This window comes from Myripristis murdjan, chromosome 23 (assembly GCF_902150065.1).
Source record: "Myripristis murdjan chromosome 23, fMyrMur1.1, whole genome shotgun sequence".
Classification (NCBI taxonomy): Eukaryota; Metazoa; Chordata; class Actinopteri; order Holocentriformes; family Holocentridae; genus Myripristis; species Myripristis murdjan.
The window spans coordinates 4562776-4623723 of record NC_044002.1 but is presented as its reverse complement, the minus strand read 5'-3'; the positions used below and the strand labels follow the sequence as shown (position 1 = coordinate 4623723).

The 60948-nt window shown below is 43.5% G+C and overlaps 3 protein-coding genes and 1 long non-coding RNA gene across 8 annotated transcripts; 3 read left to right on the top strand and 1 right to left on the bottom strand.

Moving 5' to 3' along the window:
• Window positions 1-1249: 1249 nt before the first annotated feature.
• LOC115355552 (E3 ubiquitin-protein ligase RBBP6-like) lies at window positions 1250-8749 on the top strand. Its single transcript, XM_030046410.1, has 16 exons — window positions 1250-1415; window positions 2474-2564; window positions 2772-2811; window positions 3170-3211; window positions 3360-3430; window positions 3561-3654; window positions 3776-3912; window positions 4171-4343; window positions 4786-4889; window positions 5047-5396; window positions 5731-5794; window positions 6895-6961; window positions 7580-7634; window positions 7745-8035; window positions 8240-8683; window positions 8737-8749. The coding sequence occupies exons 1-16, from the start codon at window positions 1250-1252 to the stop codon at window positions 8747-8749; spliced, it is 2202 nt and encodes a 733-aa protein (XP_029902270.1).
• Window positions 8747-13530, top strand: LOC115355064 (uncharacterized). The gene is made up of 3 exons (XR_003927842.1): window positions 8747-8948; window positions 12237-12320; window positions 12404-13530. It is a non-coding gene; the product is annotated as an uncharacterized LOC115355064 (long non-coding RNA).
• Window positions 13531-14479: 949 nt separating this feature from the next.
• kics2 (KICSTOR subunit 2) lies at window positions 14480-17795 on the top strand. Its single transcript, XM_030045711.1, has 3 exons — window positions 14480-15025; window positions 15573-15861; window positions 16394-17795. Exons 1-3 carry the CDS (start codon window positions 14794-14796, stop codon window positions 17211-17213), a joined length of 1341 nt encoding a protein of 446 aa, XP_029901571.1. The 5' UTR covers window positions 14480-14793; the 3' UTR covers window positions 17214-17795.
• Window positions 17796-17963: 168 nt separating this feature from the next.
• LOC115355062 (SLIT-ROBO Rho GTPase-activating protein 1-like) lies at window positions 17964-48506 on the bottom strand. Of its 5 annotated transcripts, none has more exons than XM_030045708.1 (23): window positions 47698-48505; window positions 38883-39078; window positions 38397-38451; window positions 38203-38310; window positions 36236-36298; window positions 34907-35104; window positions 34661-34789; window positions 33981-34202; window positions 33221-33322; window positions 30878-31075; window positions 30701-30785; window positions 30566-30593; window positions 30391-30424; window positions 30226-30286; window positions 29957-30034; window positions 29729-29863; window positions 28300-28405; window positions 26723-26947; window positions 25412-25491; window positions 24821-25001; window positions 24001-24141; window positions 22294-22636; window positions 17964-20253 (listed from the first exon to the last, which is right to left on the bottom strand). In XM_030045708.1, exons 1-23 carry the CDS (start codon window positions 47762-47764, stop codon window positions 19801-19803), a joined length of 3288 nt encoding a protein of 1095 aa, XP_029901568.1. In that variant the 5' UTR covers window positions 47765-48505; the 3' UTR covers window positions 17964-19800. The 5 variants fall into 5 exon arrangements, with proteins under 5 accessions (XP_029901568.1, XP_029901569.1, XP_029901570.1 ...); XM_030045709.1 differs by having other exon boundaries at window positions 24010-24141; window positions 47698-48503; XM_030045710.1 differs by lacking the exon at window positions 47698-48505 and adding an exon at window positions 40438-40561.
• Window positions 48507-60948: the final 12442 nt, after the last annotated feature.

Sequence of the window (60948 nt, the reverse complement as noted above, 5' to 3'; positions counted from 1 at the left end):
AGTATCACGTACAAAGACATGATAAGCATTAAGACAATATAACATTAAGTAATGATGAAAACAGAAACACAGCACAAACGCTTTCAGTCTCTCTCGGCTCTCCGTATTGTTGACATTCTGCGTAATCAATATGGCGGCAAGTTTAATATGAACCTTTAGATCTGGCGCTATTATATCTGTAAAATTGTGTTTTTATATCACATCTGTTGGATATGAAGAGTCTCAAAATGTTGCATTTGGACTGTAAAACGGGTTTCTCCTGTCCGCTGGGCTGATGGTAGTGAATGAGTGTGTTTTTGCTGATATCCCGTTAGCCAGCGTCACCCGGCGGTCCTGTGGCGGACAGCGAGCGGCTCTGTGCATCATGACGGAGGTGGAGGAGCTGCGGCCCGTCCCGCGGGAGCGAGCCATCCTGGAGAGTTTCTTCACGCAGCTCGGCATGTTTGCTTACCACCACATGACATTCCTGGGACAAAAACCAGGTGACGTTTTTCGCCTCTGTCTGCTACTGAATGTCACCAGAATATTTTATAATATTATAAGTTTCCCTTGTTTTGTTTTACCTCTGAGGGTATAGTTCAGGGTTAGGTAAGTTCATTCACACTGGACGTGTTGAGAGCCCGTAACAATGGTTAATGCTTTCAGACAAAACACTTGAGCCAAAGTTCGTATCCCGCAAAATTGACTGTCCTAGTTTGGTGCTGTTGTTCTGCTATTGTACAGAGAAAATGTCATGGGGCATCCAGCATAATAGCTGACAGTGACTTTCTGTTTATGACTTGTGGACTTCATGTGATGGTTATGTGTGTATTAGGTGATGTTGTGGCTAAGCGGCAGCTCCTCACACCGAAACCTGCAAGGTAGGCAGTCTCTATCATAGATATCTGTAATAAAGGCCTTTATTATAGATATCTATGGTCTCTATTGCGTGTGTGACTGTGTGTGTTTGTACCATACTATCTGCTGCACAACAAAATGCCCCATTGGGGACAATAAAGTAAGTTGAACCTGATCTTGAACTTGAAACGTGTGCTCTGTGTGCAGCCTTGACTTGTGGCAGCCGCTGTCCCCTGCAGTGATGCGGACACAGTTGACATCACAGGAGGACAGGAGCCGTCACACTGGAGAAGCAGCCACGTAACAGGTAAGTCATGGCTTTGTTCACAACACTGAAACACCGAAATGTCACTTTGTGTCCTAACTAAGGTGGGACTCGCCGCGTTTATTAGCACTTGGCTGCTTGTTGAAAATGTCGTGTGTTCACTACAGATTTTCGTCCAAACTGGACGGCAGAACAGCCACTTTCAGTGAGCTGACCGTGTCGCTCCGCCAACTCAAACTCTACATTAAGACCCGGGAGTGTCTCAAGTCCCCAAAGACCGACCTGCAGATCCTCGATGCGCAGACTCAGAAAGGTAGGCTGTCATAACTAATTTGTTTTTATTAGTATATAATAATAAGAATGACAACAAAAATAACAATAATATGATTAATTAATAATAATATAATATTGCAATAAAAAATAAGGGGAAAAAACGTCACGAACAGGAGGTCAGAGTGGTAAAATCATGTTGAGAGTAAAACTTTATATTTTCACGGTCTTTGGTTGGATTCTGTATTGATTCAGGTTTATTGTGATGTATATTCCAAGTGCAGTAATGCCTTCAGTGCAATAAAAATCCTGTGCTCTAGCAATGAAAATGTACCAAACAACAAATAGTAGAAAAATACAGTAAACACGAAGAGCTAGAATAATCAAAAAGTGATGCAGTTCAGGATAATTCAGTTACAATACCAGTTCTGCAGCTTACATGTATCTTTGCTTTTATCCAGTTCTAGTTATTAAATTCAAAATGCATTAAGGCATCCATCTGTCTTTAAACTTGATTGTTCAGTGATTCAAACCAGTGAATTTTGTCATCTGACTTTTGAGTTAGATAGTAATTTAGCAGAAACACAATGCAGATAATATTCAGCAAAAATCTTCACACAACCACTGAAGAAAATGGCACACATTAAAAATGGATCTCAGCATTTTATGAATCCATACCTGATTGTTCAAATGAAGATGATTATTAATCAGAAAATATTTTCACCCAGCCCTAGATCTATTCATATTGGTAGAAAGAATTACTTCTGTGTAATTTAGATCCATTTATACAGGGTGACACAAAAAAACGGGAACTTTTTAACAATCCAATAAAACCAAGAGTGATGGAAGAAAAATATTTTATTCATAGTAATTGAAACCTTAAAACATGCCATTTAAGAAACAATGATGGAATTTTCATTTTTTAAAAATTGTGCTGCCACTTGCTCATGTCTGCCAATACGCACTTCAAAGATTCCCGTTTTTTTGGGTCACCCTGTACTTTTGAATTTGTAATGTTCACCTAAACTTAGTGTGTCTTTGTGCCAGTGTGTGTATGTAATAGTGCATGTGTGTCATGTCGTGTATTATTTTATATTGCAGAGTACGCTGATGAGGAAGCCCTCATCCCCCCAAATACGTCCGTGATCGTCCAACGCATTCCGGTTTTCGGAGTGAAACCTGTTCACAGGAGGTATTAATCAAACACACTGATGAACATGAGTGCTCTGCATAATGTCACACTGAATCCTAAGAGGCTGGGTCCAGTCAGGCAGAGTTAAAGCTTTGAGGAGTTTTCCAGCAGCAGAGTTCTCTTGGTTTTTCATCAGCCCTCATTCAAGCTCAGGAGTCAGTCATGTTGTGAACTGATGGTGCCTTTCTCTCCTGTGTGTTTCTGCAGAGATCGTTTGGACCCGACTGTGGTTGGATCTTCTCCATCCGTATGTAAACACTCCTCCCCTCTGTCTTTCTCCCCCTCTCTCTCTCTTAAATCACCTTTCTCGTCTGTTGTGTCACTGATGACCAAGTTGTGTGTATCTCCTGCTTCATTTGTGTTGAGATCACAGCCTCTAGATGTCATTTAGGCCTCAGTTACACCTTGCATCAAAATGCGATCTCTGTAAGTGGATACGTTATCTGGATGATGACATCTGATGCTGGGACTTGTAATTACAGTTAATCAGAGTTGTAGTAGTTAATCAGAGTTATTCTCATTGAAAGTGCATTTCAATCTGGGACTAAGCTTGATTCCTGTCTGGGGAACCACCTCTTGATGTCTGTGCTTTGATTCTCCTGCAGAATGATCCATCCATCTCTTTGTCACTGTCCCAACTCCTCAAGGTACTGTGCGTGCATCCTGGCAATATTTCAGTATGATGTCAGGTTTCTATAAAATTTCATTTGCTTTTTCTTAAACAAATACCCTTCCTTCACTTGTCTTGATGTTGATTATCTTTTTCTGCTTTCTTCTCTCCCTTGTGTGTTGTAGACTAAAAACCTGGCTGATGCAAATGCATCAGAGGAAGACAAGATTAAAGCCATGATGTTTCAGTCCAACTAGTCAGTATATACACACCCACATGCACTGAAGAATGATTGTAGTCCCATGTGTTTTATCTGTAGGATGACAGGCACTGCACCCTCATAATCCAGCTGGAGTGGCTAATCCATCCTGCTCTTGTCTCCTCAGTTACTCCAAGAAAGTTGGACCTCCACCTCCTCACTATATCTGCTACCGCTGTGGAAAGCCTGGCCACTACATAGACGACTGCCCCGTGCAGATGGTAATCACGTTGTGTACAATATGCCACATGTACTGAGTCAGCACAAGGCAGTGCAGCTCTCCTCTCCTGTGTTGCATTTGATTGAATCTTTCTGTGTGTGTTTCCACTTGTTTGGGTCCAGGATGAGAACGGGGAGCGTCCCAAGCCCATAAGGATTTGTAAGGGCATTCCTAAGAGCTTCATGGTTAAAGCAGAGCCTGGCACCATGGGAGCCATGCTAACCAGCTCTGGAGAATATGTCACTACCGCTGTAGACTCGTAAGTGTCTCACACACTCACACAAACACTGTAATGTTACATTCAGGCCAGGTTTCATCCCAGAGTATCATATGAAAAAGTAAACCTCAATCTTGCATCTATTTGTACTCCAGCCCTTTAACAGCAGTTTTGTTTGTTTTTATAGCTCATGAGGATAGATGCTCAAAGGCACAGAAATGTTTGTCACTCATGCTCTTGTTTTGGTTTTAGTGATGGCCTCTCCTCTCATTAAAAACCAAAAAATCTGTTTAAATACAGGGAGGCATATAGACGAGGTAAGAAGGAGCTTCCTCCGTTTGCTCCTCGTGAGCCGTCGCCTGTTAAGGCTCCGCCTAAGCCGATCCCTGATGAACTGCTGTGTCCCATCTGCAAGGAGCTGATGGCTGACGCTGTGGTCACACCCTGCTGTGGAAACAACTACTGCGATGAATGTGAGTCCACACACACTCTCAGAGGAATAGCAATCGTTTGAATCTGTGTGGCTGTCAGGACACGTACAAATGTGTAAATAAATACAAAAGATGAAGAGGAATATTAAAAACAGTGTTGGAAATGAACAAACATAAAAACATAAAAGCAAACAGGAACCCAAAAGCAGCACATAAGAAGGACGGTTCGGTAAAGCTGTACCGACGATTTCTGACCACTAGATGGTGTTTTGAGCTTAAACTCTGTAAACAGAACACACCTACAACATTAGTAAAGTCCTGCGTATCCTCTGGGGGTTGTTGAAAATCTCTTCTTCACAAAATGAACAAACAATTTGAACATCAGCAGTGGATATCTAACAGTGCGAGTTTGGCTAAGGGTTTGAAGAATGTCAGTGTAAATGAGTTCCCAGTTCATGAAACAAAAGGTTGTGTTTGCTCTCAGGTATCAGGAGCAGCTTGTTGGACTCAGAGGAGCACATCTGCTTCACCTGCCGACAGTCTGACGTGTCACCTGATGACCTCAGCGCCAACGAGGCTCTTCGCCAGGTGAGCGGCTCACACATGCTCACTCTGCTAACTGGTCTTGTGAGGTTCCTCTGACAAGATGATGGATAAGACAGCAGTTCAACACCGGCTGCACAGTACAAACACATGTGGAGTCATTTTTGTCATATGATGTGTAACTCCTGGCTTTCTTCTGCAGGCTGTGGAACATTTTAAGAATGGCACCTGTTACTCTGAAGATGTGGGCAAGCAGCAGCACCAAGCAGCCCCACCCCCGCCTCGCCCTCAGCTGCTTAAGACTTGGGGCTCCAGGCAGCAGGACCCGCTAGCGGCCAACATGCCACCTGCCACCAGTGCCCTTCCTACAGCACTGGACCTGCCTGCTCAGCCTGCTACTGCGCCCCCTGTTGACACACAAGAGATTGAACCTGAACCCGGACTTGCACCTGCACCAATAGTTGCACCTGAACCTGCACCTGCACCTTCACCTGCACTTGACCACGACTCTCCTATGCACTCAGCCTGTCAGAGCGAACCACCTCCACCAGGGTGAGTTTACTTTGTATACACCAAAAATAATGCATACAGACTGATCCAACCATGAATATATTAACTTTAAGTCCTTGAAAATGCATGAAAACCAGCTGTCAGATTTATGAAACATTTATTCTTATTGTGAAAACCTCGAGAATGTTACGTTTACTGGAAGAAAAGTCTGGACAGAGCGCTCTTAATCTGTGTTTTGAATCGAGAATCTGTTTTGAATTGAGAATCTATTGTGAATTGAATCGTGACTCCAACATCCAGAACTGGATGGTAAGACTCCCAGAGATTCCTGACCCTGTTAATGGTGATCTGGTTTGTGTGTGTGTTTGTGTGTTAGTGTGACAGAGCCAGTGCCCGCTGTGCCACTGGACTCCTCTGCAGCCTCTGACAGTGGACAACAGGTGAGTTGAAGGGAATATTTGGTATCTGGCTGGTTTGCATTACGGCTGGCCAATATATTGATATCATATTGATAATGTGATATGAGGCTAGATATCATCTGAGATTTTGGATATTGTAATTTTGTGATCTTGTCCTTGTTTTAAAGGCTGCAACACAGTAAAGAGATGACATTTTGTGAACTTAGCAGATCAGATCCACATCACTAATGACTGTTTAACAAAAATCTGTTGTGTTTAAATATCTTATGAAAACACCAGTAGTAATCCCTACAGTATTATTACACTGTAGGGATATTATTACACTCTAGGGCAGGGGTGGGCAATCATGTGCCATGGAGGGCCGAGAGGCTGCAGGTTTTCTTTCCAACCAAAAACTCCACCAGGTGATTTCACTGATTACCTTACCTTCAAGCAGAGAGCAGGGACTAATCAGTGAAATCAGCTGGTGGAGTTTTTGGTTGGAAAGAAAACCTGCAGCCTCTCGGCCCTCCATGGCACATGATTGCCCACCCCTGCTCTAGGGATAGTATAATATTAGTGCCTGGGTTTGGATTTGACTTTGTATTCCTGATTTATTCTAATGTGTATTTTGTTGTTGTTGTTGTTGTTGTATGTTTGAGCGTGGTTTTGTAATGTGTACAACAGTGTCTTGTAAGTCCATATGGGCTGGGCTTCTGAAATGGAAGCTTGACACTTAAATAAAAGAAAATCAATCAAAATCAATCAATCAAATACTGTAGTGATTATCATTTGATTTTGATTTTGTCCATATCACCCAGCTCTAGTCTGCATCAAAAGCAACATGCTGACCGGAGGGTCCTGCTTATTCAAATGCTTCTTGGAACTACCTAATTAGTTACTAATTACTTACTAGCATAGATGCTTGATCAAATTTAAAGTGATCACTCACCAGATCCATGATTATCCGGGTTTGGGTGCCACTTTTGGTGAGAAGTGGATGTTGTTCTGTGTTTTGCACTCAGTGCAGGCTGTTCACGTGCTGAACAACACCAAGTCTGCCTGTAGAGCATCGTGCTGCTCAGAGAGTCTTGGTTATTGGAACAACACTTGGAGCTACCTCAACTTTTCTCCCTTGATAGGTCTCCCAGGACTGCACTGTTACTGTGACTGACCATGGGCCACCTTCAAGGCCCCCTCATGCTTCAGGTGAGAGCAGTCTCCCTAAATATTGACAATACGTGGATGGCCCAAGTATATTTTGCCACATTTAGATGATTACATTTTATTTATCCACTTCAATTCCCAATTTGGTTGTGACGTGGATGTGTTTAAAGACGTCTGGTTCAGTCCAGGTCCAACCCAAATCCCTTGATCACAGCTACTCCCTTAAACACGTTTCTCCATCACCGATCTGCCTGCTCTGTTATCTTCAGCGAGCACACTGCAGTATGCAGACACAGAAAAAACACAGTGCTTGGAGGAATAACTGGTATCTTCCATTTTATTACTCTGACTGCATAAAGCTCTGTTTTGAGAGGGTCATTTAGGTGCTTCAGATATTCTTGAGTGATTCTCACAGGTCCTCTTTGTACACGTGCTCACAAAGCAGGGAAATGGCACCATGTTGTAAAGAGCTGTTGTTCAGTATTGCCAGTCATGCCACTGTTTGTGCACAGAGCTTAAATATTTCACACCATAGACCCCAAGTATATTTTACAGCTGTGGGCAACATGGAAGAGGTTCACTTTAGGTTGTTGCAGGAGATGAGTTGAACCTTTAAGAAGGCATTCAGCAGCTAAACAAAGTGTGTCCTTGCCTCATCAGGTCACCAGGCTCAGCCCCATCACACTCACCCAGACAGAGCTACACGCTGGGACAGGTAAGTCCACATGACTCTGAGTTTAATTTGATCAAAACGCAGCGTGTTAATCTGGGATGTGACCCCCTCCCTCTCTCTCCCTGTGACTTTGTCTGTGTCGGGCCTCCCAGACCTGGAGGACAGCAGCCTCCTCCTTACCTCCAGACAGCTGTGCCTCCTGGCCCTGTTGGCCCACCACCCATCTTGTACCCACCGCCTCCACTGCCCTTCCCTCCTCCCTGCTCTGGCCCCGGCCTTTACCCTCCACCTGCAGTGGGTTACCCGCCTCAGTGGGTTGCCCTCCACCCACCCTGGGTTCCTCCTGGTGCCCAGCTGCCTCCTGGCCCTCTGCCAGCCTCACTCTCCCAGCCCCCGCTGTCCAAGGAAAATTTCTCCAGGCAGCGGCACCACCATCAGGACAAGTGAGATACTTTTGTTGAAATCTCCAAACATCTTGCATTGAATGTAATGTTTGTTTTGCACAGATAGAACTCATGTTTATTTGTCTGAAAATGGTTAAAGTATGGGTTTATGCATTTATTATTACGCTTTCAAAGAATAGGATTTTTTACTTGAACTGTGTGGAATGTGTGAGGTGCTCAGTCTTTCTTTCTGTCTCGTTCAAGGCGTTATGGGTGTCGTCGCTCTGACCCACCACAGTCTCACTCCAGGTCTTGCCCTCGCTCTCCTGATCGATACAGGAGCCGCAGCCCTGTGGGCCAGAAGGCACCTCTTCCAGAGCTGCCCCCCCATGAACTGGAGCATCAAAGTGGTGAGATAAGTCTTAGAGGCCCTGAGCGTTTCGACAGATGTCGAAAAAGGGAGAGAAAGCAGAGAAACAGGTACAGCAAGCACCACAAAGACCCTGACAGCCACCATGCATCACTGCATCAAGTAAAGAGCAGAGCAGAGGATGCCCACAACTCTGCTGCTGTGAAGAAGGACGAGGGGAAAAGCCCTACTGCGTGGACTGCACTGCTTGAGACTCCTCCACCATCCGCTTGGATGCTGCCCCTCACACATCCTTCTCTCCATAATGACTCTGAACCCAAACCTGACATTCAGGGAATGCAAGATCTTCTCCCACAAAATGGACTCCCGCTCGTCCAGCATCCTTCTCCAGTGGACAAACGTAAGAGAGGAGGTGATGACCAGAGCTCTACACTGGGGCCGCGTCCTGGCAAGCTGAGGAGAATCGACAGGACAGGCAGCATCCCTCTTCAGAGAGTCCAATTCCCATCTGAGAGGCCACACCTTCTTCCCGTTCCAGGGAGCAGTGACACGGGCCGGGCAGATGCAGACGGAGAGCCTGCAAGACCTCTCACTGACCTCCAGGTAACAGACACTGGGACACAGGCTCATACACTACCCTTCAAAATCACTAAAGAATGTTTAGAATGAACGTGAAGAATGAACCATGTTGAAAGAAATGTGCACATCGTTCACAGAGGTTGTGCTGAATTTTTTGGGCACATTTGGGAACAGGGTGGGATCGAGAGGAACATATTATCAGTGGGTGTGTCAGGGCTTAGCCAGTCAGTTAACCTCCTATCCTTCCCTTTAAGGAGAGTGCACACTGCGCATCAGCACCGTGCCATTTTGATGAAGGCCAACTGCGCAAGTGAGCGATTGAGAGAGAGAGAGAGAGGACATGAATCAAATGAGCCAGCCATTCACTCACCTTTTTGTCTTTAATCCATTATAATCCTTTCTTCTAAAAATCAATAAATGAATGAACTCATTCCTCAATGCCAGGTTATCCTTCTCATTTACATAGAATAAGCAGTGTGTCCATATTAATGCAGTTACTAATTTCCAAGCCAGGGTTTTGCTTTTAAAGTTGTCACAATATTAAATATGCAAAAGGCTATATTTGAATCAACACCGTTTTTTACCTAAGTTTGACTATTTACATTTATTGGGCTCAAGAAAGTACTGCATTTTGTAGACCTGCAGGAAATGCATTGAAAAATTCAGATTTTTCTTGTCATATTTGTTTCCAATATCTCCAAATGAAGTTTACTCAGCCTTGAACACAGTGGAGAGAGCCAGTGTAAGTTCCTTGGTCAAGATAAGTTTGTATCAATGTGGTTTCATCATTTTTCATGCAAGATCATACAGTTTATATAATAATTTAACCACTGCCACATGTGCATTACAGTCAGTAAACACTGTTTTGACTGAGTTTTCCATCTTTAAAGATTCGTATCAAAGAAGAACAGACAAACATGGCATCAGTAAATATAGAAGGATTTTTTTGACATGCCAGCAGACAGTAGCTTTTTGTAAAGTTCTTCTCTTTACTGTTGCACAAATTTCTCATGACTGCCTACTCTGAAGCCTCGTCAGGAATGAGACGCCCAGGTCACAGTAATGAGACTCATGTAAAGTATCAGTAATATAGATTTGTTATATTAATATATAAACTATGCATTACAAACGTAACTAAAATTATAAGGATTATACTCAATATTTGGGGGAAATCCTTTGCCGTCTGTGACTGCCTGAAGTCTTGAACCAATGGACAACATCACCAAATTCTGAGTTTCCTCCCTTGAGATGCTCTGAAGCCTTTACTGCAGCTGCCTTCAGGTGCTGTTGGTTTGTGGGTCTTTCTGCCCTCAGTTTGGTCTTCAGCAGGTGAAAAGCAGCTCAGTTGGGTTGAGGTCTGAGGATTGACTTGGCCACTGAAGAATATTCCACTTGTTTGCTTTCAGTAACTCTTGGGTTGCTTTTGCAGTTTGTTTTGGGTCATTGTCCATCTGCTCTATGAAGCACCATCCTATCAGTTTTGTGACATTTGGCTGAATCTGAATCTTTTCTCATCGTTGTGGTACAAGTTCATTCCCGTTCTTGAGTGACACCAGTGGTTTGCACCTTGATGTACACCCTCTGTATTTATTTTCTCACAAACATCTCTTGACTGTAGATTTGGACAATGATACGCCTGCCTCCTTGAGAGTCTTTTTGACTTCCCTAGACGTTGTGAATGGGTTTTGCTTCACCAGGGAAAGAATTCTTCAGTCATCCACTTTAGATGTTTTCTGTGGTCCATCAGGCCTTTTTGGTGTTGCTGAGCTCACCAGTGCATTCCTTCTTTTTAAGGATACACCAAACCATTGATATGGTTACTCCTAAAGTTGTTGATATCTGTCTGATAGATTGATTGATTGATTGATTGATTGATTGATTGATTGATTGATTTTGCTTTTTGAGCCTAATGATGGCCTCCTTCACCTGCATAGACACCTCTTTGGATTGCATGTTGAGGGCTCTGATAAAGAGCCAACAAATGCAAGTGCAAATACTTGCAATGAACTCCAGACATTTTATTTTCTTCTTTTTGTTATGGAATAACGAGAGAATGGGCCACACCAGGCCATGAAACTGCTTTTTAGTCAAGTGTCCAATGACTTTTAAGCCTCTGAAAATGGGGTGACTGTGCATAAAACTGGCTGAAATTCCTAAACAGTTAACACCATAGTACGTCCCCTTAAATAAAAGCTGATTCTGCACTTAAACCACATCTTGATTACTCCATTTCAAATCCACTGTGGTGGTTTACAAGGGCAAAATTATGAATATTGTGTCACTGTCCAAATACTTATGGACCTAACTGTAACATGTCACAGTAGTGTGTATGGCCCCCACGTGTCTGTATGCAATCCCAACAAAGTCCAGGCAAGCCCCTGGTGAGTTGGCGGATGGAAATCAGCATGCGTGGTCGGACCAGGGTGCATTGCAACTACAATAACTTTGCCTATTTTGTGCCAAATTCGCCTGGATTATCTGCTAAAAATGAGCATTTAAGTCAGTGCATTTCTTTATTTTATGAGAAGTTTAAACAAATGACTAATGATAATTAGATCTGTATTCTCTGTCCATGGTGCTGAAATAAGTGCCAAAATAGATATGATGAAAGATTTTCACTGCTCCCTCTTAGTGGCACATTACATACAAACATGAGGCATTCTGAATGTGAGCAAGAGCTGTATGTCAAACAGTTTTCAGGAGAATAACAGCTCCTTCTGTTCTGAGACATACCGGTCTCATGTTTTTTTTCTGTCTCTCTCTAGTTTTATGCTCCATGTTTTCTCTTTTTATTCTGCTTCTCCATTATCTTAGCTTTTGCAGTGCTGCTGCTGAGTTCTTCACTCTGTCCCTGCCAAATATATCAAAGTGAGGAGGGGAGGGGCCACGGAGGGCTGCCATTATGATTGAACTTCTCAACACCGTAATTTGGGCCCAATCACATTTATATGTACACACTGACCTAATGTTATTATGATTCCCATCCCCACCTGCTCCTGATGATTTTTATCCTGCCCTGTCCCAGTCCCATGGTGAATAATGAAACTGACTGCCATCCTGTGGGAATTCCACTTTCTGTGCGGAAGGATTCAACACGAGGACTGTAGACTGAATCTCCAAATTTTTCTGGTACCAGGAGAAAGCTGGCTCTGTCACAGTGCATGAGACTGGTCCAGTCATTTTGTCCACAAGTGCAGGAGGACAGAACCGAGATGCATCCCCAGCCACATCAGTTTCTGAAGCCATCAACACTGACAGCGACAGTTCTACTGTACAAACGAGCTGGCCCAATAACTGTTTTTATTTCTGCAGGAACACTTTGTGATGGATGTAAAGACACGGATTACTGTCCTGAGCTTGGAGACGATGAGCAGGAGGCTGCAGAGGTTTTACTTGGTGAGTATCAAATGCTCATGTGTAACCATTCAGCATTCAAATAATCAAGCTCTTTCTTTACCCTCACCCTCTGTTGCCTCTAGTCTCTGTGGACTCTGGACTTCAGGTGGGAAAAACACAGTTTCATGTTGTGCTCGTTCAGACATCCCACGAGCCGCCGTGGATCAAACACATCCTTGAATGTGGGGGCTGCAAGGAACATCAACTCCATTTCAGCTCTGTTTCAGCTCTGCTTGCTGTGTGTAATGGCCTTAGCAAGTTCCCCTACTGCTCCTGATTCGCTGAAGAGACTGATGGAGATGGTGGATGAACTTGGATGTGGACTTCAAATGAGTCCCGGCCCAGGGTGATAACAGAGGGTGGAAAGCATGAAGGATGTGTTGGATTGAAGTTAAAACTCTGCTGAAACGCCCGCTACCACTAGATGGCACCAAAGCTCAACTGAGCTTTCACTCTGTTGTCCCCACCAGTCTTGCCTCCACTTTGACTCTCATCATTGGCACTGCAGCGGAAATCCACTTGCCACCCAGGAATCATGTATCCCATGGATGGACTGGTCATGGAATTCCTGAAATATCATGGAATTATGCCAGACAGAGAAAGTCAGGGAATCTTCTGTAGAAGTGAGTGAATATCAAAGTCACTGTACAACAATATATGTATATTATCTTCAGACTTGTTTCATATTAGAGAGGTTTGCACTTGGATTGCTCACCAAAACCTTTTAGAGAAACATTTTCAAACCATGAACAAAATCTCTGGTCATAAAGCGACTTGAGCTTATTCATGGAAAGTCATTAAATATCATGGAATTTCATATGAGAAGGCGGAGGTGGGAACGCTGGCCAGACTGCATTATTAGTGTTACCTTCAAAGTGAAGAACTTGTAGCAAGTCAAGGGCTGGGTTGTTCATTTTGATGACACCTCGAACCCTGCCACCTCCATGCAGCACTGTAGATTCCACAATGAAGGATTTGTGCAAAATAATGCATTTGTTTTGCACAATCTCTTTCCTGCAGATCTCTCTCCTGCATTACTTTAAGCCTTTAAGCCTCCTTCTTCTTCTTCTTCTTCATTGTTTGTTTGTTGAATGGAGCTGTATGGGAATGGAATTATGAAATTCAGTAAACATACATAATATATAAAAATTTTATGTTGATATGGATTTTTACTTTTCTTATATGTATTTCCAATAAAGAATCTAACACTGTGTAATAAATAATGTTGAAGGGTTTGTGTGACTGGCTGGGAAATGTTTCAGTTTCTTGACAAAACTCGGTTCAAAACTGGATTTGGACTTTCTGAGTGTCTGTAAAATATCTGTCCAGCAAAAGCAGCAGACACATCAGAGCTGCTGTTGTTTCCATGAGGACTCCTCCAGCGTGCTTGTGGCCATCAGCTGCTGGATTAGACTGTTTCAAACTGCATTTTCATCTTTGCATGAAAGTAGAGTGTGGCCAACATCAGTTGAAAAAAAAAAAAAATCATGTTAAAGCCATTTCTATTAAGTATTTGATTCTGATTTGCTCCAATCAAGTTGGTGGATTTTTTCCCCCAATATTTCAAAAGTTCATGTAAAACTCTTGTGACAGTTGGATGGAAACATAATTGCTGTCTCCCAGCATCTCCAGGCCACAACGTTCTATTTTACTGAGATTAATACAAGGTAGATTAGATTAGATTAGGTAGAGCTGAATTTCAAATGAAAAAAGAAACAACAAGAGAAACAATGTACCATGGTGAGACAGTAGGGAAGGGTATCTATTTATTTATTTATTTATTTGTGCCTCCCCTCTCCATAACTCCTCATCCTTCAAAGAATGGGAATAGTGGGGTTGATGGCTTTCTGCAGAAACTGTAAATAATATATTATACAGTCTTTTCTGCCAGAAGAGACACCTCGAAAAGTCAGGGTTGTCACCGCATGAGGGCGCTACACATCACATTATACACTGCTAAGGTCTGTCCTTATGGGAGCTTTCTTTTTTTACTATGCATTTATGTATTTATAGGTATTTGTCAGGTAAAGTTTTATTTCAAGTCACGAACAAATACAGTAAATAACACTATCGCGTACAAACAGATTAAGCATTAACACAATAAAACATTAATCAATGCTAAAAAGAGAAACAGCACAAACGCTTTCAGGCTCTCTCGGCTCTCCGTAGTGTTGACATCCTGCGTAATCAATATGGCGGCAGGTGCTTAGCTAGCTACCCCTGCTACACGTATTATTTTAAAAGTTATCGTGTAATACGGACCTATAGATCTGGCGCTATCATATGTATAAAATTGTGTTTTTATATCACGTCTGTTGGATATGAAGAGTCTCAAAATGTTGCATTTGGACTGTAACACGGGTTTCTCCCGTCCGCTGGGCTGACGGTAGTGAATGAGTGTGTTTTTGCTGATATCCCGTTAGCCAGCGTCACCCGGCGGTCCTGTGGCGGACAGCGAGCGGCTCTGTGCATCATGACGGAGGTGGAGGAGCTGCGGCCCGTCCCGCGGGAGCGAGCCATCCTGGAGAGTTTCTTCACGCAGCTCGGCATGTTTTCCTTCGACCGGGCCAAGGACTACGTGGAGAAGGAGAAGGACAGCAGCAAGAGCGCCGGGGCCATCTGGGCCGCCCTGCTGGCCGCCCTGGCCCACCTGGCCGCGGCGGAGAAGGCTTACCACCACATGACATTCCTGGGACAAAAACTAGGTGACCCTTCTCGCCTCTGTCTGCTACTGAATATCAGCAGTTTGTAAGAAAGGGCGTCTCTTCCAGTTTCCCTTGTTTTGTTTTACCTCAGGGAATTTCTGGGAGCTTTTTCCTGGCCTCTCTGAGGGTTTATGTCAGGGGGTCCTAAGTTCATTCACACTGGACCTTTAAAGTGTTGAGAGCCCGTAACAGTGATTAATGCTTTCAGAAAAACACTCGAGCCAAAGTTCGTATCTGTTGATATGCACAGTAAATTCATTGTGGTCAAGTCAATTATTTTCAAAACGTGGCTCTGTTGGCTTCCACGTAACGTGTGAAAATACATGTGTAAATGTACAAAGTGCTTTAAAAATGTACACGGAAATTCTGTCCTCAGTTTGTGGGAAAGGCACTGAGATAAGTTACTACGTGTTTTTAACAACAGATGGCGCTACAGCCCACGTATGATCAGTGTACATAAGTCAACCATTTTCATCTAGTGATGGTGGCAAGTGCAAAATAAAGGAGTGTGTGTGTGTGTGTGTCTGTGATGTCTCTCTCCCTGCAGGTGGCCAATCCTTCTTCAGCCGCAAGGACTCCATCCGAACCATCTACACCTCCCTGTACAATGAGCTGCGGAAAGTGGTGTCGATGGGGCGCCACGCCCAGCCGGGCTCTGCCTCCTACCTGGAAGACCTGCTGTCACACCTGTCAGAGCAGCTCTGCCACTTCACCCAGGCCCGCATGGAGATGGCCGACCTGTACGAGAAGATGCATTCACTGGGCACCCAGAAGAGCATCAACTCAGATGAGCTGGTCACCACCCTGGAGGCTGTCCTTCACAAATACAGCTCCAGGTGTGTTTATAGATTTTGAAGTACTGTAATATAAAAAATGTGAGGCATGTGGGAAGGGATAAAAAGAGATACCAGGAGAGGAGGGAGTGACATATTTAGGTTGGAGAAGGAAGAGTTTCTGCTGAATCCAACAAATGTGTGACTCCTCTGCTGTCCCCAGAGACACTCTAACTAAAGCAATGCCTGCCCCTGTGAAAGGCATACAAACTGCATGGTTGAGCTGCTGAGTAAATTGCAGCAGGTGACAGTCTGACATGCCACACACCACTGACTTGGCAGCGCATCGAGGGGTGAAGGTGAAGCTCTCCCTCAGCAGCCATCAGACCCAAGGAGATAAATCAGCAAGGAGAGAGCATGTGTGTGACCTGCTGCTGTGGCAACCAGCCACACAACTTAAATGCAAATGTATTCTCAGCACGGCCATGAGGCAGCTGGTTTCGGGTCACTGCAAATTAGGCCAGCCACCGTCATTACATTTGTTACTTTGTGCTTCTGTTTAAGTACTAACCCTCGTACCTTCTCCCCCTCCCAGATTCCACCACCCCATCCTGGGCCGCGTGGAGGAGGGCTTCCAGACGGAGGTAGACGTGGTGACCCAGTTACTGCGCTGCCAGGCCCAGGTGTCCGAGTGGCGCTTCCTGCCCGCTCTGCTCAGTCTTCATGGCGCCAACTCAAAGCTCACTGCCTGGGGTCAGCTGTTCCAGCGCCAGAGAGAGACCCGCAAGCACCTTTTTGGAGGCCAGTCTCAGAAGGCCGTGCAGCCTCCACACCTGTACGTGTGGCTGCAGCGCTTCCAGGCGGCGCTGCTGGCCAAGTTCAGCTTCTACTTCCACGAAGCCCTGAGCCGCCAGACTGCCCCGGCCGACATGAAGGCACTGACCGCCCGCACCACACCCGACTACCACGGCAAGATCTGCTCCTTCATTCGGAAACACGACGCCAACAACGTGTCTCTGGTGTTTGACAACCGCGGCTCAGACAGCTTCCAGGGCCATGGCTATCACCACCCGCACTCTTACCGTGAGGCGCCCAAGGGTGTGGAGCAGTTCCCCGCCGTGGTGTCGCTGCCCTCCGGGGAGCGGCCGCTCACACACTGGCCCAATGTTATCATGATGATGGGAGACCGTGCCTCCGAGCTGAACACTCTGGACAAGGTTGTGCATTTCTACGATGATAAAGTGCAGAGCACATATTACCTGACGCGGCCCGAGCCCCACTTCACTCTGGTGGTCATCTTCGACGGCAGGAAGTCGGAGAAGGATTCACACATCGCAGCCTTCCTGCAGGAGATCTCAGGGTCGCTGCGTAACTCCAAACCCTTCAGTATCCTCAAGCCTGGTTCCAAGGGCTGAGGTACAGTTTTCAGACTAAATAGTATACCAAGCATTCATACCTCTTCCCTGAGAGATAGTGAGACGGTTTGTTACTTGATTAAGTCTGTTACCTCTAATCATTTCTTAAAGAAAACCAATGTGCTTGAATTTTTTTGATCTCTTCTTTTGAGAATTGTTCTTGAGTTCAGCTTTTTATTTCAAGCATACAGTCCTGCAGTCTAGCTGCTTGTTGATTAAGCAGTGAATCTTGTTTTGCCAAACCTTTCTCAGACCAAAGAGATGCATTGCTTATGCAGTGTGTCCGTCCCTTAACAAACTACTCCACATCATTTTACATGCTCAGATTGTTAGGCTGTGACACCGTGAACTCAGTCCTGAGAGGGGCATGCTGCTGGCACTAAAAAGCCTTTACTCTGTTTAATTTATGAACTATTTTAATTATTTTGCAGCAGTTACTATTTTAACATCTTCAGTTTTTAATTTCAGTGCTTTATAATGTGCTGTGCATCACATCAGTCGAATAAAGTGCTGTGCAATCTGTTTGCACAGTAGCCCCTTGATTCCTCATCAATAAATGACATGCAGACATGACCAATGAAAGAGGTGTGTGTTGTGCGTTTTTGTGATGTAACAAACATATACACACATTAACAGGTTCAGTAGAGGTTTAGCGAAGACTTGATGTTTCCAGTCACATTGTGTGTGCAGTCTGCTGCAGTAATTCAGTATCCATTCTTTGAAAAAAGGCTCCATCAGTTAATGATTGAATGCTAATTTATTCAGGTTTATTTATAATATAAATACAACACATCGATACAATCCATTTGGCTATATGAGCTCATCTTTAGGAAGCTCAGTTTTCAAATACAGCAACACTAACGGACAAAACCATTTCCTTTATTATCAAACACATTCAAAGAAACCTCCCTTTTAGTTAAAATGCACCAACATGTTATGATGCTACATGCCAAGTACACAATCCTATACATCAAAGTGCAATGTCACAATGGGTTAACGCTAGAATTCATAATTCAGTAATCTACTAAACACTATGATTATTTCATTCGGAGTGCTGCTGCTCTTCGTTCAGGACATGCGTGAGTGGATTCACAACTCCCCAAAAAAGACAAGGGTAAAAAAAGGCACTTTCACATATACACACACACACACACACACACATACACACACACAGATGTGCATCCATAGCCCATCTCAGCAACTCACATCCCATTGCTCATCACACTCACATCAGTTACCAGCCCAGTTGGAGGCCACATTCAGTGTGCTGTTCAAGTGTTTTTTGGGCATTTACACACAGAGCCCCACCCTGTTAGCTTACTGTGAATTTAAGGTTAACTAGTGACTTCAGTGTAACAAGCAGGTAAACCAGTATTTACACACACCCACACATACACACACTCAACTAAGTGGCATGCTTTTTACACTATCATACACACACACACTTCCCCAACTTGCTCATGTTCTGGCACTCAAGGCAGGCATGAATAATCTATCCTCTATCACTATTCTAGTGCCTCTGCACTTAAAAGGAAACAGAACAAGGGCAGGCAGGCAGGGGCAGGGCACACATACACGCATATACTCACACGCACACACACATACCGCACAGGAAAGGAAAGGAAATCATACACCCACCCCGTTCCAGAAGAAGTTCTGTCCAAGCTCCTAACTCCCTCCACCGCTAAACCGTCACACCCTGTTTGAAACTCTGGACTGGGTATGGGTCTCCTCCGAACACAAGAAGGCTGTTAAAGTTTAGTGAGCGTTCATGTCATCACAACAGCTCACTGAACATTCAGTAGATGGCTGAACAGTCATTAAATACTGGAAACATTCATTAAATAGCTGGACATTGGTTAAATAACTCATGAGTTTTTGTCACTGACCACCTCAAGAGGCTCGGTTTGAGGCATAGTGAGTTTAGCAGCTGAACCAAGTGAAATAGAAAAAACAAATAAAAAGAGTCACACAGACATCCGCCTCCCCGTCCCGAAAAAACTGTGTGAACCACCGTTGCCTTCACTCTGCAGCATCCGCCGTCAGCGGCTTTATCCAATCAAATTCACTCTTTACAGATACAGCAGCCAATCATAATAGATTAAGAATACAGCAGCCTTTCGCGATAGGCTCCTCAGCTAATGCAGGCCTATCTTTATGACAGTACAGCCAACGTTCACATCACTGAAACTACATTTTACTGGAGCCAAACTACACTCCCCACGTTTTCCAGCTAGATCTCTTATACAGGACAGGATTCTCTGCCTCGGCTCTCTCCTGTACCTCCTCTCTCTATCAGCAGTTCTTTTAGCTAACCTTTGATAAATGCTTCAATACATGGAGAAAGTAAACTCCTACACACCAAGAGAGTACACACCAACCTGACGACACATAAATATCATGGCATATCATATCATAGATCATGTCATATATTATATTTTATTACTACAGTAAAACCCTTTTTTGTCTGTCCTACCATTTCTACCCTCATGTTGATTATAAACAGTAAGCAGTACCCTGATCTCCTCTTCTGGCCCATTTTTGGCCCGGGTCGGCCTGATTCGGCCTAGTTTTGGCCTCGTTTGGCTCACATGGTGCAAGATTTGTCCAACGGCGGGGGCAGAGGGGGGGTGCTGCTCTTGGGCGGGATCATGGGTTTGGGCCTCAGGGCAGGGGGGCGCAAGGGAGCCCCCATACGGGCAGCTGCCACAGGCTTGAAGGAGCCCAGGGTGTCAGGGGAGGGGTTGGCTGGCCTGGGAGGTCCGGGAGGCGGTCCGGGGAGGGGGCTGATGGGGCTCAGCGGGCTGAGAGGGCTCGGGGTGCCGGGGGTGCCCGGTGTCCCAGGGGTGCCGGGGGTTCCAGGAGTGCCCGGGGTGCTGGGGGTGCTGTGGGGGCTGGGAGACTCAGAGGAGCAGGTTGTGATGGGGCCGTTCTTCACCTGCTCCAGCGTGTCCAGCACCACGTCAGGAGCCGGTCTGCAGCCCTGCCGCTCCAGCTGCCTCAGCTCCCCGAGAGCAACACTCACCGTCTCCTCGATGTCCTGCAGGGTTGGGGGAGGGGGGCAGGACAACATGCAGAAAACAGGAGGGAAGAGATGCAGGTGAAGTGCATTTTAAAGCCTCACCCTGGCAGCTGCAAATGGCATCCAGAGGTATGTTACACCTGTCACTGAAGTCACTCCCAACCAAAGTAATAAACCATTAGTGTAATAACAGTTTGCACTGTGTGACATAATAATTCAATTTGCTGCAAACACAATAAAAGGTACCTACCAGTAACATAATATGTGTTTTTCTGTTAACATAACAGCTATTATATTAATGGGGGTTATTAATCAACAGGAAGCTTGAACATTTCAATTTCAAAATATAATAACTGACCTATGTAATACAACCAAAATTCAATAAAAAACTGTCACCCAACTGCAGATTTACTGCAGATAACTAAGCTGCAAAAAGTATTGAAAAAGTATATTTTTTGAGCACTGTCTTCCATTCATTTGAAGATTTTTGTGCTTTTCATTCAGACTTCAAACTTCTTATCACACAATTAGAACATTACTGGCATTACTGGGGTGAAATTCTCAGTTTTCAAAAATGTAATAACTGAACTGATAACTAATTAACAGTCAAAATGCAATAGATAACTCATCCATTCACAGATTTGTATGCCACTGTGTAATTCCTATGTAATTCCCATTAATGTCACATTAAATTAACAGGAAAAAAACACATTGACGGTAGGAACCTTTTATTATGTTTGCAGGAAATTTATTACATTAACTGGATTATTACATTATTCAAAGCAAACTGTTATTACATTAACGGTTCACTACATTGGTGGGAAGTTATTGCACTGACAGTTGCAAGAGTGGTACGACAAATCTGAACTTCAGTACCCAGAAATCCTGTGAGAAATCCTGTGAGGTGACATCAGTAGCAGCTGAACAGGTCTGTGATGTTTTCTACCAAAGGCTATCAAACACATTAGAGAGGAGAAGATCTGTCGCTGAGGAGTCCAGCTTTCACTCTCTCTCACTGCTGTTTGGGAGACAGTTCGCTCCTCAGTTTCAACTATTGTGTGGGTGGAAAAGTGTTTTACATAAAAAACTGCCTGGTGTAGCTTTGCTTCAGCATTTTTCAAGGCGGTCTTTATTGAAATGTTGGTACTCATCATTTATAATTGTACCTTGCACTGCCTTATTGCTAGATTTAATGAGGAGAAACTCACCACTCTGCTGCAGATTCTTGTCAGTTTTGCACACAGATAACTGGGCACTCGTTTTCAGCCTCAAAAACCAAACAGGAAACTAACAGCACATTAAAATGTGTTGTGAAATCGTCCAACCAGAATGCGTTCAAATGCTGCTTTATAAATGGCTTTAATTAGCACTTACCATAACACATGACCTTTTATATATCTACAACATTCTTTGTCAGCTAATGCTGCATTCACTTCAACTCAGACTTTGAAATTACTATCCTGCAGAAAATGGTGTCCATGACGTCATCTCAAGATACATGAACGATCACTAGAAGAACAAACTCTGATTTTTTTCTCTGTGGGCAATACCAAAGAAAAGAATGTCTATTTTTCCTGAGTGGACACTGTGAACGGCATGCCGTCACAGGTCAGAAATTTAAGATGGAACTCCAAGATCAGAGTTCAAATGAACACAGCATTGGCCTAATTAGATGCAGAATGGTGTGGATGTATAAAAGGCAATGTATTGGTGTAAATGCTAAATAAAACCTGTTATATAGGCGGCCTACCGTTTGCAACCATTTTGGGTGGACGATGATGAGACACACTGGACTGCGCTGTGAGTTTCCTGTTTTCAGAAAGGACATGAGTGCCCAGTTGGAGTGGGTTGAAGGCTTAGAGGAAGCTGAAGCAGAGCAGTAAGTCTCTCATCAATAAAGCTAGAGGTGAGGCTGTGCTGTGTCTGTTAAAAATGGGTATCAACATTTTTATACAGCTCGGGTTGAGAAATATGGAACCTGTCCTTTGAGACAGAGTGCAGATGCTGTCTGTGAGGAATAACGGTGTCAAGTGTGTGTTTATGTGTGTGTTTGTGTACCTGTGCCAGTGTGTCAGGGTCCAGCGCTCTGGAGCGATGGGAGTCGGTGAAGCCATGCTGACCGCTGCTTGAGCGCCGGATGGGCGTGTCCTCAGGCCTCCGCAGTGAATCGTGTCGGCTCACCGTCATAGTCACGGCGGCAGCGGAGCGGCGACGGCGCTCTGGGCTGTCGAGAGGCGGAGTCAAGCCCTGCCCCCGTCCCAGCAGCAGCTCCCTGGGGCTGAAGTGACCTGTGACCGGTGGCGAGCTCCTCTCCAACACACCGCCGTTACCGTGGCAGTGGCTGTCGTTAGAGCGTCCGAGGGGACGGCGGAATAGGCCGTCCGTCCGCTTCCTTCGATGGCTGTCAGCAAAAAGTACAAACATTATCTGAGGTTAGCACAAATCCAGACATGACTGGCTCTAGTACATGCATGTTGCTTTAAAGGATGATTTGGCAGTGATAAATGTTAGATGGTAACTTACATTCACAGAGAGTTTCCCTACATTTTACCTGTATTTTCAAAAAACTGAAGTGGGTCTTGTAGCAGATAAAGAGAAAAAGCTTTTTATTATCATGAGGTCTGACTGATTTGAATAAAGGTTGCTCACTTAGCATCTGATTTTAATCCATTTTAGAGGAATTCCCTCCAGGTGGGAAAACTTCCCCTACTGAAAGGCTTGAAATGAGGCGGGATGTAACCACAACAGACGTTAGTTAGACGTTAGCTGTCTAAGGCAGGGTTTCCTTTATGTTATGCAAACTAGATACAAGATTGTGATGAGAGTTTTGGGGGAAACTGTCTGGTGAAGCTATTCACATTAGCATTTTCAGAGCTATTTTTATTCACTTCTCTGGTTATTTATTCATTTACATTTTCAAAGTCTGACACTGCTCCCATGATAGAGCTACACCGCGGATGTGTTTTGTCTTCATCCTTGCCTCTTGCCCTGTGAATCCCATGGAGGCCATTTGAATGAGTATATTAATTCAAAAAGTTCAAATGTATTTGGATAGTCTGCCATTTTAGAGATTTGTTTTTGATGATTTGGAGCTGAATGAAAATGAAATAATCACATGATAACTGTGTTAACAGCATGAAAAATGCACAGCCTCAGTAAAACGGGCTCAACATTCACTGAGACTGTACTTCTCCTTTAAAGGGACCATACCAGTGATTTTGCATGTTTAGCGTAATATCTACACACTGAGATTCCAGACTGATATTTAGATTTTTCTATAATTGGCATCATAATTTGGATTTACAATAATTAGCAATATCTTTTTGTAATAATTTTCTTGTCGTCTTTCCCCCAAAATTTCAAGTTATTTATTTATTTATTTATCTATTTATTGATAATTTTCTGTTGGTTTTTTTTGTAATTTTCTGGTAATTATCTTGCATTTTGGTTTTGCATTTTTTTTTTTTAAATTATATAATATTATAAAAACATTTGTTACATAAAAGCAAGGGTTTTGTTGGTGTTTTTAATACTGTAAATATTGACACTGCAATTTTAAAGATTATTACAAATGAATATCGGGCATTTTGGTGTTTCAACCAAAATTTCAAATAGGGGGATTTTTCTTCTACATTGTGAAATCTTGAATATCCCCACATGATTTGCAGAATGTTTGTTTGGCATGTAAAATGTAGTTAGCAGGCCAAGCCTTCAAAGTCACTGGTATGATCCTTTGAGCTCTGGTGAGGAGGGCGGGTGTCTTACATGACAGACCTGTTATAGGTCTCTGGCGGTCTGATGTCAGTGGGAGAGCTCAGCTCACTCCTGGACCTCTTGTCGTCCGTGCTGCTGCTCCCTCCATCGCTGTCTGCTTTCTGACTGAGTGTATCTGACATGGCATCAGCCCTAGGACAGCGAGCACAGGCTCTAACCAAACAGTCAGGACAAATCACTGACACGGCCTCTGGAAACACCAGAGCTGAACTAACAAAACACACCAGTTATCAATTAGCTGATCAATGGCAAGCGGTTAGTGACTCCTTCAGTCAATTAGTCCATTAATCAACAAGGTGTGCAATCCAGTGAGCACCAAATCCATCACCGCAACTTGTCAATGAATCAAATGGGCTACTCAGGAAGGCAACGAGGACATAAAAGTGCCTGTTTTCTCAGTTTATTATATAACCCTTTGACTTAGAACATAGTTCAGTTTATAGCATATTAAAAAGGTAAGCATCTGCTGAGCCACATGGACAAAATGCAAATGTAGCGATTGGTATCACTAAAACAAAAATGTTGACATTATAAATATTACACGCTTACAGTGAGGACTGTATGTGTGTGCACATGAGCATGTGTGTGTGTCATGGTTATTAGAATAAACTAAGGAGGAAGAACGGGCCTTAAAACATACTGTTATAAACTAGACCTAAAACTAAAACTGAACATTTGTGAAAAATAATCCTTAGCTAACCCACACCAAAAGTAATTAAACTAAGCTAGAACTGAAAATGATATAAAAACTATACAGACTATAAATATTGTGGTAGGTGTGTGTGCAAAGCATCTCAAGCTGTGCACTTGCCTGTCCTTCACCACGATGTACTGGTGAGGCACCAAGCCGTGGTTGCCATTGTGACGCCCCTCCCACCAGTCATGTGACGCTCGCTGGAAAAGCTGCAGGGACGCTCCCTTCTTGAAGGAGAGCTCCCGGCCCGACCGCCCCACGTAGTCGAACCTCGCCACTGCCTCCACGGCCTCGCCCTCTGGGAGACAGAGAGGGAGAGGAGGAGGAGATAAAGATAAGAGCCAGACGTGAAAATAGAGGTGAACCTGAACCTGTCAATCACCTGTCTCAGAGGTATTGTCTTCCTCAAGATCAACCAATGAGAAAAGAGCACACGGTTATAAAAACACACCAAGGGCTTAAGTCTTTTCTGTCAATTCAGCCCCCATATCCCTCCTGCCCGACACACAGACAGACAGAAGAGGAGGAAGGAAAAGAGAGAGGGAGGGGGTGCGGGGTGGGGTGTGTGAGTGTGAGTGTGTGTGTGTGTTGGGGGTGCGGTCTCCATGGCTGCTGTTGCCATGGTGACCACTCTCCGCTGGAGACTGAAGGGATGGAGAGGCGAGAAGCCCGCTGGGTGATTGTGTGAAGGTCAGGGGTCACGCGTACCCTCCTCGCTGGTTTGGGTCTCGGTGCCGCCATCGGGCTCGGCCTCCTCCAACGCTCCCGGCTCGCTGAACGGACTCTCGCTGCAGGAGGGAGACAAGCACAGCTCAGGCACTAAACTAAACCGATACAGTCAGCAGCCGATGAGCACGCTGTCCGTTCACCACCGTATGGACACAAAGGAAGGAGGATGCACGCACAGATGGAGGCAAGGCTACTAACACAGTCTGACTAAGTCTATGTGACAGCGCAGCCACAGCACTTAGTTCACAGCTAGTATTTTTTTTTTTTTTTTATAACAAACATTTCCTGTTTATTACAGCTGCAAGGAGAGAGCAACACAACACACAGGTGACAGGTCTGACTCTTGAAGCACAACTGAACTCTGGAGTGTTGGGTTGTGCAGTTAACTGGGTGTCATATGAGTCCACATGCTGGTGAAATATCATTAGTTGCTCTGTGCTCCTCTGGGCTGCTAATACAGAATAATGTATTTCTATCCCTCCATTCACATCCACAGCAAAACACCCAAAATAACGCTTTTAGCACATAAACAAACACGAACAAAGCAGATTATGCCAATATAAAAAACAAGTTCCGGTACCCTTGTTTAAAAAAATGTAATTACAATTATTTGTGAAAGTACTTTAAGTTGTTTCTCACTGGTGCAAAGTTACTATGTGGACGTTTTCTACAGATGTTACCTGCCAGATCTACTTTCCAATTCAAGTAGGAAAAGAGAGTAGTTTAATTTGATCAAAGAAATGGATACTGGGACTTGTTGTTTATGTTGACATAACCATCTTTGTTTGCATTTGGTTATACACTAAATGCATTGTTTTTGGGAACTGTTTTGCTATGGAAGTGAATGGAGAGATAGAAATCCAGTGCTGTTTATTAGCAGCCCAGGGGAGCACAGAGCAACTAATGAGCATATTTCTCCACCATGTGGACTCGTATAACACCGAGGGAACTAGACAACCCAACACTCTAACAAAGTTCAGTTTTGCCTTGCAGAGACAATTTTGTACAGTCATCTTCAATAGATAACTGTTTTTGTTTGAATAAACTCTTTATCCTTTCTCACGCTGGCAACAAAGTGCAAAAAGTGTTTAGGTTTACCTTCCCTGTAAATTCATAACCTTTTCATCCTGGTTTAGCTGTATAAATAACACTGATGCTGAACACACTTTATAACGCTGCTAATAAATGCACAAATACACTGAGCTGGAACATCACAATAATGTAATCAATGATTATGAGTGAAGAAAAGGCATCGCTTCACTCCCACGTGATGATGTGTGTGAATCTCACCAGTACTGGTCTCCAGTCATACACTTCTCATAAATGGGGCCAGGGAGCTCCTTGGTGTCAGGAAAGATGTTATCATGGTGGAGGATGACCGTTTTGATGACCTCATTCACATGCGCCTGGCAGGCCACCTGGTCCAGGGTGTCGGGTGTGGGAAGGAGGGTGGGGCCAAACACGATGGCCAGGTTCCCAGCATCCATCATGTTCTCATCGCTGTACTGGGACAGGCTGGGCAAAAGTAACAGGCAGGTAAGGGCAGAGCTATTGCTGCAAGGTGTTTGGCTAAATTTGATTTGAAACGCCATGTTGCCAGCCCTTCACCAGCTATCTTGTCCCTGCTCCTATTTACTACTTGGGTTTGGATTAGCAACTTTCACGTGATTTCACACTACATGATGTCATCGACACAGAAGATTTGGACAAGCGTGGAATTCATCATGATAGTGTCACCAGAAATAATAATTGTTATTCGTCCCTCAACAGTCTACAGAAGTTTTTCTACACTTTTACACACATTCAGCTTTAGTATTTGCTGTTAGCCTGTCAATCTGTTATGTTGTTAGCTGTGATAATTCTGCCTTTCTCATAAATCCTTTTACTCGTGGTTGCCCTTCCCCCTCTCTTCTCTTTATTAAAAAGGATAAACAGGTTTATTTTATTGTTGATTTTTTACAGGGATCTTGCACAGTTTAAAAGAGACTGCACCAGCGTTAGCTTCAAGCAAATTTGCATCTGTCGTCCCTGCTGGACAGCCTTTCTCTCCTTTCACCACCTGCCGTTGCCAGAAACGGAGCATTTCAGATGGGTTTGTGCTGGAAGAACAGCGCCCTCCTCCTGTTTTGTGCTGTAAAGCAATCCAACAGATTTCCCACTATACATGACCCAGTGGCACGCAACGTAAAATGCAGCGTAAAGGCTGGTGAAGCCTGCCAATCTCCTCTGCAATGGTCTTGTTTGTTTACAGTAATTACCCTAATGTTTCAAAATTAATGTGGTAATGATTCATTGATGCCACATTTAGTACCTTTGACATTGTTCCAACTAAAATTTGCAACATACAGTGTCAATCAGTGAGTCTGGGTGAGGGCTGCCACCAGTCATCACAGGACCAGGAATTTAAATACTGATCAAAATGAAATATCATGACTCCCCTTGACAGTGTAACTCCTGGTTTAGCTGCACAAAAACACTGATGCTGCACACACTTCATAACCCTGTTAATAAATGCACAAATACACTGAGCTGGTACATCACACCTGCACATCACACTTTTTCCCTTCGCGCTCACACCTCCCTCCTCTCCATCCCTCACTGTCTCATTCTATATTTGTTTGAGAGGATGTGGAGATGAAATCCGCTCTGCCTTATCAACGCTATATCCTTAAAGAGAGCACTTCTAACCTGCCTCACGCCAGTGAATTTTTGGCCTGTCTCTTACCAATTCTCGGCTTTAAAATTGTGTGGGAGAGTGGACAAGCGCTCATGAAAAATGCAGAGGATGGGGCCACAAGTGGTATTGAGCTGGCTAATGAGAGATTAGCCGGGTCTGGGTCTGTGGTTTTGTGTAAGTGGACACTCACTGGTTGAGGAAGGCGAACAGGTAGCGCATCACCACAAGTGTCGCCCTCGGGACACCCAGCAGGATCTTACGGATACATTGTGCTCTGTCATACAGATTCTCTATACCTGCGGCAAGAAACACACACACACACAACACAGGCTGTCATCTCTCTCCAAGCTATCACAAGGTGTCTGTAACACTGTCAGACACGTCCTGAAATACCAGAAGAAGCGGGCTCCCTATCTCCTCTGTGGAACAGAGCGTATGAGTGTGAGTTTCAGAAACACAAAGACGCTAAACAGAGACAAAGACAAAGAAATTGGAGAAGGGGAAGGGAGTGGGGTGTGGGTGGGAGAGATAATCAGAGATTATTTTTTTATTTCTGGGACAAGGCAGAATCCCAGAGTTTTTCATTTCCACTCATCGCAGTAGCATAACTGTCATTGGTTATATTTAAGGTTCAGGCTAGGGGGTACAACTGTACAATAAAATCACTTTTATAGGCTTTAAGAATTATTATTTGGTATTAATTAGATTGTAAACACTTTACAAATGTTTTAAATTTTTTTAAATATTTTATTTCATTCATTGAAAAACAAAACCCAAAAACAATAGACTCACAACACAACATTCCCAAATCTTGAATGAGAGGGAGCAGAAAGAAGAATAATCTTAAATCTTAAATCATAAATAAACAATTATAAACAAGTTCATACATTAATGCAGATATCCAGGCTGGCTGACTGATAAAGGGACCAGATAAAGTAAGCTAAGCAACTCGCAAGATCTGAGATTTAACAGAATAGATGCAGTACAGCAGGAACTTGACCTTGCAAAATAGTGAATCTGCATCGATATATGAAAACAGCCTGTGAAATCTGTAATAAACTGTTACTATTTATAAACTGTCATTGCTCATTCAATTACGCTCTTTACACATTAATTCATTCATTTAGAGGCCTATTGTACTTCAGTTTCCCTGTCTGTCAAAAGGTGACTTGCATCACTATCTTTAAGGGCCTGTTACCTCACCTAAAGAATCTCACAGAGGACTTGTATTTTTGTGGCATGAAATGGCCAAATTTTAACATATTCAATACTTTGAACGATTATTGGCACCAAATATCAGCTACAGGATACCGGCTTCCTATAGCCCGCATCAGTTGAACATTAACTCACACCACACACTTTGTTGCTTTTTAAAACAAATTATAATCCCTGATTGTGTCTCTCTTTCTTCCTCCCATGATTCATGGTGACAGTGTGGATGGTACGCATCTGGCGCTGTTTGTGTATGATGTATTGTCTGTATTTGTGTTGGACTGCTGTCAGTAAAGCCTATTGCCCCTCAGGGACATTAAGGTTTTACTCGACTCTACTCTACATCAAACACAGCTCCATTAAAAGACATTTCTGCCCATCAACAATGAGTAAGAAGTGCTACTTACGAACACAGGAAATGAGGTCGTTAAACCTGTCCTTGGGGAACAGGGGATTCTCCAACCCCCTGAAGTAGAGCTTCAACACACCAGCCACTGAGTTGATGTCATGGTTGCTCTCCTCGTCAATCAGTGGGTCATTACCTGGATAAGAAACAGACTAAGTCAATTATCTTGTTACCCACGACGGGCTGTCAACAGCGTGACCTTAAGCTGACCTTCCAGTCGACCTCTCACCTCTCTCAAAGGAGTTCTTGATGTCGTTAACCTCCACTTGTGACCCTGACACCCGGAAAATGCCTTGATGCTGAAGACCTTTTGGAAACAAAGAGGGCTGTGACTGTCATATTGTATGGTTAGCTGATGCACATAAAAAGAAATGCCTCCATTCTCATCCTGAGATTTCCTCTTTGAATTTTTTTACAAGCTCATACCAAAGTCACCCAAAATGTTGTATTTTCCTTTAACAAAGGGATTTCAGCTGAAATCCATTAATATCAACTCACCATGCAGATTGATGAAGCGAATGCAGCTCTCCACAAGCAATGGTATGGCTTTAGTTGAGTCCTATAGACATTACCAAGAGATACACAATATTCTGTTAGCTATTACCACACACGCACACACACAAGTACCCCCAAAACTGAAGCCTGATAGTGGGAAAACACTACCTGGTGCTTGCTATGGGAGTTCTTTCGCCCGCGACTTAATGAGAGGAAAGAGGAGAAAGGAGAATCTCAGTTACATGAATCTCAGAGTTCGAAAGACAGTGGTGGAAGGGAAAGTTACACTTATCAATAAAGAAAAAAAAGCACTGAGACCCTAAACAAATGCTATACGTCTCACCTGGTGGTCAGCATGTCAGCCTTATACCCTATAAACACAGAAACAGGACAAGCTTCAGGAAGGCAGTCAAGAGTGAATACTGTCTCTTTTATACATGTAACAAGGAAGGAGAACAGAAAGAAAGACATGGCTTACCCTCTGCTATGGCTTTCTTCAGTATGTCATGTTTGGCCTGGAGTTTGGAGATAAGATTACTCCCTTCCAGATACTCACGAAACTTCTGAGGAAGAGAAAATATAACAACAATGTAGAAATGTCATGTTGTCCTCTCAATGTGTTTGTGGTCATTTGTATGTGCCGCCACATCCTCACCGTGAAATAGAAGAGCTCCGTCTCCTGCTGGTTTGCCCTTCTCTTGGCCAGACTGGGTTTGTTCAAGTAGCCGTCAGACACGCTAGACTTGACCGACTCTGAAGACGGACTGTGAGTGAAGCTCTGGGAGACGTCGAAGTCATCCAGCACCGTCATGTCCTGCAGGGTGGTCAGAGTGGCACCCCAGGTCTTCTTAACCTGGAACATTTTCACAGGATTGCAAACATGCACTTAAAAAAAAACTCTCGGAAACAAGTGATATGCTGCCATTCAACTGCTTTTGAGCACTTAGGATCTGTGAATTTGAGATATCATCAAGAGACACTTTATGTAAATGCTTTTGTAAGAGCTGAAACAAGCTCTAGAGAGCCAAGCTCCCCTTTTCAGTGGCCCTCGTTCCACAACTAAAATACATATTCATTTTCTCCATGGACATTCCAATTGAAGAGATGAGTTTTGAACAAGCAATGAGAGGAATCACAAGAATATGAAAAGAGATGCAGAAAAAGCATATAAAAAACTGAAAAAAGGACAAAAGGATGTAAGACAATAACATAACTCGTACATGTTTTCAACAGGGAATGAAGTCAACCTATACAGAAACCGAGTAATGCCACAAATTCCCTCATTTGAACAATGACAATAAAGAATAACATAATAGCATAAATGTGATTACTATTTTTTTATGGATGGGGAGTCTAATTTGTTTCCTCATCCATAAAAAATAAATCATGGCTGACAGTAAAACATGGCGGTGCGGCTCCAGGTACAAATAAAAGCTACAAGCAAGTTGACTAACATTACTTCAGTGTGGTCGCAATGTGGTCTACTGACTATGCACAAGTTGAGGCAGGTAACTTTTCTATGGTTACAGTGTCTCAAATTAGTAAGAAGTGACTTAAACGTGTGGCTTGTGTAGTATTTCACAAAGACCCAAGGAGGAGGCGACATGAGAGGAAAGGTAATGGGGTCATAAAAACAGAAGAATTTTCCTTTGGGGAGTATTAATGCACTTGTCAAATATCATGGCAATCCATTGGCTAGAAGTGTCATGAGTGCTCATGACTATATGCATGTGTGCCCCCTGCCCCGGACAAGTTTAGGAGCTTTTTGCCAAATTACTTCTCGACAAAGGTGGGTAAATTTTGGCAGGGGGTTGATGCCACCTAGAAAGGTCATGAAGTCACCAAAACTGAAAGGGCTCATACTCTAGGGAGCATGAACGCGCTCACCAAATGTCACAGCAACCCGCCAAATAGATCCTGAGCCAGCAAATTTGACATTTCAGTCTGAGGGTAGCACTTGACGAAAGATCAGGAAGTCACCAGAGTTGACAGGGTTCATCCTCTGAGGAGCATGAGTGTGCTCACCAAATTTCACTGCAATCTGTACAATAGATTTCATTATTCTGCCTTGAAGTAAAGTGCTGAATGAATGGAGAGGCAGATGGACCAACACAGTCCTCCTTAGGGTATCAATGATTTATTTCTGGATCTCACTGGCATTAAATCAAATGAGCAGCTTGATAAAGTATCAAAACAATTGAAGTATCAGTTCTTGAAATTACAGCTTTGGGAAAAGTCTCACCAAAACTACACATGAATCATAAGTTCAAAAATTTTGACTATGAATTTGTGATTGTTTATTTTAGGGTGAAGTTTCCCTTCCAAAGTGTTTGATGAGCTGAGCTGTGTGTTCAAGTGCAACGTCTATGTTTAAGTACACTTGGTATGCAAAGTGTGTTTGTATTTACAACAAGGATGATGGGCGTAAAAGTGTTTTTATTTGTTTATGATAATCAGCGTGCGCTTGTCTGTCTGCATGTGCGTGTGTATATTTGTAAGCTGCTGAGACGTGCAGATGCAGCTCATTAATCCAGACTCTATCAGCATTTTTATGCCCTTCAGGGTGAGTTAACAGCTGCCCTCTGTGCGCACCATACACTCTCCAATCTGCTCCACCATTCACAGAATACAGTACAAGACTAACTGTGTGGTGAAGTTGCTTTCAGATGGTAGAAATTTATTTTTAGTGACTACATCTTGTATTTTATCACCTCATTTACTTCCAGCAAAAATTACCATATCAACCTTGTGTCAAGTGCTGTATCTGTCATAAATAAATTTTAAGCTGTAAGCCACAAGTTTCTCTTTCTCTCTCTTCTTTATATTTAAAAAAATCTATTTAATTCTTTGGAAAGACATTGTTTATAGCATATGCTGTTCTCGGTCTTGACTTGGACTCGACTACAGCTCTGATGTTTGTCTCATTATTTCAATACATTTGGTGATTTCTGAAATATATTTTGATGCATGTGTGTGTGTGTGTGTGTGTGTGTCTTACCTCTTCATTCTCTATCTTTAGAGATGCCAGGCGGGTCTGGAGCTGAGTAAGGCGGAGTGTGAGCTCAGCCTGGACCTGTGGTTGGGCAGCAATCTGCGTCACCTGATAAGAGGAGCAAAACAATCAGCCAGTTACAGTCCAGATTTGCATTTATTCTATCATATGCTAGAATAAATATGTGTGCTAATATGCCATAAAACAGTTGCCTTTAAAATATTTATACAACACATGATCCTTTTTGTACATGAGGTACATAAGTGCACTTGATTACAGTTGCATTTGTAAGTATGTTAAGGTTCCCTGTGGGGCCCTGATATAAAATTCAGTAAAATTCATGACTTCTCAGCAGCTTAACTAACTCAGAGCACTTCTGTGACCTAACTTTTTACCCTTTTGGTTTGTTCATGTTATTCCTAATAGAACCTGGTTTTCACTGTTATCAAGCTTGTTGTAGTGGTGATTGTATTTTCCTTAGAGTCTTTGTATGTTTATGTATTTACAAACAAACATAACTACATGTAACATTACAACAATAATTTTATATTAAACATACAAAACACGTATAAATAACTTGCACATTCTGCTATTTTTATGTAAAGTGGCTCACTTTTAAAATTCTTTTCGATCCCCTGACTTCCTTCGAGAATCCATCCAGTTCCCAGACTTTCCCTTCCTCTCTAAATTCCACACATTACGAGTTCCCCGACCTGTGGTAATTTTTTTATGTGTACAAACACATCTGAGTATACAATGTACTGACTGTGTCGCCCATGTGGGCCTGGAAGCTGAAGCGTGGTGGGGGGCAGAAGGCAGTGGGGTAGAGGCCCAGGAGGCGCTGCCTATCGCGGGCAGGGTCCAGGCCCTCCACGGCCCCCTCCAGGACCTCCAGACCTGCCCTCCTGGAGGCCTCCAGGCTCAGCTCAGCTGATAGGTAGGTCCTCAGAGCCCGACTCAGACTGGAGTGGTACCCTAGGTCACAACACTGAGATGGAGAGTGGGGGAGGTGGTAAACAGGATTCAGTAAGAATCATTATATTCATAGGAAAAATGGGACCAATAAATGCTTATTAGGTCAAGTTTTTAGGGTTAGACAGATGTATTAGTTTACCAAAGTTGGACTTTCAAGAAACATCCAACATCTGACAATTAGATAGAGATGAGGATGTGATGTTACTAAACAACTTCAGGGGCAGCACAGTGTATCTTTAAAGAAATCTGCCTGACTCTGCTTCAAGGTAAACCCTTAAAATTTTACTACAATGGGTTTGTCTGGAGAGTTTTAGTCCAATGATGATCTAAATCAGTTCCAGCGGCATTTCCACCCTGACAAGAATAAAATTCTACAGGAAATATTAACATTTTGGACATGAAATGCTCAGATTCACTCATACTAAAACCCATATTGGTCACATTCTAGTAGCAGCAAGCCTGTATACTCACGTCTATAATATCGGGCAGATCATGAATGTAGTACTTGAAGACTGAGGCGTTGGTCGCCTCCAGAGTCAGGAGGTACTCATTTCTGGCTTTTAGAGTCTTCAGTTTATTCTCTGAGTACTTGGCCTTCCTCTGATTAAGGGAAACAGAGAAAGAAGACATGGAAATTACAGAGAATTCTACCAGGACTATGGCTACAATGGATGCCCACTGTCCCCTTTTTTCTTTGTCCCTTTTTGGTTTCCATACCTTCTCTCTCATCTTCTCCATCTTGCGGGCGGCATTGCGTCTCTGGTGACGCTCTTCTATTCGCAGGCCGAACACTGGCTCCACCCCTCCGGCTGTCCCAGACACGCCCTTGACACGCCCCTCCTGACGCTCCGCCTCCCTCAGCTTGGTTTCTGCATTGATCGTCTCTGCGTGGTACATGTGGTACGTCTTCATCACCTAGGAAACCACAGTCCATAATACATGTCTGAACAAAATGGACCAGAAACACTGAAAAACAAACATTATGCTGCCACCAAGATCAACTCGACCTACATTTCCTATTCCTCAAGGTTATCAGGTTCACTGGAAGCTGATTTCCAGTCTTTACTTATTTAGACAAGAGGCTTTTAAGGCTGGCACTCAGGCCTAAAATAAACCTTAGCATTAGCCGGCCAATAATCAGCAACTTTTTTCCTTCTTTGCTCCTTGCAGACATGCTAAATATTGTCAGAGAAAGAACAGAGCTCCATGGTGGCCACGCTCACTTTGACCTAGAAGGCAGAAGCAAGGGAGAAAGATGCAGAGAAGTATTAAAGAGTGCCAGATTTGAAATGCTCAGGATCAAACTTACCATTATTGTCGTGGGTTTCTGGGTATATGAGCCAGCAATTCAATATCAAAAGGCCAAGCCACAGTCAACAGAATTTTTATCATGACTTTCCCCTTGACACAGTTTCTGTAGAAACCAAGAGCTGCTAGACTTTCTAAATTACTCAAAGATAAAGGTTCTATCTTCACATTTACACCCACCAGTGAAGGGTTTGATGGCCTTGTTAAAACCAGTGGTTTTCAAAGTGGGATGTGGGGACCATCAGAGGTCCTTGAGGGGCTTCCTGGGGGTCCTCAGCAGCAAAATGATGAATAGTATAAAGGTTTACTTTGCAAATTTGCCAAGGGTTGATTTAAGTGAAGACCCAAGACTGAATTGATAAAAACATGAAATAAGAGCATACTGATTTTGTCCAAGTGGTTCTCATGTGGGTAATCATCAAATTATGTTTTTTTTCTTTTTCTTTTTGCTTAGTTGAGTCGAGTGGTTCTCACTTAAATCAAGTCATGGCAATTGCACAAATGTGTGAGTGATTATTTTAACATCATGTTTTTGTCTAACCACTTTGAATCTATTCACCAATGTCCTAGTTTTATCTTCTAATGTTGTAAGTACATATGAAAGGGCAGAATCACTGCACATGAGGGTCCCTGGCTTAATGAAAGTCAACTTTGAGGTCCGAAAGATGAAAAAAAATGTAAAAACCCTGGTTAAGACCAATTCCATTCTAGTGTTTAACACAAATTTGTGTTACTTACGGTATAAAGCTCATTCAGAAGCTTCATCAGATCCTCCTGAAGCTGAAATGTGATTTCTTTACTCTAACAGGGGAAAGTTAAGGAAAAAAGGTAAGAAATTAGACAAGAGAAGTATCATCAGCACAAGTTACAGCAGTTCTTGATGGAAAGCAGGTGAACCCATAAAAGTTCCCATTCATACAGAATGTCAGTGGGAATAAGCACTGCTGATCAATCAAGCTGGCCAAATAGCAGCAGATAAATAAATGGATAAAGCCACACACAAACAAATGAATTCATAAATTAAACAAACCGTGGCTGACTCCTGAGCTCTGCTGTCTGCACACAAACTGAATTCCTGTCTCATGCATTAAACAGCCCGGCCAGTTTGGGAAGGAGTTATGTGGCAGCGCGGTGCCGCATTAATATTGCATTATGCTAAATGACTGTGGAATCCCAGAATGGATGAATCCTGTTCCCATAGCGCCCGATGAGAAAGATCAGCTGAGCCCGTCGCCATGGCCACTGGGCTGTCAGTGTTGTCATGGCCACTGAGCCACGTCTGTCTCCTCAGTGACAGTCCAGCAGCATCCCTCCTCAGAACATGTCAGAGTTTCGGGAGGAGTTGGGACACAACCACGATGGAAGCCTTACAGTACATAGCTGCTGGCACCTACTGCACTTTAGTTAGCATGAATAAAAGACGAGCCGGAACAGAGATTAATAATGAACGCGCTGAGCTAAACTTGGAGGCGGGGGGTGCGTGTACGTGTGCGTGTGTTTAATTTGCTAAACTCCCAGGCAGCCCAACAGAGCTCAGGGGAATGTAGACTTTACTTTTCATTAGAATCAACTCCCTTTATACACCTCCTCTCCCCATACTTAAAGAAGCCCTATAAAAAAATTAAAAAAATAAAAAACCCACAGGCCTACGGTTACTAGAGCTCGGCCCAAAAGGACGACTCCCCACTTCAATCCTATCAAGAAACCATTTCCCCTTGTGATCTGCACTGAATCCTTCCAGCATACTGATTTCCTGAAGCTTTGTAATAACACATTCATGAGCTAGGGCTCTATTTTTTTTTTTTTTGTTACAAATTACACATGTAAAGAAAATGAAAGGATTTATTAGATTTTCCATCTTCCCTCTTCCCTTGTGTAGCCAGAATACATGCTTGACTTCACAAACCATTACTGTATGCATGAACATTAAAGACTGTGACCGGTCTTAAGGCAGAGAGAAACTGCACATGAAGAAGTGGACATATTTTAGGAGCAGCTAGGAGCACAGTCAGGTATGATGAATCAGACTGATTCACTGGCCTTTTATTAAGAATCAGACAAGGGCCAGTCTCTGTTGTTCACAGGAAGTGAGGATATGGTTTAATTTAGCAGCATCACGATGACAGTGTTTAAAACCTACAATAAAACCTGCCACACCCTGCCTTAAAGGTGCACTGTGCAAAACTGCAGAGGGTCGACTTAAGTGACAAATGTTAAGACTCAAACAAACGCTGACAAATAAATAAATAAAAACAGAATAAGCTCATAATCTACTGATGATTCAACCATGTTGAATCAACCATTAAATTATCGTATCTGCTTTAATCCACTAATTATGGTAAAAATTATCACATTTTTCAAAATGGGTGAACTATCCCTTTAAGGAACTGCTAATGCTCCTTGCGAATTTTCCTGCCATGGGGTTCAACTGAGACTTTAAAAGTCCCTTGATGGCCTAAATGCTTTTGCAGAGGCTTTTCCATCCTCACAAGAATAAAACTCTGCAGGGAAACACTGATTTCCTCTGGTAGGAAAATGATCAAATTTGAAGAATATCAAGATGAAGGTTTTTGCAGTTTGAAAGTGAAATGATCCTTATCAGCCTCTAAAAACAGCTGTCAGTCCATCCACCCCTATTAGTACTACACATCACATTGGACGGTTACATGTAGCCAATGTTTTTCCCTCATCTGCTTGCGACTCACCCTCTTCAGCAGGCGGGCTGAGTCCTCGCTGATGTGTGTGAGCCGGGTGATGACGTTGTTCAGGTAGAGGTCACTGAGCGTGGCATGGTCCTTACTCTCCCTCCTCACCTGAGAGGGAACAAAAGCTTTGATGTTTACACACTCCCCAGTGAAATTTGTTCTCACCAGTGTAAACACACACATACACAATCTACCTGGTTTAGCAGCAAGTACCAGCAGTTCACTGGAGACAGCAGGTTCTGATCCTTTCTGCAAGAGAGAGAGAGAGAGAGAGATGGGAAAAGGTTACACTCCATACAACTCTGTGCGCGCACACACACACACACACACACACACACACACACACACACATGCAAGTAGACATGCACACATGCACACAAAAGCACAAGTACACAAGCACACAAGCATAAATTCCACACACACTCACACACACACACACACACACACACACACACACACACACACACACACACACACACACACACACACACACACACACACTCAGCATGACCAATTACTTCCAATTATACCCCCTGCAAAAGCAGTTATACTTACTATTCTATGAAGAGGTTATTTTAAGTGAAGGAGACATTAATTTCAATGAATTACAAGGGTGCATGTTTACTAATACATAGAAACCCCACATACACACACACACACATGCCCTCCTTTGCCCCTACTTGTATTGCTGATGGTCTTTAGTGCTGCGTGTTTTGGCCATGAACCTCTCAGCCAGCTTCTCTAGGTTTCTAGAATATTCCGTTTCAATCTCGGCCTTCTTCCTGAAGAAGTCCTGCAAGTCCTGGAGCAGCTGGACCCGCATCTCTGTTTGCTGTTCCAGACATCTCTGCTGTTCAACCAACTGGGCCCGCACATCTACACACACACACACACACACACACACACACACACACACACACACACACACACATATATATATAAACACAGATGGTACAAAGATGCAAATTAGAGACACTAGCTAATTTATGTAGAGACAACAGCAGAAGTATTAAAACTATACTTATTGCACTGCAAATTCTGTAATTCAAAGAGAGAATTTCTTTAGTTCTTTCATTCTTTGGTGCTAATAATCAGTCAATGTTGTGATTATTTCTTGTTTTTTTCTGGTTAAGTAATATCAGACAGATGTCCAGTGAAAAAGGCAAGACATGAGAGAGGATGACTCTAATGTGGAGTCATTCTTATGTTCCCAAAGCCCTATGTTCCCAGGGTCCTATGTTCCCAGGGTCCTATGTTCCCAGGGGTCTATGTTCACAAGGTCATATGTTCCCTTGATTTATATGGCACATGATGGGAACATGACAAAGCGCCCTAAGTCTCCAAGGTCCAATGTTCCCAGGGTCCTATGCAGGTTAAGGTTTTTGTTAGTGTTAAGGTTAGGGTTGATTAAGGCTAGGAGCTAATGTGTGTTAACAGAATACTGAACTGGGGAACATTGGTCCCTAGGAACAAAGGACATTGGGCACACAGGACCCTGGGAACCTAGGACCCTGGGAACATAGAATAGATACACTCCCCTCTAATGCTATGAAGCCTAGCACTCTTGCTAATATCCATGTTCCACAGGTCTACATATGTGCTCTCCCAAGGGCCTATGTTGCTAACGTCTTATGTTCCCAGGGTTAATTACACTGTTAGAGTTAATGTGTGTTAACATAATATTGAACTAATATTGGGGAACACTGGACCCCTGGAACATAAGACAGTGGGAACGTAGGATCCTGGGAACATAGGACCTTTGGATCTTAGGACCCTAAGAACTCAAGACCCTAAGAACATTGGACCTTGGAAACTTAGGACCCTGGAAACATAACATAACATACACACCCCTCTAATATTATGAACCCTAGCACTCTTGCTAATAACCCTGAAAAATATAAACTAGCTACACAAAGTTAGCTGAGTAATTTATGTGAACATATGTATGTTCCAATATATTTATATTTGAAAGGAACATAGGCCTGCATATGTTGCTAATATTTGATGTTATGTATGTGGCTACTGCGGTTCATGCCAACACTAATGCTGACATTGTTAATTTTTTTGTCCTGTTAATAAGAAGTCTGAATTAAAGAGTATCTCTGGAGTAGCACAACCATTAACACCATTTCAGAAATTATTTACCGAACATGAACTATCGGACCATGAATTTTGAAATACAACAGAGTTATGTCAATAATTTTGCTTTAAGTTTAAAAAAAAAAAAAATCTTACCGAGGGAACATGTTTTCACACTGACCAAACAGAGCCGCTTCAAAGCAGCCATTTTGACATGACATAGCAGGTAAACACAGGTGTTGCTAATGACATGAATGACGGTTTCATTGTATTTGGTTGAGTCCTGCTGTTGTGGGTGCTAGCTCGCAGGAAAGACTCAGCAACACTTAAAATGGAACACAGCCTTAATTAATGTCATTAGTAACACCTGTGTTTACCGGCTATTTCATGTCAAAATGGCTGCTGTGGAAAAGGGCTGTTACTTTGAGGGGAATATAGGGCGCTCTTTATCTAGTGAGCCTGTAAGTGAGTTAGCCAAGCAGCTCACCCTCCAACTTTCCCTCCAATGCCTTGGTTATGAATGAAAGAAAAGTGGTGATTTCATGTCTGTTCTTTCTTTGCCATTCAGCTTTGCCAGTTAACCAACTTGCACTCTTTTTTCACAAAACTGTGAAAAATATGCTCTTTGGCTTCATCCATTGAGCTTTAATTCAACCAGTATGATGGTATCTGCCTCCACAGCCGCTCTGCTTCCAATAAATATCTCCACGACCAACATTTCAGTCTGGTGTTTTTTGCACTGCAGTTCCCACAGAGTCTTGGATCTTGTATTTTATTATTAATTTTTTTTATTGATTAAGTTTATGACGAAGAATAGGAAAGCTGACATTCATTTATATTGAAATGCTGCACATTATTACTGTGACTGTAGAGAAACACCATGAAATAGCAGCCATTTTGAATGAGCAGCTAACAACGGCAAAAGCATGCAAGAATCAACCCAAGGAGCAAATATACATAGCAAGAAACACACACACACACACACACACATACACACAATAATGGATGAGTAGCAAAGACATGCTGGAACTAGAGGCCATGGCAGTATCCTATGGGGATCTCTATGAACCGTATCAGTGAGAAAGTGTGTGTTTGTTTGTGTCTGTGTGTGCATGCATGTGTGTGTACACGTGTGTGTCCGCACAGCTGTGCATGTGTTTTGTGTCTTTGTGTGTGGACACGTGCACACGCACGAGTGTGTGCATGCGTGTCGATGCGGCAGATCTGAGCTGTTGTCTTCACCTTCCTCGTCACATGGTTCACACACAGTGTGTGGTTGCCAAGACAACAGGTAGTGGAGTGGATAGGGTCCCCCGGGAATTGGTGTGTGTGTGTGTGTGAGAGAGAGAGAGAGACAGAGAGAGAGATACAGACAGTGAGGGGAGGAGAGAGAAACTGAGAGGAAAAGAGTTGGTAAAAAGAAAATGTGAGAAAGCAGAGGAAAGGATGAAGATAGAAAGCAGAAGACAGAGCGAGTGGTACAGGGAGAAGAAAAATGAAAAGAATAGAAAGCCACAGAGGGAGAGAGAGAGAGAGAGAGAGAGAGAGAGAGAGGTGGGGGTTATCATTGTGTATTCTCTAGCAGCGCTCTCCTCTCCCTCCCTCTGCAGATAGATCCAGCTCTCTGAAACAGCACAACCAGTGAAGCGTGCAGCCATGCATTACCATGCTGACTGTAGGACTGACTGTGGGAGTGTACATCTGTGGGGCTGCATGTGTGTTGGTGTGTTATTTAGTGTTACTGCAGTCAGTGGAGATGCTGTCCAAGGTGACTCGTAAGAGAAAAACGGACAGTCTTCGTCATCAGTAATTACATGAGCTGAGACAGAGAGGAGACAGAGGAGAGAAAGAGGAAGGAGTGTGTGCATGTGTGTTTGAGGTATAACACCTCATTTGAAAAAAAAAACAAAACAAAACAAAAAATATTTGCTGTGGCAGAAAAAAGATAAAATCTTGCCCTTTCAATGAACCTCCTTGGCTTAGATCAGCGTAAATTGAAAGTGAAAGGAGGACGTCTGCTGCGTTTTACCTTTTGATGTCTGAAATGCTTCTTCTTAGACACATCTCCTCGTATCCCCATAACACCCCAGTTACAACGCTTCCCCTCTTTGATCAGAGGAACTACCCTAAGCACAGCATGATGTGGCAAAATACTGCGAGTATGCAGAGTATCTACCAGGCATAGACAGCTGGCTGGCTGACTGATGAAATCAACATTTTGCAGTTTTCTGAAAGCCCCCCCAGGGTTCAGGGTTTTTTTTTTTTCTGAAGGAATGCCAAATGTTCAGCCACAGTGCCCGAGTATGAAATAGGTCAGAAGGAATGCAATGCTATTCGACAAAATTTCACATAAATAAATGCCCATTTTTCTTCTCTCTATCCTCTCCTCTCTTTCTCTCTATTGATTGCCACAAAATAGTGATCCAACCTTGAGTCAGTGAGCATTTGCTGTCTGTCCTGCAAAATAAATACACTGGCGCACAGGTGGTGTTGCGCTTTATGTTGCAAGATTAAGAAGAACTGGATTGTTAAGATGAGAAACTCAAACTTTACCACAAAATCAAAGGTTAAAGATGGTTAGGTGGTCTTTGCAAACATGGAAAACTACATTTTTAAAAAACTGCACTACATATGATTTCTACATGTGTCTTATCAGCCACAATCAAAGTAGAGCTGCAGAAGACAAGAGGTCTGCGTCCACTGATGGAGATGACACAGATAATGATGTCCAGATTAAAGGTGCGGGAAACTGGATTCAAATAAGGCTGTAAACATCAGATGTGATACCTGAATGCCTCCTTGGTGAGCCTGTCTCACCCCTTAGGTTGGAGAAAGACCTGATCTGCAGATATGTGTGTCATTCACTCCTTAATATTCACAGCCTACCTTTCATGTTTAACTGTTGACTAACTTATACTAGCTGGTGTCAGCAAAGCACTGACGCACTGACAGCATGTAAACAAACCTGGAAGAGGGAGAAAGGGAGTGTGAGAGAGAGAGGGAGAGAGAGATCTGACTGCACTGAGTGGTCCATATGAGTTCGCATCATCGCATTTTGTAACTTTTCAATTAGGAAACAATTCCGTACAGCTGGCAACCCTCGTGGCTAGTCTGATAAGCAAACCGATAAATTTTAACAAAGGCTCACTTACTGGATCAATGTGCCTCTGTCCTGCAGCCAGGGGCTCTACTGCTGGAAGTCGGCCATTTTACCTAATTAAATAATACTGATAGAAACAATTTTGCTGGTTGGTGGGACTTAGCTAATGTGTCGCTGCCCCTCAGACACCCACCTGGTAAAAACCTTATGGTTAGACAGGAGAGAAAGCCAGCTGATCTCTGCCAGAGTTTAATGATTTTTGTAGTGGGACTCATTTCAAAGTATCTACAGGGTCAACTGTGAATGCAAATACGGGACAAATGACCCTGTTGCTAAAGACATTGCAGATTCCAGTTCCCCTGCCCTTTACATTCAGGTGCTGGCTATGGGACACAGCGAGTAATTGACTTCACACACATGAGGAGAATGAATTGACACTAATGAGAGAAATATACAAGTATCACCTACACCAGTGGTTCTCAACCTTTTTGGCGTCAAGGAAGCCCAAACTGATACACATCAGGCTGTGAACCAGTATTTGATAAGATGTAGTTTCAGGGATCTTCACATAACTCCATGATAAATGCCTACACTGTAGGGTGGCAGATTAACAGTGAAACCTATGAACAGAAGAGTCATTCTTATGCATTCTCTCATTGGGCTAAACTTCTAGTCTATGAAACAATAGTGAAATTAGAATATTCCCCATTTTTCCAGAGACCTCCTGGAATCTCCTCAAGGACCCCAGGTTGAGAGCCTCTGTCCTAAACAGCAGTGAGTGAAGGCTCTGTTCAACCCCACCACACACGAAGAGGAAGACTTTTAGATGACTGGGCAAAAAGTCTTTCAAACATTCAAACACGGTTATTTCACAATTTTTTAGAGTATAAAATACCATAAAAACTGCTCTCTGCTTTATTTTGGCAGTCGACAGTTGAGAGGAACAGGATGGCTGAATGAAAAAGACGGGAACAGGTCAGAGGCCCGATTTGAACCCATGAACTTTAAAATCAAGGACATCAACAAGGGTCACATTTTCCGCGTGATTTTCTGGTTCGGGCAGCTGGGTTCCTCCCATTTTCCTCTCTTACATCATCCACATCTCTCAATCTGGCAGAGGGAGTTTTTGCTGTCAGCTCGTGATGAAGTAGGTGACTAATTCATTAATTACTGCTCAGTGGTCCAGAATGATTCTTCACACCAATCTTATCCTGACCTTCCCGTTGCATGAGGGCACTTTCATCCTGCCTGTGTGTGTGTGTGTGTGTTTGTGCGTGATGTCACCATTTTAACAGGAACAGGAAGCTCACGCTGTCTTCAGAGGTGGCCGTTACCATGACGACCAGGTCCAAGGACACAAGGGCAGAGTACTACTGGATAATCATTAAGAAACGCACACACTGAACCCGGCCTGTGATACAGCCTTCTGAAGCATTTACTCAGCGAGGAGTCACCATCTCCCACTTCATTATCCCTCGTTATTTCTCCACCTCCCTCCCCTTGTTTGTTCATTTATTTCTCTCCGTCCTCTCCGTCTTGCAGGTATGCAGATGTGAGGTCAGTAATCACCTACATGCAGACGCAGGCAAAAAGAGAACCGCAGCGGAGCTAACACTCACTCACACAGCGCTTCATCTCTGCCTCTGGAACCCTCCATCTCTCTCCCTCCGCCGCTTCCCCTATCTCCTCTCCCCCTGCAGAGCCCTTTCTTTTCCTTTTCATTTGCATTTCTCATTAGGCGAGGACGATCCTCATCTCCACCCATTCAAACGGAGGAGATGTCACACACACTGTGGAGGGGTGACGGACCACGGGAGCCAAGATCAGGAGCCCGTTCCGTGCACCGGAGTATTATCGAGCACACAAATATGTATTGTCAGCAGTATGCATAATCGCCGTACTACCTTGTGCACAACTCACCTCGCCGGATGCACCCCAGCTCATCGTGAGAGCGCGGCCACCTCCTGTGTATACATTACACACCACCTACTGCATCAACCAATCAGGAGCCAGAGAGGAGAGGCAGACTTGGAAAGCACATAGTTACAATGCAGATCTATACGTTTAGCTCTTGCCAAGAGGCGATAGGACGCAGAGGGCCAGCGGAGGAGCTGGGCTTTATCTGAGTGGTCATTACAATGCAGGGCATCCCCGAGTGTGTTTTGGCTGCCTGCCAGAGCAGGGACCGCATGCACACGCACACACGTACACACACACACACACACAAACACGCACACACAGAGGCGTGCACACGCATGAGCACACGCAAACAGACTCATGCACACTTGGGGGCTCTAATGCTCTCCACTACTCTCCATTAAATCTAATCACTCAAAGTCTCAGTGTCGATTCATTTTGTGTGTGTGTGTGTGTGTGTGTGTGTGTGTGCGTGTATGTGTGTGCACGCCATACGGAAGAGGACTAAGGAAAAGTCTGTCACCCAGTGTGTTGCATTGACAGAAAGAGCACAGTGAGGTAAAGAATGAGGCAGAGGGAAGCAGAGGAGAGAGTAATTGTGCATGAAAAAAAGACAGGCAGAATTCTTCCTCCTGAATGAAGCCTCTGCCCGTGTTTGTGAAAGAAAAACCATGCGAATGCACCGATCAGAAGAGGCATCGGCTGTGGAGTAAACACACAAATCCCTCCATTTCCGTTATTGCCTTTAATATCTACCCACGGTGGTACGGCGCGCCTTTCAGCGAATAGTGAAAGCTATTCCTTTCAGAATCTAAGTGATGGCGTGGGCGTAGGTGACAACTGAATATGCAAGAACAAGTGTGAAGAGCCATGTGGAGAGGAGAGAGACTGAGCTACAAAGACCGTATAGGAGGGGAGAGAACGAGACGTAAGAGACACCTAAAGGCTTCGTCTCTCAGCATGTCAACTTTCCGTCAGGAGCAAATTGCAAAAACCTCAGCATACATGCAGCCTGTCTGATCAGCGGCTGGGAAAATGCAGAGGAGGGCTGCAATCAAATATGGTCGTGCCCTGGCGTAGCAGTGCAATCTCCTCTGTGTGCTGGCATCTGCAGGTGAATAAGTGTCCAAAGCATGTAAGCCCCTCGCTATTGCAATAGTAAAGGTCAGCCATTTTGAGTGGCTAGGCGCTCTGGTAGCCTGTGGGCATCTAGCAGGTGAGAGTGTCTGTGCACATGGCAAGCTACAATGAAATCTCATGTCACACCTCTGGTTTGTTGCTCCAGACTTTAACGTGAAGACAAGCAGGAGAGGGCGGGCAGACAGTGTGACAGGGCCCGACGCCGGCAGATGTAGAACAGACACCGATTAGAGCCACACACTGAAAAGGCCACCGGACCCCCTCGAGGCATCAGTGTGGGGGTAACCATGGCGCTGGGAGGGGGGGACGAGGGCGGGGGTCCTGTGTTCACCGTAACCATGGCAGCTGCTTTCTCTCAGGTCTGGCTGGGGTTTGGCAGACGTGATGGCATCCCATCATCATCATCATCATCATCATCACCACCTCCATCATCATCATCTTCTCCATAGTGAAGATGATGCCGCCAACATCATTGTCACATCACACATCACACATCGCAGTCATGCATGAGCACGAGATTCAGGCTAAGGAGACCACACATGCACATACACATACACAGACACACACACACACACTCGCACATGGGAGCCTGCTGCAGTCACAGCCTCAGAGGAATACCAATAGAGAGGCTGGATACTCCCAGACGGCCGGAGATGTTGCTCATTAGAGAGAGACAGAGAGAGAGAGAGAGAGAGAGAGAGAGGAGGAGGAGGAGAGGATACACTTGCCCTCAGGTCCTCAGACGGCCGCCGTAACCCATTTGACTGGATGTATAGCCGGCAAACACCCGCACTTACACACTGGCTGGCAGAGATCAAGGGCTCCGCAGACAAACCCCCCCACCCGCCCACCTCATACCACCACCACCACCCACCCCCCCAACCCATCCTCCTCCTCCTCCTCCTCCTCTTCCTCCCCTACCCCTCCACCACCCTCGGGCGCCGTGCAGCACTCAGGATGAACCCAGAAATACTGACGTCTCACAGTGAGGTGTCAGCACCCATAACACACTCGCCGGTAAACGGGCTCTGTGGGCTGCATTCAACGCATAGGCATGGGTAGTGGAGGCTGGCAGGTGCGTTTGAGCGTGTGTGTGTGGCTGTGAATGTGTGTGTGTGTGCATAGGTGAGTAAAGGTGGGTGTGACTATGCAATGCCTTCCAGATGGCCAGTGAGTTAGGACCAACACCACTAATAATAAGAGGACAATCATTATAATAATAATGATAATAATAATAATAATGATGATGATGCTCCTACCTTTGACTTGGCTCTCATATTCAGCGAGGATTTCTTTGTCCTTCTTGCTTTTGTTTGAGTTTGACATGTCGCCACAGTATAGGTGATCGATCAGCAAAACCAGGTAGAGACTCCTTTTCTTATTTCCCTCCTTTCCGCGCGTCTGCACCGCCCGAGGCTTCAGTTACAAACATACTAGGTAAATCCATCCAGTGCCGCAACAACACAGTAGTGGCCCCGCACCTCCACGCAGAAGGAGGGGAGGAGAGGTGGTGGTGGTGGTGGTGGTGTTGGAGGGGGGGGGGACGCGCCTGAACTGAATCACGCACAGTCAGAAAGAAATCACCCGCTCGTGACCGCCGCAAGGACCCGCCAAAGCCATTGCATTGAGAAGAAATAACATGCCCTGTAGTGGATCTGGGAGGGGAAAAAAAAAATCACACGTGCGCACACATACACACACATACACATGCACACATACACACTCACACACACACTATTACATATCTTCTTGCGTCCCTGTGAAGCTCAGGCAAGGAGCGGCGTGCAAAACATGCAGGCACACCCACGCACACACATACACACACACGCACCGGTTTGCAGGCAGGGAGGACCGGGAACACGCCCACCACTAGGTAGCATGCAATGGACCACACACACACACACACACACACACTCACACAGAGAGGCACACACTCTTGAGGCGAAAGACGCGGTGTTTGATGTATCTTCACCCGGTGGTAACCTCTCACACTCCCATCCCACACGGTACAGCCAATGAGGATAATAAAAGTCAGGGTGGGAAATTAATACGAGCTCAGCTCAAACGCCGGTAACAAAATGGGTGTGACTGGGCGGGGGGGCGGAATCAGGGACAGGATTGACAGCTGATGTGACCACTGACTCAGAGGCTTCCCAGCAGCTGAATGGGCGGTTGTAGGGCAGCTTCAGACAAATTAAAACCCCAGGCGGAAAAAAAAAAAAATCACCATAATATTCCTAGAGAGATTTGTAGTAGGCTCCATATATGATGCACACGTTTATGTTGTGACCTTTATTTGTTTTATATCATCATACTAGTTCTTATAATATTCCTCTTGGACAGGGGTGAGTGTTCATACATTCTGATGTCAAGGAAGAATCCCCAACTTAAATGCAAAATAGACTACGAACCCCATTTTAGAGGAGTTTGACTTGAGGAGGGCCATCTGAGCAGGTGCATGTGTATAGTCAAACTAGAAATAATCAAAACAGTTGTGTTTATGTATGCGCTGGGAAAGTGAAATTAATCTTACTCCCTTTTCTGGGAACCCCGCTCTCTGTACCCCTGGTGGTCCCTGGACCCCAGTTTGAGCACCATTGCTCTAGGAACCTAAAGTTTGGCTGTGATATTTGTATGTCCTTAAAAAAAAGATTATTACTGATTATTAATTGTATGGCTATATGTGCAATAAATAAAAACAGAAACAAAACCAATGCATATTCTATTTCATCTAATCCGCAACACAAACTTTATTCATTATCATGACGAACTACTTTCTAGGGGACATTGTGCTAAAACAGCATCTCAGTAGTAGTAGTATTCAGCCACGAGTCATGGAGGCCTAACAGTCTGCACGTTATGATTCCAAGCTGACACAGCAGCTTGTTTTCCTGATTATCACACCTTCTAGAGGACAGAGGTGGTTCTCAGTGTGTCATCCACTGAAAATTAGGTGAGAAAGAGAGATACAACCACAGCAACAGAGGCTGCGAACCAGATTTGAACCTTCCACATTTTGACTATTAGCACCTCAGCCACTGGGGCAGCCCCTGGATAACTCATTTGAAGCCTCAATTATCAGGTTCCTTTAATATTTTAACAGTAAACAAATGCGGATCTGTAGAGCTTGATGTGAGAGATGCTGAGGCAGAGAGAACCTGTTCTGCCATCTAGTGATTCAGTGTTAAAGCTGCAGGTCAGTTCGACAGCCATATCATCCAACATCCTCCGCGCTGTGGAAACATCCAGAGCCTCCTTGTGTCAAAAAGAAAAACCTAGCGTCAGCCTTTGGTTCTGAAACAATGTGGTGGATAAAATTCATTGCAAATGGTGTGTTTTACAGGCTTTACAACAGGCAAAGGCTGTGTGTGTTAGCACCACTAGGTGACAGCAGACTGCTTCTGATGGACATCTGAGGGTGTCCATCCCTCTCTCTCTCTCTCAATCACTCACTCAGTGCCTCACTCACAAGTAAAGAGTCCTAACACTCTCTGGATACACTAGATAAGTTGTCCAGGCCAGGCTCAGGCCCAGACACCCCATGTGGCCCCTGGGCCTGGAGTCTGGGTAATGACGTTAAGCATTAAACATGTTTTCTATGCTGGGGTTGCACCGGTGCTGAGAGCCAGGAGCCTGGACCACATCAGCGTCTGACACACTAACACACTGTGACCATCTTTGTGTGGCAAGCCAGCGCACCCTGAGCTGCACTGCTACACTGAGTCTGTGATCCTCCTACATCATCTTCCAGTTTCATCTGCACTGATTTCAATGGACAGTGTTAGTTTGATATGATTTAAAAGACATTTCAGAAATTTCACCAAATCAGTGTTTGATAGTTTAGTAAGTTGCAGTTTATCCTGCAAAGTGGCAGATGGGAATGTTACTTATGCAAACATTTCCCACAGGCAGGTCTACTCTGGAGGCAGAGAAAATCTTTCAGTTTGAGTTAAATTTCCATGGGCAGAGTGTTATTGTGGTATTATTGCTAGGTCTAAAAGCCTGCAATACAATGTAAAATGAACAATATTTGCCTTTAATATACCTGTGAATCATATCCACATTACTAAGTATAATGCTCAATGGTAATTTTCAAAACAGCCTGTGTGTATATACCCTATGAAAGCATGAGTAATCATCCCTACGATATCTCCACACTATCAGTACTGAGGTATCTGGTCTAAGATATTGTAATATCTGGACAAACTATTCGCTGCATGCCAAGTAAAGGCAAGAGGCAAAGGTTGAGATTGCTACTGGTTAATTTGTTTAGCTGACCATCTGAATTTAGACGATACATTAGCCAAACTACCATGGTTGTTTGGCTCCACCCATTGAGGTTAAGCTCAACCAATGAAATTATTTCCAGCCCCGGAGCAGCTCTTCCTCTCAGAAATGCGGGTGCTACTGAGAGCCCAACCTGCTGCAACGTGCTGGTTGTTGCTCTCAGCAGGGCAACAAGATGGAACGAGTGCATCACGTCATGATGCCATTTGTGCATCATGTATGTTGAGCGTGGGGACTGTCTGATACGGTGGTAGTGTAATATCACTGTGCATGTTCCTGAGGGCCTCCTTTGCCAGAGCTAAGCATGTTGTGTTCTGCAGTAGTGCCTGACTCACCAGCAACAATCCATTAGCCAATAACTGAGAATTGTGTGGTGTGTCTGTTACCATGGCAATGACACTGTTTAATGAAACCCGAATCAGAAGGTTAAACAAACCAGATCAATGGCATCACCAGCTGCTCTTCACACATAATCACCCTTTGCATTTTACTCATTTGTGCTGTTTTCTCTCAGTGTACAAAGGGACGGGGTGCTCGGCTCTACAACGACAGCCTGAATGCAAGCTCAGGAATCCTTTTACCTGGCAGTAACCAGACTCACAAAAGGTCTCTGTTTCTTATGTGCAACAGCAAGGCTGATGAAGGGTAAGTGCTAAATGCAAGTAAATGCAAAGGTTTCTGACTGCTGCTTGCTGTTAAAGAAGCAGTGAAAATGATTTTCGTGAGTGTGGGCTTTTCTCTCTCTCTCTGTCTCTCTTTATGTCGCACTTCCCCTCTGTTTTCCTCCAAGATGAAAATTTATTTTAAACCAAAGGGACTTTTTTTTTTTCAAATTAAAAGAATAAATACTTAGGATACAGAGAATGTTTTTAAATTGGGTCTCCCCAATGGGACACCAAAAGAATTTCAGGGGAGGCTCAGTGGCAAAGGGTAATTGAAAAAAAAAAAAAGAAGAATTTCATTAAGAATTTCTAATAAACTTATTATTATTTTTTTTTTTATCAGTTATCAAAAGGAACCATGCAGTACAAAAGCCTAAATGTCTGCCATTTGGTTAAAGTGATAATTCAGTGATAGTTCTGGGGAATTGTACAAACTTGGAGTGAGTTTGTGTGCAGTGTGAAGTTATGACAAGCAGTACTATTAGGCTATCATAGCTCAATTGTTGGATGGGATCAAATGGCTGCAACATGATCTCCCAGACATCCAGGAATTGAGCTACCCCAAAGGGAGCACATTTTTCTAATGTTTGTCAGAGGGAGGCCCACAGTCTCAGATTTTGAAAAGCCCTGGGATATAGTAGACACTGCGTTTATCTGTGATCCTATGTGTTCTTATCTAAATCCCCCCCTTTTGCCTGAAATTTGCTTGTCAGTGATTTCAGGGACTTCTTGGGGCATTTACCATTCACTGTGGGCAGGCCATGTGGGCAGAGCCAATAATGCACTGCACGGCTTGTGGCTATCAAGGTGAGGCTGGCAGCCACAGAGATTGGAGTCATATGAGCAGCAACACACAAAAACAATGAGAGGTATGTGAGTCCACATGGTGGTGTAATATCCCTACAGGTATTCAGTGCTTCACTGTGCTAATCCAAAACACTGTATCTCTACCTCTCCATTCACTTCCATAGCAAAACGGCTCCAAAACAACACTTTTTAGCACATAAACCAAAGTCAGTAATGCCAATACAAAGAACAAGTCTCCAATTTGTTTCATTTTCAGTACCCTTTTTGGTTTGTAATTTCAATTATTTGTGAAAATCCTATCAGGTCATTTATCCGTGGCAGAAGTCTACTACACAAAAATTTCCTGCAGATGCTACCTGCAGGATCTACTTTCCAATTCAAATTGAAAAATGATAAGAGAAGAGCCATTTAATTTCCTCAAGATGGGTACGGGGACTTGTTGCTTTTTATATTGTCATAATCTGCAGATCTGCTCACATTCATGTATGCAATAAAAGTATTAATTTGGAAGCCATCACCTTCGCATTTGCTGATGTTTTCGATCAGTTTCCACCTCTGTAGTTACATCCCTGTGATGGAGTGGCCCTGTAAAATGAATTATGTCCTCAGGGGAACGGATATTATTTTTTAATGCTGTTAAGCTAGGAACAGTGGTAAATAAAGAATAAAGATAAACTATGACCTCCATAGATATGGCAAAAAACACAAATATAAACAAAAATCAGCTACATTTTCAGAAAATCATTAACATGCGCTTTTTTCCCTTAAAACAGGCAGTCCTCACTGTCTTTACATTAATTTGATACTACTTACGATGCTACACAAACTACAAATGTATCTCATAAAGATCTATGTCAGGCTATAAAAGTGTTATCATGTGGGTTGCTGTGTTTAGTTGGGTCTACCCGCTCCATCCCTTGCGCACCGTAGCAGAGGAGCACTATAAAATTAATCACATCTTCCAGGCAACAGACATTAATTTGAACCTGGTCTGGAAAATTAAAGTGAGATGGAGGAGAGTGCATGTTTGTTTTACACTTTGTCAGAAAACCTTGGTGAGTTAAAAACCTCATTAGGTGGTAATATGGGGTCTGCCGAGTTGTTGATTTTGTGTTGAATTGTAGGGCTGAGCTTTCTACACCATATTAGAAAGATAATGGTGGGAGGGAAGCCTATGATTACATAAGTCATTCTGATCCTGTAATTGTGCTAATTTGTGAATTTAATTACGGTGAATTTAGGCTATTCCACATGTTGTTGGGGATCTCCTTAGGACCCAAGGGAACTCCTCAAGGACCTTTGGCTGGTGCCCAAAACCACTATGATAACCACTGCTTTAAGTAGTCCAGCAGACCGTATCAGTGGCATATCTGTGGTGATGATCTGTGGGTTGTATGTTGGAAGTCATGCTACTTTAGAGATCCTATTAGGAGCCCGGGTGTTGATGGCTCTGTTTGTTTTGCAGCTTCCTGCTCAGACTTATCTGTGCACAGAGCAGAAACAGCAGGCCAGGGTCTGCAGGCTTGACACAGACAGCAGGGGTCCCACAGCATTTCATGGGAATGAGTCTTCTCAATCTGGTTTTACTGTTGTTCTCATTATCAGTCCAACCCACTAAAAAAATGCAAAAAACTTATTTTCAAAACAGCATACGTGTTTCCTCCATGTGCGCAGTGCAGCACATGGTCCACACCAGTGCCTTGTACCGACTACATACTGTGCATTATCAAAATTGCATGCATTCCACTCATGGAAATAATGTGAATATCAGAAGTTCAAAGCAGACAATGGAAGGAGCATTGCAGTGGAATGTAAATTGAGCCTCCAAGCCACAAAAACTGCATCCAAGGATTTCACATTCAATAGAAAAATAAATAAATAAATAAAACAACTTGAGATATGTGCCAATATAGGCTAAGTGATGTCAGCATCATCTTATGGTTCCGCAGCATATTTCTCAGTATAATGACAATTTCACATAATCACCTCTGTTGCAGTCTCTGTACATCACAGGCTTTTCACTGTATGCTTTTACTTACATACCTATATAATTTACATCACCCTCTGGTAAGTTGACTCTCTGGCTACAGCAGCAGACTGATATTTTTCTGATCACCCATACAAAATATTGAACACAACTGGCATTATGACAGAGGAGTTGTAAGTTAGCCAAATTGTGGTGAAATGCTTGGTGGAGAAAAGATTAGAACATTGGAATAGAGTCAAGGAACATAAAAATCATAGTGACAGCTTTCCACATAGGCGTTTGTGCCAAACTCTGTTGGCACTGATTCTGGTCAATGGAACAAACACAGAAAATCCCACTTTGAACCTCTCTACCTGTGCAAGTCTGACCCACAGGATGTAGACTGTGGGTATGAGCCTGCCATTGGCCAACTATTTCAGTGACACTTCTCCTCTCCCACTATCTGCAAGTTACCAGTGTTTCCCACAGAAGGAGACCATAAGTGTATGGAAAACTTTTTCCATCCGAAATTCCATTTTCACAACAGAGTATATAAAGAAACTTCCTTTGTTCAATACACTGTAGTAGCTAGGCATTTCAGGTACCATAAGGTACCGAATTTTGATACTCAGCCCTACAATTAACATGTTTAAGACTTTGCCAAGACGCATGTCTGTGTCTTGGCAAACCAAAGTCCTGGTTAGCTACACTAGGCCTATATGAACAAAAATATTGGGCCACCTACAAGAGCCTTTATGACATCCCGTTCTAAATCAATAGGCATTAATATGGAGTTGGTCTCCCTTTGCAGCTGGAACAGTTTCCACTCTTCTGGAAAGGCTTTCTACAAGATTTTGGAGTGTGTCTGTGGGAAATTTTGTCTGTTCATCCAGAAGAGCATTTGTGAAGTCAGACACTGATGTTGGACCAGAGGGCCCAGCTCTCAATCTCCGCTCTAATTCATCCCAAAGGTGTTGGACAGGGTTGAGGTCAGGGCTCTTTATGGGCCAATCAAGTTTTGCTTTGTGTACTGGGGCTCAGTCATGCTGGAACAAAAAAGGGCCTTCCCCAAACTGTTCCCACAAAGCTGGAAGCAGAGAATTGCCCAAAATGTCTTGGTGAGCTGAAGCATTAAGATTTCTCTTCACTGGAACTGAGGGGCCGAGGCAGAGCCAGAAAAAACAGCCCATTATCCCTCCTAGCATTATCCCTCCTGCACCAAACTTTACAGTTGGCACAATGCAGTCAGGCAGGGAACGTTCTCCTGGCATTCACCAAATCCAGACTCGTCCATCAGGCCGCCAGGTAGAGAAGTATGATTGGTCGCTCCACAGAACATGTTTTCACCGCTCCAGAGTCCAGTGGTGGTGTGCTTTACACTGCTCCATCCAACACTCGGTGCTGTGCTTGGTGATGTAAGGCTTGTGTGCGGCTGCTCGGCCATGAAGCTCCCATGACACACAGTTTCTGTGCTGATGTTGATGCCAGAGGAGGTTTGGAGCTCTGCAGGTACTGAGTCAGCAGAGCGTTGGCCACTTTTACGCACTGTGAGCCTCAGCGCTCGGTGGCCCCGCTCTGTAACTTTACATGGTGCTGCCCCCTGGTGGCTGAGTCGCTGTGGTTCCTAAAAGCTTCCACTTTTGGATAATCCCACTTTCAGTTGATGGTGGAATATCAAGGAGGGAAGAAACTTCACCAGCTGATTTGTTGCAGTGGTGGCATCCTATTACATTACTATTACAGCAGCACACTGGAACTCAGTGAGCTCTTTAGAATGAGACGTTCTTTCACAAATGTTTGTAAAGGCAGACTGCATGGCTAGCTGCTGGGTTTTATACACCTGTGGCAATGGGACTGAATGAAACATCTGAATTCACTGATGAAGAGGTGCAGCCCAATACTATTCCAAATTTTCGGCGCTTTGTGAAACAACAACAACCACCGAGCTATCAACCTACATCAAACCTAAATTATATTAACATTTAATGTTTTATCCAGGTTGTGTGTAGCTGTCTTAGCCTAGCATTTACTCTAACATAAAGTTCTAGCTAGTTAACAGTAATCATGTTTGCCACAAAAAAAAATACATTGATATCATCCAATCAAATATACAGAAATGTAAGTGCAAACATCTTCATTTTAAATAGGCTACTCTGAGTAGGATACTGTGAGAGGGCTATCTGTAGATAATGCCTGTGTAACCATAAGGACATGACTACATTAGAGTTTATTACATATTAATCAAAACGGAGAGGCATTTTTTCCACACCATTCTCTTATATTTTCATTTTGCTTAAAGCTCATTAAAAGCTACTAAAGGCTCATAACAAATCATTTAAATGGTAAAACGTTATATCCTTCAGTCCCTATAGATGCCCTTTAGCTGTATAACTTTATCCATCTACTCACTCACTCACTCTCTTGTAGGTCTGAAAGCTTTTTTACTGTTGTGTTTTCTGACACATGAGCTGCACAAAGAGAAAAGTGAGAAAATAAACTCATCTTGCTTCTTGCAAGACCGTGAGCATAAAGAGACGTAATCCGGTATGGTGCAGCGGCAACTGCAGGATATTAAAGTGGAGAAGAGGAGCGGGTGGTCGTGACTTAGGGAAAAGGGTCAGCAACATATTTGCCCTTGCACATACTTCCACCATCTCTCTGTCTCATGCCACGAATGAATTTAGATCTTACCTTTGGTCAACTTGGCAAGCGAGCTACCAGTTTTCTGGCTCTGCCCACTGGAGTATTTTGCCTAACAGTCCTTGTTAAACTAAAATCTTAACTTAAACAGGGTGTCTGAACATGTGTGAAAGGCTTATTCTTCTCAGGGACCAAGGGGCAGGAAAGCCAACAGTCCAGATTCAAAGATGAGTCAGTGTGTGGGCATGCATGGGGGCATTTCAGCCTCTTTTCACTCACTCAACACCTCTGAGGAAGGGAGGGCGAGAAAATGGGACGATGGTTGTGTGTATGTTTGTGTGTGTGTGTGTGTGAAGCAAAACCTGCTGCTGGCTATTCTCCATAATGTTTGTAGAATGGAAACTCTCGATCACGCATATCATTTCTACCTCAGTAGGACTATAAGATTACTATGCATTCCTTTACCTCATGTCGATTCCTCCATATATGGGAAGAGGAGATGGAGAGAGCGAGCCGGAGAGAGGAGGCAAATCTCACTTATACACACAAAAATAAAACACCGATGATTAATCTCTTTCTGTCAAATTACAGCTGAAGTACAACTGGGCCATTCCGGGGTTGCACATCTCTATAAACACATTCCATTCACATTAACACACACGCACGCACACACACACACACACAGACACACACACAAACAGATGTGTGTGTGCTTCTGTAGTAAATGGTCTGGTACAGATTAGGGAGAATGAAACAATGTTTTTGTGTTGGGATGTTGAATCAAGCGAGGAGGGCAGCAAGAAGATTCAAAATAGTATTGGAGAGCCAGAAGGAGAATTCATGAATGATCGAATCCTGAGGTGCAAAAACTCCAGGGTTCATTCTTCTTGTGTGCATGTGGTTTGTGTTGTTTCACTACAAGCAACAGTTGCATTTAAGTTATGAGCCATGACACTAATATAAACAAAAGCTGGTTTTGCAACTCTGTCTCTGATCGATTCAACTAGTGCCTTTACACTTTGTGTTCCAAAAACACACCGTCTGGTAGCTCTTTCCTGGGGAAAAACAAAGCATCTGGCACAGGAGAAGTGTTATGTTCTGTGATTTGGGTTTCCTTGGAATAAACAGAGGAAGACCTGGGTAGCTTGCATGAGCACAGAGATTGCATAGCTTGGATTGCGATATGTTTTTGAGAGGTTCATGCGGTTGTTGATGAACAGCAGTGACTCACCGATTACTTCACCATGTTCCTCGATTTCAGCCTCTCCAAACTCATTTTCCGGCGTGTACTTTATTTTGGAGCAAAACTCCTGCCTTTCTATTCTTATTGAAACTGGCTTCAACACAAGTACGCATGAATATGTTGCATTATCATCGCAGTGGAGAGTTCAAACATCGTGGTCTAAATGCTGCTTCACCCAGATGAGAATAAAATTGTGGGAGAAACTGAAAGCTGAATATTTTTGGAATTGCTTGTAGGAAAATGATCAAATTGAAAGATAATTAGCATCCACTGGCAAGTTTAATCCAAAAAACATTGGCATCCACCTTCAGAAAATCCGTATTGATCTAATATTTGCCACATTACAGACAAATTGCAATCTGAGCCAGGGGGTAGCACAAATTAATTCAAGCCAATAAATTATATGAGTCATTAGCAGTGGAGTAATTTACATGTCAGGCCATAATGAAGGCATGTAAATGGATGGTTATCTTTATGGATGAATATATTCTGTAGGTTAGTTCATCAGCTGTGAATACAGTGAAGATGTAATTGACTATGCATATATTGGGTGGTGATGGATGGATGGAGAGAGGGGAAAGATGGCAAGAAAGATGGAACATTAGATAGACAGAAAGGGAGAAAACATGAGCAATGCATTACTTGAAGTGTTGCATTAAGGCATTAAGGGTATAAGCACATTATAATTACATTATCAGTGCATTTTGACTGTTAAAATTACAGGAAAAAACATTAAATGATGTCATTTTCAAAGTAGTTTTCTTATATTCTTGTGTATGCCTGCCTCTGATTGACTCATCATCTTCTAATGCACCTCACTGCACTTCAATTAAACAACCAGTCCACTTCAGGCTCTTCACGTCTCTACAGGGCAGCTGGAGCGTCCTTGGCGTGCAGCGGAGTTGCTGTATGAAATCTCCCTGAAGCGGCTGCCTTTGTCTGCTGACAGGAGAGCCGTTGTAATAAAACAGGGATCAAGCAGGGATCATGTCAGATCAGTGAATCAGGCAGCGTGAGTGAAGGGGTTATGAGAATTAGCAGTGATCCATCGCGTAAAATCCTGCAGTTCCTCCGCAGCTGACGTTAAACACTTAATCACCATCAGAGACCTGGACGGGGCCCAAAACGCACTTTGCGCCGCATATCAGGCTACTGTGGATGTGTGTGAATTACAGATTTACGTATGAGTATAATAGCTTGCAAAGGACTCACAGAAAGTTCAAAGTAAGAAGGAGAGAGGGGAGGAAAGGTCTGCTAATGTGTTGGATGGAGGGAGACGGAGATAAAACATTGTGGGAAAATACTGGGTATTTTCTTTTATCCTAACAAGTGTAACTGAGTCTAGTGTCGTCTATTTTGTATCAATCATCATGTTATCTGTTCAAATAAGCCTGGGCTATTACATGGCTTACTGGTCAAACAAACAGGCAGACAAGCAGGATTAGGCCTGGGGCAAGAGCATCCTGAAACAGACACACATCACACTGAACAACAAACAGCATGAAGAACAAACACTCACACAGACACACACACACATACACACACGAGAGAGAGAGAGAGTGCATAGGTTCAGGGCCGGCAATAAGTGGCACAGAGTGTTCTGAGTGTGGGTGGTATACTGTTTTATTTATAATTGTCTGGAGCCAATTTGCTGCAGGGTTGATATCCAGATGCACAGTTACAATCATTTATCATCAACACACCACATCAGAGACACCAAACATGTAGCTTATGTATGCTGTTGGTGGGCCAAAACACTTACAAATAAAGTAATAAATGGCAAAAAGCCTCCCTGCTCATCTGTGAATTATTTCGTGAACTTTTAATCTGAAAGCAAACACATATTTCATACTTGAGAAGAACAACTTGATTATTTCGGGTTACATCAGGCTTTAACTCCATTTTTCCCTTAAATTTTCCTTCAAAGGACCACAACAGTGATTTAGCATGTTTAGTTTATATTGAGTATAACATCTACAAAGTGCATAAACTTCACAACTTTTCCCAAAGCAAGCAGTTGTATTTTCAAACTCCCATATCATTTTTTAATCTCTTTTATCCAGCCACTGGTTTCCATTCATTCTACTACAATATGAAAATGAACTTTCAGAGACTTCAAATTTTCTTCACACCAGTATTCAATCACTGGTATACAGTCGTCCACATTAGTTTCCCCAAAAGCAGCAGCACTGTTGTGTTTTGATGACTTGAAATCAGGTGCAGTGATCTGAACAGATCTGAAAGCCCCCCTGGTGGTGCATTCAGGGGACGTCTGAAAACAGCAGGCTACCCTCATTTTCCACCGACGAACAACTTCAAATTCATGAGCTGTGTTATCAGCACACCTAACCCAGAGGACAAAAAGCACCAATGCCATGAGGATTTTGAGAGTATGAATTTGATAGTTTTCAAGTGGTCATAAAAAATTGTGGTAAACTTGTTGATCTGTTTTCCCACATTTTAAAAGTACAGAAACAGAGGTCCCTGCAGACCACAGAGGAATCGATTGGGGAGAGCATTTATACCAGAATACTTCAAGAAAATAGCCTCTCTGCCGGTAAATAGTCCCCAGGGAAATATTTGATTCACACATCCAATTATCAGGTCTGTGGTTTGTTGAAGGTGCAAACTTTGTTAGCAGCAGAAACAAAACATTAAAAGGTGGCTGTTGCAACCAAAACTTCACATTGGAAAATGGAGGGATTTTGATTTTATCTTAAGAAATCTTTATTACCCCTGCATGATTTACAAAATGGTGTATTCAATGTAAAATGTGGGTAAATTTTAATAAATGGCCCAAACATTCAAACTGACTGCTATGGTCACAATGTGGTACCTGACTCCAGAGACTAGACAGGTGAGGGCTGCTTCAGTTACAGCAGAGGCCACATGAAGCGATCCAGTC

Coding starts and splice junctions, on each gene's coding strand:
- LOC115355062 (XM_030045706.1), bottom strand. CDS start 47,764: ATGTCAAACTCAAACAAAAGCAAGAAGGACAAAGAAATCCTCGCTGAA. Junction 31,076..33,220: donor TAAAGATAGAGAATGAAGAG/GTAAGACACACA, acceptor AAAATGTTCCAG/GTTAAGAAGACCTGGGGTGC. Junction 29,864..29,956: donor CAAGAACTCCTTTGAGAGAG/GTGAGAGGTCGA, acceptor TTTCTTATCCAG/GTAATGACCCACTGATTGAC.
- kics2 (XM_030045711.1), top strand. CDS start 14,794: ATGACGGAGGTGGAGGAGCTGCGGCCCGTCCCGCGGGAGCGAGCCATC. Junction 15,026..15,572: donor ATTCCTGGGACAAAAACTAG/GTGACCCTTCTC, acceptor CTCTCCCTGCAG/GTGGCCAATCCTTCTTCAGC. Junction 15,862..16,393: donor CTTCACAAATACAGCTCCAG/GTGTGTTTATAG, acceptor TCCCCCTCCCAG/ATTCCACCACCCCATCCTGG.
- LOC115355552 (XM_030046410.1), top strand. CDS start 1,250: ATGTCGTGTGTTCACTACAGATTTTCGTCCAAACTGGACGGCAGAACA. Junction 3,655..3,775: donor ACGACTGCCCCGTGCAGATG/GTAATCACGTTG, acceptor GTTTGGGTCCAG/GATGAGAACGGGGAGCGTCC. Junction 6,962..7,579: donor AAGGCCCCCTCATGCTTCAG/GTGAGAGCAGTC, acceptor TTGCCTCATCAG/GTCACCAGGCTCAGCCCCAT.